This window comes from Diadema antillarum, unplaced genomic scaffold (genome assembly GCF_040938485.1).
Source record: "Diadema antillarum isolate AM-2024a unplaced genomic scaffold, OU_Dant_1.0 seq00000585_RagTag, whole genome shotgun sequence".
Classification (NCBI taxonomy): Eukaryota; Metazoa; Echinodermata; class Echinoidea; order Diadematoida; family Diadematidae; genus Diadema; species Diadema antillarum.
Window position 1 is genome coordinate 619,844 of NW_027271519.1, and position 72,089 is coordinate 691,932.

General features: G+C 38.7%; 1 protein-coding gene across 1 annotated transcript; it reads left to right on the forward strand.

The window, feature by feature from the left end:
• Nucleotides 1-15,486: 15,486 nt before the first annotated feature.
• On the forward strand, nt 15,487-49,852 carry LOC139735562 (uncharacterized). The gene is made up of 4 exons (XM_071646320.1): nt 15,487-15,568; nt 34,129-34,484; nt 45,727-45,847; nt 49,278-49,852. The coding sequence occupies exons 2-4, from the start codon at nt 34,145-34,147 to the stop codon at nt 49,492-49,494; spliced, it is 678 nt and encodes a 225-aa protein (XP_071502421.1). The 5' UTR covers nt 15,487-15,568; nt 34,129-34,144; the 3' UTR covers nt 49,495-49,852.
• Nucleotides 49,853-72,089: the final 22,237 nt, after the last annotated feature.

A 72,089-nucleotide genomic window follows, 5' to 3' on the forward strand; every position in this document is an offset into this window, starting at 1 on the left:
TGAATAATGAGAGCAAAAATCAAACACAAGTTGACACTGACTATAGAATTCGATTTTGCTTGGAGATATCAAAATATGATGTTTGATTGTACATATTGTTATATTCCTTTTTTGTTCACGGTGAGCTCCGGAGTACTTGAATTTATTTCCTTGTGGTACAGATGGAAGTAACAGTCAAGTCGGCAGCCGATATTTGAATTGACTTAAATTACACAAATGTTGAATCTTATTCTTTTGAACACGAGCTACACAATGTCCAAGAATATAGTGTATTTCAGAATTAAAAAAAAAATATGTGGATATCATAAAGTCAAGTTGAATAAAGTGCACTCTATTCTTGCTTTCTTTTTTCATGCCTTGATCAGATGTCCTCGCCATTTCTCGTAAGTTCAATAATAACTATTACCTGAGAGTGAAGTTGTATGTGATTGCTGGGTTTTGTGTTGTGTGAGTGTATGTGTGTGTGTATATGTGTGTGGCAATCATGAGGGCATATTTTTTCAGATATTTTTAAAGGAATTATTTTTATCATGTTTGTTTAGTAATACCAAAGTAAATTGATTTTTCTTTTATTATTTGATTGGAAGTGAATAAATGTTTTTTGAAAAAGTATATATATATATTTTTATACTTAGGTACAGTTGTATAATGATGACACTTGGTAAATAGCTCATGGAGTGCATGAGGCTATAAAAAAAAGGACAGGTAATGTGTAATATACGTTTCGTACAAACATTCATTGAAAGTGACTGGGTGTGAATTCCGTGTCGAAAAAAAAAGAGGGAAGGGTACCTGTGCTATTAGATGTCCTAAATTTTGGTATCGATAATCCTGAAGTGATGAATTTGGTGTTTGTAATAAGAGCAGTAAAATATACGAAAATTGGACGAATTGTCATTTTTCTCGTATTATCTCGTATCGCATTTCCAGAGCACTTAAATAGAGCTAGTAAAATTTGATGAGCGCAACAGTGAAAATTTAATCAGATCAGATTTCAAGGTTGTGAAATTGTACATTTTCGCTAACCTTCACAAAGCTCTTCTTGAACAGTCAATATGAATATGCAAGTAAGTGAGCTGATGGTATCACAACTTGCCATATTCGTGTATATTTCAAACACAGAATCTTGAAATTTTTATCTTTGTAACGCAAAAATTGATGATATTAAGCTAATCCGAAAAAGCTGATATATTTGACTTGACCGATCATTATTGTGACTTTGTTCAACCACGAATAATGTATATTGCACATGTTTGCAGCAGTTCATATTTTGGTCAGTTTTATTCTTTTTGGCACATTTAATATGATAAATGGAATATTGTGAGACGATGATATCATCAGCTCACTCATGAATATTCATTTCAAGTCTTCCAGAACTGTTTTTGCAATAACCAAAAAAAAAATCTTTATTGTATATTTTTCAAAATATCGATATTTATCTGATTTTGATAAAATTTAATTTGCGCTTGTAACATTTTACTCTTTCTTTTCAAACTTATCAATACTAATATGACCTTGCATGGCACAGCAACAGGGCAGACAAAAATACCTCTTTTTCATTATTGCTGAATGCAAACTGCCTTATAGTTATCGAAGGTCAGAGTCCAAAATTTATTTTCAGTTAGTTTTGGTTGTTAGTGGCTGAACTTTTTAATATCCTCCACTCTAGTTAGTCTTATACCTTTTTCTTTTGTCTGAAATATATTTTTATTTATAGTGGGCGTCACCATTCCTGTGGTCGTAATAACATTGATCGTCATTGCAATCATCCTGTGGAAAAACAAGTAAGTTCCAATTGACTTCTGATCTCATCTAAGTATCCTCCCTTTATAATCGGCCATGTATTTTGACTGAATTTCTTTTTCCCAAATATAATGCCCTTTTCTTGCAGACCTTTGTTGTTGTTGTTGCTGTTGTTGATTTAGTAATTTTGTGTTAGTACAATTAAGCGTCGCCAGCATTTTCCCCGTTTTTTGTTGGTAAAGTGCGATTGGCGCTGTACTGTCGAATTCATGTAATAATGGGCCACCTAAAATGTAAAATACAATGTATTCCCTCATATCACTCAACTTGAAGTCTCTTTGAACTTTATGTATGAAACCCAATGCAGTTAAAGGCCTACCGATACAAGCTCATGAAATTTCGTAGAATTCACTGAAAGTATAACGATATTTTGCACAAAAAAAGAAATGAGATGCTTTTTACATGTAACCTCGCCTTTTTAACTGTACTCATATACTTCGTATAACATGCATGTGATTTCAGTTAATGCCGTCATTCATTTATACTCTATCTCTAAGAGGGCTTTATTCATAACCGAAAATAACACTGACAGTGGGAAGAAGACGCAAATACAATTTTAACCACATTGCTTGTGAATTTCCCCCTCAGTAGTCGGTCTATACTACGAAATTGTTACCGACGGGCGTACTCGTTTCGACACACATATTCGCCGACATGTTGATGACGGGCGTTACGAATGCATCGGAATTCTTCGTCTGAAAATTTATGTGAATTAACTCCAGACACCAAACTCCTACTCCAAGACTGTGCTCATGAAATAAGATGCACAACTCTAATGGTCGAAGGACCAGTCCTCATTTTCATTTATTGGCCACACCTGCACATTAGCAGGAGAGGAGTATAGAGGCATCGTAGCAGCTCAACCCCGGCATTCGGGCAGACGAAACACTACCCAAGCTTCGGGAGCTGGTAGCAGGCGAAATAGCCCCTGTTCTCTCCTCCTTATTCCAATAAGGCCAGAACAGAAGGATGATTCACGCCTATGTCATGTTTCCAGACAACAGGCATCAAAAAACATCATTGCCATACAGTTTCCGACAGGGCCTTGGTTTTGTTTTAACTACTATCTTTGAATTGGCTGTTCATGACTGGTCTTCAGCTCTTCAACATCTTAGCAAATCTGACACTGTCTTCGTATACTTCAAGAAAGCCTTCGACAGACTTCCTTACCAATAACTTCGTGCATGTCAAGCTCCAGGACTATGGTTTTTTGGAGACACGCACAACAGGATTTCGGTATTCCTTCAAATAGAAAACAGGTAGTGGACGTCGATGGATCTGTCTACTTGAAGATGATTGTCTCGGGAGTAGTGCCGAAAGCATCTGTCGGTTCTCCAACTCTCTTCGTCGTTGATTCTTCATAAAATGACATAGAAGATAATGGTAGGCCTACACTGCAGTATGACATGGAAGATGATAGTAGGCTAACATTATAACATAAAGTGCTGGCGACTACTGGAGGATGTCATCTATATAGAGATCTTGTCAGATGGAGACCATCACAGCCTGTAGAAAGATCTCATCTTAAAGTTATCATTTGGTCATCTGTCTTATAAATCGAGCTTCAATGTAAAGAAGGAATGCGCCGTCCTCTCAGGTACTATTAAGTGTACATTGTACCCGCAAACGCGCAACTCGCATCTTCCAGTACCACTCACTTAGATGCCCCAGGACAAGAATATCCCTGAGTGATTGTGACATTTGACCTGAGATATAGTTCACGTTGCCGGAACACCGGGCATAAGCATCAGCTATTCTTGGTCTCATCCGTAAAATAAGAGTCACCTTGCTCTGTGGCGGGCAGGGTCAGAACCTACACTCCCTTAGTCCTACCGCATCTTGAATATGCCGTTTGAAATTCACACAGTAATATACTCAAAATTAAGGAAATAAAGGTACACTGTATAGTAATAATCAGCGGCTGTCTTTGTTAAAAAAAGTGACTACAGAAAACTGTATCTATCTAAGCCCCGGTCGCGGCCTCGGATGGCATTCCCTACTCTGTGTGTATAGGGAACACCTGTCGGCTCGGTCTGTTGGCTCCCTGCACAATGCTTCTTGCTCAACAAAATTCATCATAAACTCACTTGCATTCTGTTTCTACCAATTATAAGTACTGCACCAATCAGTAACATACATTGGAGGACATGACCACAGTTAAACTGTGCTGAGCCAAAGCTTAGGCTGCTATCGATGCCTTCAGTACTACCCGTTGATTTCAAGTCAAATGGGCTATCAGACAATGGATCAGATCACCGGGACCTGTTGTCAATTTCACAAAGCCAACCACATTCAGAAAGGGTGCACCGCATCATATAGATGAATTCAAGTGTATTAAGTACTGTGCAGCGTCCTTCTCGGTCCCATAATGCTGCAGGCCCTACAAAGGATCTGTATCGCAGCCCTGCATGCCATAGCTCACAGCAGGTTGATTCGACCATCCCGGTGTAGGTTTGAAAGAGATGCATTTTTGGATCATATCACACAAAAAAGCGATCGTGTTTCTATAGTTTCACCTTGTTGTTGTCAAAGTTTAATATTCAACTGTTCAACTGATGATTATCCGTGTGTTATCTACCTCATGTCCTGTCTTTAGTAATTATTTTTTGGACTCCATGAATGAACATGACTGTGTGTTCTGTTGGTAATGCTGAATATAGGCTAATCACTCGCTCCTGGATTGATGTGCATTTTTAATCTTTCGAACAGTAATAAAGATCTGATAGGTATGATAACTCTCTCTCTCACCCCCCCCCCCCCCCCTCTCTCTCTCTCTCTTTCTATCCGGACACAGGGAAGACAATTCAAGTACAGACAACATAAAAGAAGATCCACACTGTGCAGATTACGATAACGGTGTTTACAACCCTACGAGTCCCGATGACAAGGAAGATATGCTGCGACAGGAGTCGCACATATCACAAGTGCCTTTGGTAGGTCAGGACGAGACTGATTCGAAAAATGTGGCGGGTAGTAAGGGCAGGGAAGCTTGGGACCAGAAAGAACCACCGGATAAGGATTCTTCACCGGCCAAGAGTACAGAGATGCCCGGGGATAAAAATCCCAAAGTTCGTACAACTGAACTTTGAGAGGTTCCAGTGCGAAAAAAATAGTTAATCCACACATGCGAAGAAGTTACAAAATGGTCTGGATGTAAGATTTCATAAGCAAAAACAGAAACAAAAACCAACCAACCAACAACAACAATAAAACCAATGAAACAAAGGGTCTGGCAATCGACTTTACCTGTGGCTTGTGAAGGACTATGGAGAGACTGTGTTCTTCAGGTACTGATGCGATGCAGTTAACAACAACAACAAAAAAAAAAACGTTAATTAAAATATCCCTGAGTTTCACAGGAAAGAAATTTACGCATGCTGCAGATATATACATAGTGTGGAAGAATTTCGTATTTCAAACAGATGGATTCTGTGGCACTTGAATATCATCTAATTTGATAGATAAATTATGGGTTTAATACCATCTTGAAGAAACGTTAAGCTATCCAAGGTTTGTAGAAAATACATATATACTTGCGTGCTATTATCATACATATTATATATTTACAGAGTAAGCGGAATTCTCCCACTTGATAGTCTCTTTTTTTTGGTGATTTTCCTGTGGGCCTAGATGCAGTGGCGGATCCAGGGAGGACCGCAACCGGCGCACGCCTCCCCCTTTATTTTTTGTTGAAACAAAAGAAATAAAAAGAAAAATGGGGGAGGGGTGCGTACGTCCCCCCTTTAATTTTGTAAACGCGCCCCTCTTTACGCAATTCCTGGATCCGCCCCTGTAGATGCATGTTATGTAGAGCGCACTGGAATGTAGCAAGAAATCACACAACAATCTTTGTGTACAGTGTCCTGCATTTTGAAGTCAAATCATAGACTGATCAATGTATCTTTTTTTTCACCTGGTATTCCACCTTGCTATTGTTTTCGACTTTTTCATGTGCACACAATGTGTGATTATATACACAGTACAAGGTCTTTATACACTGCAGCTTCATAACATATACATTCGTTTTTGTTCGTGTTCAGTAATTACTTTACTTCTCAATAGTAGGTAATAATCATATGATTATACGAATTAAACGATATTCTTAAGGTTATTGAAAACTATGCTTTATTTAATCCACTTATGACGAACGCACTCCCACCTTTCGCGAAAGTTGTATGAAATAACACATCTATGGCATCGTCATTTCAGACACTCTGACAATGATAAAGTCAGAGAAGATATGAGTCAAGAAAAGAGGATTACTCTGGGTGAATGAAGATTATTTGACACGTACACGGCAAAGGGATTATTGATATACAAAGCAATATAGAAGAACCAAAATGATTCATTTAATGACAAAACTTTCGGCGTTTTTAAAAATATAATTGGGGTGAATAACCGGAATAAAATCTTGAAAAAAGAGTTATCAGAACTCGTTTAGTAAAATTGTAATAGTAAAAAATTGTAAATTGTAAAAACATGAATAAGAACTGTAAAATGTTGTCATTGCTTTTTGATAATAAGTTTTTTAAACTCTTAATTGCAAGTGAAAAGATACTTTGGCTAATGTTCTAAATAAAGCCTCAACGTGATTGCATTTTTGGGGGTAATACATCTATAAATGCATTTAACAATTTGCAACTATTACCATTGCCCGACTGTGAATCTAAGTTCAGTGAAATATGTTTTAAAACTACTAGGGACATTATGAATATTTATTCAAAGGGAGTGGATGTTGTTGCATAACTCCAAATTTTCTTTCACTGGCTGCGTTTATTTTGATTAACCAGTTGTATATTTATTCAACATTCCATTCTAAACATGTAGCACTTCAAGAGATCAAAAAGCACAAATTACTCAAACACAAGAGAGAATCATAATGATGTTGATGGTCTCAGACCTTGATCTGTGCTATACCTGCCTTTTCCAAGAATTTTAAAAAAGCAATTCATAATCAGTTCTATTCATTTCTTTTCAAATAAGCCGCTTTCAAATTGATTTAGATTTGGATTTAGACCATTTCACTCCACCGTTACACTTTTGTCAGAAATTACAAACTGTTATCTATTTGATAATGTAGATCACGGGCAAGTAATCGGGGGATCTTCCTTGATTTACGGCATTTGATCTTATATCGCACAATTTCAATCTTTATTAACCTGTATGATTGTATGACATTGTGCTTGAATATAATATTTGCATGAAAAGCGTATTCAACAATGAAGAAATATGAAAGAAAATGATTTTTATCTTGCCGCTATCGTATACAATTAACTCCCTGTATTATTACAATTTGTCCATTGCTTTAGAATTTGATTTGAATATTGAGCGGAAGGAAACACGCACGTTTGTGTGCACCCAATGACTGCAGATGGGTTTCTTGCCTTCTTTTTAGCTACAATATATTTTTTCTGCCTTTGTTGGGTGTACGCAGACATCTGGGTTTCTTCTTGCTTCTAAGTATATTTCATTTTCTGTCTGACTTTGTATGTGCGTGATACATGTTTAATATGATATAATTTAATTCGCTCTCCATTTGTACATACATTGTACATACATAACTTCAATTGAGTAACTCATGAAGGCCTACGCATTTTCCACGTACATTGTAGTTTCATAATGTATAAATCAATGTAAAACTGCCCGGCGCCTCCGGAGAACAATTTTGTGTAAACAAACAAACAAATAAATAGATGCAAACATGGTCTTTCGACCTACATTTTTTTTTCAAGGATATACATGTCTAATTTAGTAATTCTTTAAAGTAGTACATGTATTCTTAAATTGGATTGCGAATGTGACAGTGTATGTGACGACGGATATGATTGGGTCCGAAGGGGTAAGGAAATCGACGTTGGGATGTGTACAAACGATTTCATCACATAACTTTCGTGATCGAATGCCGAAAATCTGACAGTCTAAAACTGCAAACAAACATTTGTCAACCCAAATAGGATAAGGTCTGTCATTTGATTAGTCAATAAATAACAGGAAAAATACTTTGGGGAATGAACATAAACCAGATTAGAGTGCAATTGTTATCGTGAAATATACTCGAATAAAAAGTAAAATTCTTCAATAAAATTGTTGATAAAGGCCAATAATGTTTAGACAAGTTCATGTAAGCAGTTTTCGTATATTCTGATATTTTCATGTTTCGTGAGTGAATGGCATTACAACTCGTCAGTCTTTTTTATGAAAGATGATGCCACCTGTCTTGCAAATTTTGGTGCAGGGGCGGATCCAGGAATTCTGTAAAGGGGGGGGGGGTGGGGCGTAGCTAATATTTTTGGTGCCACTTCCGGGTTTCATTTCATTTTTTTTCTTTTTATTTCTCTTGTTTTTAACGAAAAATAAAGGGGGCGTGCGCCGGTTGCGCCCCCCTCTGGATCCGCCACTGTGGTGTTTTTTTTTTTGTGTGTGTGTACATGCGTTCAGAATGGAAAACCCTTTGGCACGCTTAGCTTTAATCAAGCAAAATCAAGGAAAAGAACAATTACGAATGTTTATCGAATCTGATATGGTACAGGGAATCTAGAAAAGTAAAATTCGGCGTTCGATCCTTCATTACCGTGAACAGACATCGCGGGACGCGACAGACACAGCTGCCAACAATACAAGCGGGCGCTATTTCGACTTACAGCGCTAGGGCATTGGTCCTGTCAGATTTGATTGGTAATACGAAAACTTGTTTCCAATACCTGTCCAATATAGATTTGCTGCTCAGTCTTACATTGTAATAACAATTTGCAGATGGCTTTGATGTTCACTCGGAGTAGGAGCTAGACAGACTACCTAAGCATCCTTATAGGATGTAGAAGTATAGACACGTTTACGAATAAGAACAAGACAAAGCATATGCTATCTAAGAGAGAGAGAGAGAGAGAGAGAGAGAGAGAGAGAGAGAGAAGCACACATATGTATTTTTAATTTACTTTCTATGAACAAGAATTAAGTAAGCTGTGCACTCCCACCCCCCCCCCCCCCATGCCTGATTTTTTTTTTTTTTTTTTTTTTTTGATTTCATGTTTCTGTGGTTAGAGCATACTGGCATGCATCCTTCACATGAAACTCGATTGAGACAAGTTGTCTAAGATGATCTCAGTTCAATCAAAATCAATGTTTAAAGGGATGGTGTAGTTTTTGTTGAGGTGGGTGGGTCCCACCTTTTATTAGGACCACTTTGTTTCTGAATACTCAGTAACTCTATTTCAAACCGGTTTTACGCATACAGTCTATAAGCTTGGTATTCCTCTTAGAACTGTACTTTTGTATATCTTGTTTATCTAGTTGATGATTATCTACTTATAAGTATCAAAAAAAAAATTCAATGACGCATATACAGTACTATCTTGAATTCATCATCTTTGACTAAGAATTAAATTTACCATAAACATGTTGCAATTTTACAGAAATGAAAGGCTTAGCAAGAATTTAACATGTACAAAGATGTGAGTTCGGAGAAAATACGATTTTCCACCAGAACAATTAACCAATGGCTTCATCTATAATTTCGATATTAACTAAAAAAAGCTTAATTCCATTTAGCTGTTATCTACAATGTATATTCCAACTAACTTTTGTGTGTTGTAGTTTCGCCGATAATGCGAGCTTTTCAGCCTATATAGCATATGTCACTGAAAATAGCTACAGACATGACAGAGAACATGCTTAGTTTATCATCTTTTCATTATCATGTTATCTATCTCCAATGATAGATTAATATTGGATGACTGAAAGATGAAAATAAGGAAAATTACCTGGAATAACATAAGACAACAGAGATCAGTCGCTCAGTGATCAGTGATGGTGGTGTCAGCGGGTGGAATGACACAGGTCGCAATTACGCCCTCTCACTGACCCTCTTCTTTCGAGATTTTCGGACTCTTCCATTCTCCAGTGGGGAGGGGTGTGTTGTTGCACCATCTTGGGGAAAATGCATAGGTTGGCCCAACTATCATAATGGCTATCTATCTATTCGCCTCTTGCATATCAGGGCAATTAACCCCCGAGGTTAATTACCCCCCTCTCTCTCCCCCCCCCCCCCCCCACCCCCGGCTAAATACTGCTTAGTGATACGGTTATAGTAAAGATTAAGGTGATGGTTATGTTTTTTTGTTTTTTGGTAAGAGTTTGGGCTAGGGTTAGGATTAGGTTCAGGATTAGGGTTATAGGGTCAGGGGAAGGGTCTGGAAGAACATTGCCCAGGGGGTAATTGCCCTAGACCAGTCTTTTGAACTATAAGTACTTAATCGATGTATGTGTATACACAAAGAATAAAGGAGAGAAAACAATAGGGGAAGGGAAGATTTCATCCTTTCGCCATTTTAGTTTGTTACTAAATCAAGAAATATCATGTTTCAAGGCACAATTCTACCGGTTACAGTCAAAATAAATCTGATACGATGAGGAATGATACTGGCTCCTCACAGTCAGTTTGAATGTGCAAAGCAAGTGAGAGATTTGTGAGATGATGTCATCATTACATCATTATGAATTACACGTGTGCTTTGACAGATGATGATGATAATGTGGTTTTATTCATTGTGATAGTATAGTCTTATTCTATAAAAGGTTAGTCTCTCCTTCGCTGCGAAAAGTGTTCATCCGAAGGGCCTTACCGATATCATCAACCCTGCAATTGCCCATTTGACACGTGGGTCGAGAGGGACATCTTGGGTATGAGAACGTCTCGACTAAATAGCTCAGTAAAGATCACCAAAGCAGCACAAAACTGGACTAATTTGATACGCCTCTTGCAATTTCCCATTTTTATTCATTCTAAATGACGAAATTTGATAAAGAATGACACTGTGTGCAAGTCAATGAGGAGTGTATACAAGTCCAGGATATTATAGTAAGTGTATTGTCTGTCGCTGAATACAATGACAAGCTGTAACAGGCGCAGGATGGCGGGAATTCATGGAAACTGCATCTTGTTATTCAATCTGCACACCGGACTTCCTGAAACCCATTGACGTCTTAACATTTGAATGCACGAACATGGGATGCAAATTAAGCGTGTTAATCATAGACTTGCAACAAAGTTATAAAAATGGACTGAAGGAGGATGTCACAAAGAATTTCTTGTGGAAAATTAGTTTTGATCAGCGATGCTTATGCATTTTGATACCGAAAATGACGTGTATGTAATATTTTGCGATATTTTTGTCGTCTTCGTCAATATTCGTCTTAGAGATACGACGTGAAACAATTATGTAAATCAACAAACGACATTTCATAGAAAATTGCCTTAATCTAGAAGATGAGTTATCACAGATTTTTCTCATAGAATCTTGTTGTTTATATATACATATATCATATATCATATATATTTTATATTATATATATATTATATATATGTATATATTATATATATATTATATATTATATATATTATATATATATACAGTATATGTATATATATATATTATATAACGTTGTGTGTTTATGCATAAATTAACTACATTATGCTCTGCTCAGGCATTTTTACCATGTTGAGAAGAAACAACGAATAGCATGCTTATCCATCGTGAAAATGTCATTCTTTTCATTTACCACTAACAAGTACATTTTTATTGCCCAGAAAACAATCAAGCATGAGAATTCTAAAATCTAGAATGACTTCCCTGATGTTGTCACTGTGAACTCTTACCTCCCCATTTCTAAAGGTATAAGATAAAATCTTGTGTTTTTATAAGGTATACGACAAGGAATCCATTTTTATCTGCTGCATGTGCATAACACCGTCTTTTCATCCTTTAGCGTTCAGGCAAATTGAGATTCAGTTTTATATGTCTATATTCTCTTTTCTCAAACCGCGAATTCAAGAGTTACTTATTAAAATTAAGTAAACGCGGTACTTTTCAACCGCATTTTATCTCTTTCTTTTTCTTTTTGGGTGTTGTTTAATGTAAGCAGAATTTGTACTTTTTTATCCTTTGGATACTTCACTTATAAAGAATTTCGTTGTGTATTCTTTAATTTAAGGACGCACTCAACTGTAGAAACGAACTAGGACAAGCATTGCTTTTGGTTGTCGTATATTGCCATGGACGTAAGCTTTGATTCCGCCATTCAAGTACATGTATAACCTTTGCATCTTCGCATCTACTTTTGTCATCAGTTTCTGCGTTTCGGTTTGTATTGTGATGAGGTTGACCCTATTTTGATATGCACATAATTCTGAAATATGAAAAATAAACTCAATTCAATATGTTCAGTTCAATTCAATACGCCTTAGGCTAAAACACAAAAGATTTGCTATTAGTGAGAAGATTTCGCAAAAAGCCCCTTTAGAAATTACGATCACCAAACAATGATAGCTTAATGACATTAATCGACGTCAACTCTGACAAAAGAAACTTAATTTTCTTGAAGAAAACCGTTTTATTTTGTTATTTTACATGTGTAGTGTGTGTCTATGTGTCTGTGTGTGTGCGTTTGTGTGTATGTGTGTGAACGATGTAGATGGTTTTCCGACAGCTCATTTGGAAAATCAATTACCTTGCTGACCGTGTTTTCTCATCGAGACTCTGTCTTTGAAATCCAATGTGTATATAGAACAAGTCCCTTTTTTCGATCGTATATTTAGATGGATCAGGTTTGGCTCAATGTCTGGAGGCTATCAGGGCTATCGATTCTGATGTTTTTATTCCATGATGTGTGTTTCAAGACGAGAAAGATGATCACTCAGCCATATCGTAACCCATCAGTGCAAACCTTTGCTCAGCAGATCACTCGTGATTATCAAAGTGGCATTCTTCATGTTGACCTATAGTTACTGACAGTGTTATACAGTATATAGCTTCAAACAAGACTTAAAAGACCCAAGATGCAATTCAAATACAGATGTTTACGTATATGTTGATTTATGACACCCTTATCATCACTTACGTCGCCGAAGGAAATATCTAATACACGCGCCATAGTTTAACAGTTTTTATAAAAGTTTTTTGTACTACTTTTTTTTTGTTCAGATTACGTGGCTCGCCCACATAAAATCTTCCAAACCAAGATTCTGTCAGTGACATCATCTGTTAATTACTGCTAAACAACCTATATGATTACCAAAAGACGTGGTTTAAGATAACATTCATATAATGATTTATGGCATATGAGGAAAGAGAAAACGGTGAGTAGCTTTGAATTTATTATTCCTCTTACTGTATACCTCTTTTGTGGATATATATATATATATATACATATATATATATATATATGTGTGTGTGTGTGTGTGTGTGTGTGTGTGTGTGTGTGTGTGTTCATGTATGGAAAAGGACAAAGTCGCATATGCATCATATGTAAAAGACAGGTATAAACACGTCACAATAAAGGCATGAAAATGAATATACCCTGATCTGCTTTTCAAATTTTGAGTGACAATCTAATCAGAGCAGATGCTACGGCGATTAAAATGAAATGAAATGAAATGAGATTTATTTATTTATTTATGAAATGAGATTTATTTATTTACCAAACAAACAAACAAGCATCGTCGACGAAGTCACAACAATGAATAGTTAAGATATAGTTTTTTTTTCATTTAGTTTATAATGCTATATAATAATAATACCAGTAAGACTATTGTTAATTCTTAGTCTAAACTTCACACCAGCGCTGCTGCGTCCTGAAGGCCTTGAATTGATGCATGAATATTATTAACAAACAGGAATCATTTTTTTTTCTTTATATGTTTTATTGATTTCAACTATTGGCATAGGCACGTAATTAACCCGGGCTCAACGATAAACGGCCAGATATTCGAATGACGAAGAAGAACTATTTGGTGCACATGCGGCATTTATGTGCCATCAACAATCGAATGCCATTAACATTGTCCAACACAACGCCGTCCAAAATCACCGCGTGCTAAAACAGTCGTGGGAAGGTTGAAGCTGTGCGGCTGCAAATCTGGGAGCATTCTCAATAGATGTTGGCAGTGATCGATAACCAAAATCGATAAAATCTGATAGAGTAGCGCAGTAGCAAGCTGCAAACCCTAGATATTATTTGACTCGGCAAGTCTCTGGAGGTCTATGGAAAACTATCGAGGATAGGCTGGTCCACGCAGCATTGACGGCAAGCATTACCCACCTGCAGTATTTTTGTTCTGTCAATGACCGTTGGTGGTGCTCTTTACCGTCATTACGGCACAAGGCAATTAGTTCTCGATTCTCGCGCCTTGATTGAAAATAATGTGCAATATGACATGAAAGAAGTGAAAAAAAGAAAAGAAAGAAAATGCAATGACCGACATGAAAAGAGCACAGACAATACCGAAACCATCTGAATATATTGAATAGATATCAACTGAAATGTTAATATCGTTTTCCTGCTTGGTTTCGCTGTCAAAACTATGCAAGTGAGAAAAATGCATTTCTGTTACTGTAAATGATGTAAGCATACACGTCATGTCATACACGTCAGAACGTGAAGGTGTGTGTATGTTTTTCCCCCTCACTCCCCTTTCTCCTTTTCTCTCTTGCAAATTCTTCTCATATACACAAGCTGTGGAGAAAAGAGAAGCTAAATTTTCTTACGGTATTATCATTATAGCCGAGTGGCCCAAAATATTCACTGTGAAGTCAATACATGATTCAGATTTTATGTGTTGTTTGAAACTTTCTTTCTCATGATTCAGATTTCAAGCCAGTGAGTATAATTGGAGACTCACCACCTTTAACCAAATTATGCTAAGGTGTAATATATATATATATATATATATATATATATATATATCATGATTACGTGTATATGATTTAAAACATACATACAAACATACATACGCACACAAAAACGACAAACACATTTTTATCATATAACACAGGTTTATCATAACTTTATCATACCTGCCAATTTTTACGCGATTACTCGTATCATGGTGTATTTTTTATTCATTTTTTCAGTCTGTTTTGTAAATGTTTTTTTTTTCAATTTTATGTATGTTTTATATACATATACATATATATATCTGATAAATATATATGGATGCATACATTATAATTATATATATATATATATATATATATATATATATATATTATACATATACATATATATTTATATATTATATACATTGCACAGTACACCTTGGCCTTCGTATACAATGGCTGACTCCACCTTTAAGGAAATCCTTTGCTGACCGTGTTTGCTTGCTTACTCATGCCTGCGGCGTGCTTCACTTACTCATCACATACATCGCACCATCGTTAGAGGAGAGAGGAAAAGCTAGATGAGAGAGAGAGGGATAGAAAGTGGCAGACGACCGAAAGCTCAACCGCGCGCGCAGAGCTCTCTATCCAGCATCCGACGATGGCGCACGCGTGGTGTGTAGACACACTAGTCAATCGCTACGGGTCGTGAAAGGAAGGATGAAAAAGAACCTGGTGTACCAGAAAAGGGGATCCCGCGCCTTGCTTCAAATGAGGCGGTCATCAATTTGGGCAAGAGATCCTCAGTGACACATACGAAGAGTGAGCGAAGGGCAAACGAGTGGAGGGTGAAGATCCATCTCGGCTTCTACTGCTGGAATTAGCCTGTCAATGGAACAACTCGTACACGGGATCATGGTCAAATTGAAAGTACAAATTTGATGAACGGTCTGCTACTGTCTACTTAGCTGTAGATTTTTGCCGTAAGCAGAAGTTTGTTTTCTTGGTGAGGCGACAGCGCGCTCTCGCTCTAGTCGATGGCAGACGATACTTCAAAGGGATGAAAAAATCTTCTTCTGGCCAACAGCTGAAGAATTTCACAAGGAGTACGTGTGAGTATTTCTTTAATTTTCTCCATCTAGGTTGACCTTCCCAAAGGAATGAAAGGAATTGGGGCGTGTAAAGCGCGCACATCTCTGTGTAGCCCCAGTATGACACTAATCGCGTATAGCCGAAGTACTGCTGGTAGACAATAATTGCTGGAGTGCTTTAGAAAGAAACCGTGGAAATAAGCCCGCAAAAATTATTTCCCTTTCTCAATCATACGCTTTTTAAGCACGAGTATATAGGTTATGATGTAACCTAACACGGATAGAGATGCATTCATACCACTCCAGTTATGCAACCTCTTCGGAAAAAGCTTGTTAGACATAATCATTTGTGTATTCACTTCACCACGCTCTACGTTATCAGACGATCTCTCAATACTCCCGTTAAAAGTGAGAAGAGGGCAATGTTGTAGGTTACACCATTACTTTTGCTATCATTATGATTGATATTGTCAGTGTTGTTATGAATGCGATATAATGGCGATGAAGGTCATGATTATCATTTATCATTAATACACTATTATCAATTCCATGATAATGAAAGAGGCGCTGTTTACAGATTTGAAAGAATATCGTATTGGAGATATCTAAGCCTATTCAGGACCACACACACACACACACACGCACACACCCGGACAAGGCTAATAAAATAATTACTCCAAGTATATATATATATATATATATATATATATATACAAGAGTAGCAAAACAACAGCGTTTGTTTGTCTTGATAAACAGTCAAATAATTTTATAAATGTTTTCCTTCTCTTCGAAATTACGCAGTTGGAAACACTACAATTCAAGTGATTATATCATCGTTAGGGTTGCTTTGAGTTACCTACGTCATTCTTCTATACGACTCTGTCGGAGTTTACAAACCAGGATTAATTGCCTGAAAGGAATATGTTGTGTGTATGTTGTATTACAATAATGTGTGCATGCACATACGTTCCTCATGATTGCATGAAAATGATTCATTTGAAATTCCATGCTGTATTTATGTGGTCTGTAGTGGTGTCTTCTGATTTGACAAAGATTCACTATTTTATCTATACACTGTACATTTTTGCGAAAATATCATATATCCTATGACGGTCGCAAGCTCTTTGGTTTGAAATTGGTATCTAGTATATTACCCGTCGAAATATTGCATAAAGATATACATGTTATCTCAAAATCCTTATGAACATGCTACAATGGTTACAATTAATCTCTAAGTGTCTCGTGTGATATGAGATGAACAAAACTAAGTGCGAATTACACGCTCTTCCTGGATAAAGTTTAAATTCGAAAAAAAAAAACGTAATGAAATGAAATTATTTTTTGGTCATATCATGTCTGAGGAAAAGGAACGTGGATCAAAAGAAAAAAGGAGTGTTATACAGAGGTTTCAGCTTAACAATGAACGTTGCTAAACCACGTTTATTCTGAGTCAGTGTGTACACGTTAACGTATAGAACGGTTCCGCCTTGTACACCACACACGTTGGAATATTTTGCTTAAACCCGTGTCACGGGCAACTAATGTCACACCACATACAAAATATGTCCGTAGATATTTTCACAAGAAACGTTTCCAATATTCGGGTGTAAGTTTATCCATGGGGATTCCAGCCTCAAAGCTCCCCTATATTATTAAAAGGTTATTGCGAGGAAGATAGCATCTCCTCTTCCGCATCATCCGATGTGTACCCTTCCTGACCCTCCCCTGCACGGCTGGGTGAGTGTATCAGAAGTGACGAGAGCATGCGTTAGTGGCGTAAACATGTTTGCCTCATTTTTGTTTTTCTCTTTCTCCTTCTTCTTCTTCTTCTTTTCTTGGTCTTCTTCTTCTTCTTTGATCTTCCGACACTTCCGTATGCCATGGTATTTTTATCTATTTATAAGAGTTGGGGCGGCCTTTTCACGTTTACTTTGACGGCCTCTTTCGAAGGCGTTTGTTGTTAATAAATTCTCAAGATTTGGGACTTGACAGGGACCTTCCAGGTTGCCGAAAATGGTCAGCATCGTTTTGTTAAGAATGAGACAGGATTTAAACCGGGAAATGAGAAACTGAGTTGTTCCTGAGAACCCTGCTGGAAAGAACACAGTGTGAACAAAGTGTGAACACAGTGTGAACGCAGTGTGAAATCTCTTCACACTGTTAAATTCGAGTGTTTTAACGTGTGATTACAATGTGATTCATCAATTCACAGTGTGAAACAAAGCTTTACTATGTGGACACACTGTAAACACATTGTGAACACACTGTGGGACAATGTGTTCCTTCTATAGGGAACTATGCACCATGTGTGTCCCAGGCTTTCCCGACGTGGCAACAGCTACTGCATGCAAACTAGTTCCATATCATTGCAATATATAGGCCTACAATATGTGCAGGCGGGTAGTGGAGATCAATGAATATGAATACCTTAGAAAACCGACCTAAAGTGATTTAATGACACCAATCATGCCATGTTGATGCTCCAGCTGCAGCTGGTTGCCTTTCTTATACAGTTATACCACACATCAAGGAAACACGAAATATTACACCGAATGTTGTGATGGTTCAATGGGTTGTCTATATTCGTCTACGATCGGTTTCGTTAGCGATTTGTGATAATAGGCCCTATAATTATATCATAATTATATCAGGAATGGGGAGTCAGTTTGTATTATCGCTATTGGAACGTTCAGTACGGTACAATTCGATTAGATCACTATGTTTGGGGTTTCTTCCTGGTCATGAGACTTGGCTAAAATTGCTTGCTTCATATTCACTCCATCATACCAAAGCAATCGCAAATATTATGTTTGTAAGTCCTCTGATTTTCTATTAACGTTTAACTCAGATTGACTTTTGTTATTATTCAAAAGCACTATCCGCAGTTTCGACAGGGGGTATGAACACAGTCCTCACAATTTGTTGTCATTTTCATTGAGAGCATTAGTTTGTTGATAATACAGGATGCAATTCATCACTTACTTAATGGCTTTAAAGCCATCGTTGCCGTGGTATTAACGTACATCTGAGAGCATTAATTGCCAAGATGAGATGTCCCTTCATTCTGCCATCAGACCATGAGCTCATATTTTCGAACCCCTTCTTTGAGAGTTTCATATACTTTAAAACTAATCCTTAACTTATTGTGTTCAGACAACGTTTTAGTCGACATTGGTATTGTGTTGACGAACGTTACAAGCCATCATTCGATGTCAAATGTAGAACACACACTTTGCACCTACTGAATGAACGTATACCTTCGGATGTGTATACGATGTCTGAAACAGAGAATATTATAAGCAAGACATTTTGCTCATCATGGATGCGTCCAGTATCGTGCTCAAACTATACTTCTCAACAACCATGTCATTAGCAGGCTTGTTTAAGGATGCATGATGTGAATGCGACTTGGCAACGTTGCAGGTATCGCCTCATTAATCAAAACGAGTGAAAGGAACAGATTTAGAAAAACAAAACAAAAACAAAAACAAACCCACCGCTCTCTCGGTATTAGGGATTTAATGAATGCATTCCAGAAATTGCACAAATCCCTTTCCTGTACCGATAGATAGTCAGTGCCTAATACCAGTGGTATAATCCCATAAGGACAGAAAAAAGGTTGAATGAATTTTCTGGATTTCCTGAAAACAAACGCAGATTTTGAGAGTGAAGTCATTCCAGTCGCCTCTCCCTGACTAGCGCATAGATCACTGTCGTCATGCTAACTTAACAGATAATTGAAGGCATTCTTGAGGAGCAGGCACGATCACCGAGGCACCTAATAACCAAGATGGCCCGCGGCTAATGAGTGACATGCGTAGATTAGATAATGCAACAAGGAACAAATCCACGAGGAAAACTGACCTCGTCACTGGTACGTAGAAGCTAAACAACGACTACTGCAACTTTTCAAAAATTCATTTTTCCCCCATAGAATTGATGACAGTAGATTAAATAATTTACATTAGTATTGCTACTTGTCATAATGGCGCAACGATGATGATATGACCGTCAGTTCTGTACAACAAAATACATATCTCACTCTAATTTGCGACACAGATGACGGTAGATAGTCCTCTTTCTCATAATTTTGCCTGTGTAGCAATTTATTGATCACCAACCCATTTTCAGCTCGCTGGCGAAAACAACAACAACAACAACAAATGTCATCCAATGCTTACCCGCTGCATCCCGATCTAGAATGACGCCTGCAATGGCGGTCGTGAGGGGAAGTCACAATGTTCAGAAAAGGGGAAAAAAAAACGTCTGTCGCTTTCCTTCTTCACTTTCGAACGGGAAAAACAGGAAACGATCAATAATTGGGCACACTTGATTCTTGACCCAATACCTGTGTTAACTGGTACAGGAAGGACGAGAGCTTTCATACAATGTGTTAAAAAACATCGCGCGCTGTCACCATTCTCCGATGCGTCCCTCCCACTCAACTTACTGTACCCACATTCGCACCAACAACCAACATCTATATCTTTTAACTTCCGTGTCTCTAGTATAGAAGTACCTTTCTCAGTTCTCAGGGTCTATGTTGAGTCTGATTGGACATAATTGTGCTGCGCACGCAAATCTCGATAAGGTACATACATTTGTACGTGTACATCCGTGGTATATCAACGTAATGACACATAAATTTCCAAAATCTCACTAATTCGGACATTCTTTCAAAGCACAAATATTGTAATCGGCAGGTTGTCTACGAATATTAACTGCTTACATTGATCGTCACTTGAAATACGAATCCACGCTTGATGCATCTAGACATATAAACAGAGGCATAACCTGAATGACTTTGTCATGCTTCTTTCTCGTTTGGCATTTATTTCCAAACTACGCATTGGCTCTTTTCCGCTCATCAATAACATGTGACGTAGTTTAACACACCCAACCCCCGCTGCCAAAGTTAATGACAGTCTGCTATATGTTCGTCGATTATGTTGATTCATTCCGTCTACATTTTTGAGAGCTACACCATACCTTTGTACTTCGTATAGGGTCGTCCTTACGGGGCAGTGACCCCCAGCGAAATTCACCCGCAGGGCATTTTACCCGCTGGGCATTTCACCAAAATGAAACGTATATATTTTGTTTTTGTTTACAAGGTCTCTACTACAGTATCTATGTCGAAGTCCGGAGGTGTATAGGCAGTTCTTCGAGCCAAATGTTTGAAAAAGTCAAACTTACACCAGACTCGTGATATCCCCCTCGTGACATTTAAGAAGGCCAAAATAAATCAACGCAATTTGTAGAAGCAGATGTAGAAGGTTGTTTTATCAGTTGCGTGTATTTCATCAGGACATAAACAGCACTTATAGAATAATAATATTATGTTAAAAATCAATTTCTCTATGCCTTATAAAAGAAAACCCATCTCTGAATAGCAAGAGCTCTTCATTTTCAGGAATGAGTTTACTGCCGCACTTTTTTGTGTGTAAAACAGGTATTGTCCATCGGAACGTTTTATGAATCGTGTAAAAGAAAATAACCAAATCATGTCTTTCGTGTTTGGTTTTCAATAGGAACAGTAAAACAAAAACGGAATAGATGCTTGTCGAGGTTTGATACAGTTTGATGCGGTTGTTGTTGTTTCATTCAGTTCTTCAGTCTATTTAGTTGCCCATAATGTCAGGTTCTCTCATTTATTAGGATACTGACAAAGGAATTTAATCTGAGACGATGATAATAAGGTGGAATGTAATGTATCGAATGGTTATAGATTGAATTTGACAGCCGGGCAGGCAAAACATGCACATGACATAAACTGCTATGACTAATTTCGTCGAATTTGTTTTGTGCACAAACTTACTCTGTTGTAATCCGTATACACTATTTCATGCAACTTTCGACGATATGGAGCTCACACACACACACACACACACACACACACACACACACACACACACACATACATACACACACACATACGCACATGCATAGATATATGTAGTATATTATATATGTAATTATAGATATATGATACAAATAATATGATTATATCATATTATATTACTATAGTATATAATTTTATGCTATAGATGTAGATATAGAATGCACAAGTATAGGGATATAATCATTATTGTATATATTTTCCTTAGTGACTGAGAGGAGAAGAGTGCTCTTCCATCCATCTTTAACTACTTCTAGGATGAAGAAATCAACCTGAAACGGGTATATACTCCATACTCTTGGTATTTTGACCTGTGAGTACTCCAAATGTACGAATTCATGCATGACAGTGTACGGTGACTTACACATTTATTTCTGTGCATGTATGTGTGCTTACGTTTTGCTCCTCGTATTATGGGCCTCAAGATGGATAGCGGAGCACATACACGCATCAGAGGCCAGGCTGCGAGACTGATAGTCCCTTTGCTATTCCGTATAGTAAGCTTTTGTCACTACACCCCAGGTTATGTGCAGTGCAATAGAACATTTTGAAGCACCATGCCAATGACTATATACTATACCACCAACCCCTCCCTACCCCTCCCTCCTGAAGAGGTATGCGCTTGGTAGCTGCCCTCGGTGCAGGGCGGCAACAACATAGTGTCACGGTCAGAGGTAACGTCAGAAGGCCTAGACACTCGGTCTTGTTTTGTCTTCATTCGTCCAGCCATTAACCGATCTCTCTATACCTATCTATCTCACTTCCACCATCTGTTTGTCGATGATGTGTCTTTCTCTCGTGTAGCTAGTTCATCATTGTCACTCCAGAGCAGATGTTTATATTTTATATCACACACACACACACACACATATACACACACACACACACACACACACACACACACACACACACACACACACACACACACACACACACAATATTGCTCCTTTCTTTCTTTATGCTATATCCACCCCGTTTATTCATTTAACTTTTCTTCTATCCATGCATCTTTCTTTCCATTTATACCTTTTTATTCTTCACCTTCCTCCCACTTTCAGATTTTTATTAGTTTATTTTTGTCTTCATACTTCTGCGAGGCTGTTGTCATCCCAGTGGCATCTCGCCAAATTCTCTTCATCCCAAAAATTCATTACGTGCGAGGAGGTTGCTATCCTGTTTATGAAAACGTAATATTATCTATGTCAAAGCTGAGATATTGCACGTTATAAAGTGGCGCGAATATCATTATGAAGCCGCGGACGACATTGTGCGAAGAAGAAGGGCATATGAGAGGAAAGCATGAGTGAGGACGTGGCCTAAAAATGGCATTTGTCCTGCTGTCTTTACGGAGCTTTGCCTTTTCGAGAGTATGTTATCTCTGGCTCAGTGCTTAGTGGAGACATGCAGGGATCCTCATTAGTGTGTCAACTGTTCATGCTCCTCCCGCCTGTTATGAGAGCGAGAAATACGGTACGCATTCTCTCACTACCTACCGCTTTCACTGCTTCGTTATTACCGTTTATCGCTGCTTGATAGTGAAATAAATTTCACCACACTTCTACTACTTCTGCTGATATTTGTACGTTACTACCAGGATTACTACTACATCCCCATATAAATTCTTCATACTTCCTACTCTCCCGCTATTACTATCTTCTAGTACTACTGATACTACTTTCTCTGATGCAACGGAATGTCATTATAAAATCGCGCTAATTGAATAAGACCAGATGATAAAAGCAATAACGGATAACAATAATAATAGCAATGATGATAATAATACAAGTATAAGTATCATCATGATTGAATGAAATAACAATCATTATTTTTTGAACGTAAATGTCGCACCACAAGTCTGCATTCCATCTTCGTATAGTCATCATCTATTTTCGTTTCAGATATCCTCGTCATTTTCCTTATTAATGCTTCTTTACTTCCTGCCAAAGTGAAAGTCTTGATTTAACCATACTGTATTTTTGTTTTCGCTTTGAATTCACTTTTTTAAAGGCTTGTTCAAGGGGATACAGTCAAGTTATTAATCAAACTGTAAATCTGTCTGTCACTCATCTTCAATCATTCTGCGATAATCTATCGTCGACTGTGAGAAGAGAAAAAGAAGTTACAGAAAAAGCAGGTTAAATTCCCTCGTGCCATGAGTGAACACATTACCACTATAATTGAATCATGGGTATCATCTGCTCAAACGTGAGCTCTGGCGTGATATCCATGATATAGTGATACCGTGGGTGCTATAAGCGGATGTATCATTACTAAGCAGAATGCCTTATGGGGTAGACGATTCGTGTAAAATTTGATCTGTGGTTAACACTTTTTAGAACTGTAGGCTACACCTTGTTCCACATTGAGAAGAGTTGTATGTCGCAGCATATAGGTAGCTAAACAAACTATGATTTTAATTTTTTTGTAGGAACGTCTGTTACTGTGAGTTAGTGTCAAGCCCAGATACCTTATAGGCCCATATTATGTTTATAGGTTGAAGGCATTGATTTGTCGGTGCCTCACAAACGAAATCAAAATCACTAGGTGTGTTGCTGGTAGCCTGACATTTCAAAAAAAAGGTAGCTTCTGTGCATTCTTGCTGTGGCGTCTGTGTTGCTCCGTAGACTGACGCCAACGAGTCTGAACTCACACTATCCGCCGGAAATCCGGCGATTGATTTGGCGGAAAGCACGCAGTTCTGTGACGATGGTGTCTTGAAGTTGCCTCGAACTCTTAGCGATTTTTCTGACATCCCATCATGACAGTCACGAAGGCTACACGCCATAAAGGTGTTCGCTTTCAAGCTGTGCGATCAATCCGCTGTGTGTGGGTACACCATCACCTGAGTCCATCTCTGCGCGTCTCATCGCGAGTTCCGACTGTCACGCTCGTGATTCGATCGTGACGCCAGCACAAGTGCCATTATACAGAAGCAGGCGTCACACAATCCCGAAATACAGGTTGAGCAAAGATGGACACATAGTGAACGAAAATGTTCAAATTCGGCTCTGGTCGTATAAATATTCGGTCATTCATATTTAAGGGCATCTTGAGCCGTCATACGATCGTCGGTTGGGTTCCACAGGCTCCAGCAGCAACTTCGTGAGCAGTGGCAAAATCTTCTGGTGTCTGTATCCTTCGGGAAAACTTCTTGATAAAGAGTCACATCTTCGTACTGTATAGCCTATGTGTGTGGTTCGGGTGAAATCGTGCAAAAAGGCCTTCTGTCCTTGGCTTCGGTTATTGAATAGCTGTTGACCATGTTTGGGACCGACTTCGCACGAAATTGAACATTTCATAATTGTATTGCCATCTCTTGACCACTTCGGGACAGTGTGACGCCACCCTGAATAAGCCTGTATACTTTATAGGACCCGTCCCATTGGGGGGTCCATCCTATACTAGAGGCATGATGGTCTCTCCACCGGGGTTTCGTCCGCGGTAGTCTAACTACAGCGCCTGCGGGACTCTGCTGCATCAAAGACCCCTAATTCCTATTGCTGTCAAGGCAACCACGTAGTGCATCCAAGGGACATCGATTGGTTGTACGATGAAAGGCTATGCAGTCTCTCATGAGATCAGCCCCATTAGATCAGTAGTTCAACACACATCTTCGCTATTCACAGATGATCTCTCACGCTTCAAGACTTTCAAATATCCCTAAAATCAGATATGCCTTGGAACTTAGAGTGATTTTCTTGACAAGTGCAATACTATCATACATTATGGTAACTTGACACTGTCAACAGTATCGGCTGAGAATTGTCTATATAGCGAAGTCGGATAGCACCATGGGCACAATCCCGTGTCCGCTCCAGGAGTCCCTCTGCCTTACAAAGCAAACGGCGTTGATGCCTCAGAAACTTTTTGTCAGCACTTGACTACACGCTTTAAATCCCACACTTAGTGTGCCGTTGGAATTTGGTCAAAGCAAGGATTTTATACTAGACACTAGTCTGATAATTCCTCGGTTAAAGCAAGACAAATTATGTCAGCCTGCCATGAACTCGAGAACAGGCATCCGAGCAATTGTGTTATCGGTGTCACACGTGCGTGTGAATTTACGTTCAGTTCAGTTCAGTTTATTTCTGCATTCCGTTTTCATTACAATGTATAACAAAATTTGACGATATTATGTCATAAACCATGAATTGTTCTGGCATAAATACAGATTATCGGTTACGATTGTATAAAGAAAACATATAAGGGAAAATACAATGTCAAATTGAATGTAAAGGAACAGTTCAAATTGGGTGTAAAGAATATATGAATATCATATGAAATTGGAAATGCAGAGCTTGACTAGACAGATGGTCCCAGAATAACTTACAACACAATAGACGAAACTATCTTGAAATACAATTCTATATCTCCATTCATGATATATGTAAAGTAATGTGCTAACTATAGGTGCAAAATAAATACAAGACCAACTCGAAGGATGCTCGCCGCAATTGCTTCTAAACCCTGAATACAATACGAAAAAAAAATGAAGCATGTTGGCATATCCAGTGAAATATATTTATGAAGCAAACTCAAAACTGTTCGAAAATACCATCAGCGTATATGAGCGAAAGAGAAATTTCGTCGGTGGCGTGAGCGCAATGTCGTGTTCATAATTACGTGTGTACGTATCCATGCATCAGTAGTACTCCAGTAATATACAGGAGAAATCTTCTCTTCAGAAGAATCTCAAGGTTAAACGGTCCCTACTTTTCAGTATAAACATGAGCAAATAGGCCATTTTAGTAACACATTCATCATTTTTTTAATGCGTTCCTTTGTGACAAAGGTTGCTTGGCAACCAGAAAAGCTTGCCCGAGACTGCCTGACATAGCAACATCTACCGGTAAAACATGTGAATAAGAGTCCATTAGTCAATGAAGTGCATTCGATTTGTACAAATGGATAGAACGGCGTTTTATGCTCAAAGTAAAAAGATCCAAAAAATTGAACATTGATAGGAAATTTGCCTATTGCTAGTCGCCATCTCCGACGTCGTAATTATTCACGATTACATTCATTGCACACGGCGCCTTGGTGGTTATTTATGAGACAAGTAAATATTTGCCAGACCAATTCTGTACTTATATGTTTTACATACAGCTATCACACAGTAGACGGGTAGCTGGAAAAAGCAGAGACGTGTTATAGAATGAACGAAGATCGATATGGGCGTAGTTCCCTCAGTTCAACAGTGAATCCTATACATGCAAACTGTGCTAAACTGTGCGATGCAAATGACCTACCATGGGGCTGTATACCAGTATCAGATGTCATGGCACTGAGGCAGATGTAATTATGCAAGACAAACTCCGCAAATTCTGCTCTCTGGGCGTCAACAACGCCTTCCCCTTCGAATACAAGCGACAGTTTACACTTGGCTTTACCAGCTAGGTTGCCATGGTAACTGAGCCGAATATTATCTACAAAATTTATTTGCGTCACAGTGCGTTGAGTCCCAGTTGGCAATAAAGGTATTGGCACTGCAAGCAGAGTCGTGTCAAATGATTTATCTCTCAGCTGTAAGAAAACAGAGCAGACACATCGTCAGCTAATTAACGCCCAAAGATCGCAGTACTAGTGATCACACATCTCATAAAAACTGATCAGTTTAGAGTGCCACTAGTTTTACTTTATTTGCCTTCATGGTTCTGTTTTTAGTAAGCACCACTCCGTCGGTATCTAAAATGAAATTAACTCATTTGATTTAAAAAAGTGTTAATTTCGCTACAAAAATACCAGAAAAGCCCTTAATACGTCTTAAACGGCTGTTTGGTTCCTAAAGTACAAAAAAGGAATATAGATTTGGTTGACACCACGGATATTATAATTAACGCATCCATTGTGCTCATCAAGTCCATAATTAAGTTATGCATAGTACCAAACAGATTCAACTTTCTTATCATTATGCCAATTTCGCTCGTATTTCCCCGATACTTTACTCTTGCTAAACTATACATTGATTTTGAAAGAGGATCCAAAGTTTTATGACAAAACATATCAAAATATTTTGTTTTGATTAATTTTGCTTGGCTTTGCTTGAATGTTCTTTGCTCTGCGTTCATTTCATTTGTTTTCCTTTTTTCGATTGTTTTATTGTTCATTTCTTTTCTTTTTTTCTTTGGGAGGGGGGGGGGGATTGTATTCCGACTAATCCGGAAAATGAATTCTTTGTGATAGTTCTACAGAAGTCCGCAGAGTTAAACTTGAATCACTTATTTGATATAAATAGGAATATCATGCTATGACCCTGTACAGGTCTTTCTTGGATGAATACATTATCTCAATTTAGAATAGTTGAAGTGCTTTGCAAAACTTGGAAATAAAACAAAAATTTGCCCACACAGTCAACCCATAAACCAGCAGTTTCTTGTCGCTCTCTGGGTCTCGTCGGTTAAAAATATGTTCATGTCTCATACAGACCCATCGACGAGTTTGCATGACCGGGTGTGTGCTAAATTGAGGTTAAGTGACTCACTGCTATGAACGCAGATGTTCTGTCTCGTGCCTGTCGTGAAACAAACATACCCTCGAACAATCACAATCATGAGTGACGTGTGTGAGGAAAAGGTGATTTGAAGACACAGCTACTTTACGTACATAAATAATGTGCGTAAAATTAATGTATGTGTATAAATACATGTGAATATATATGTATTATGTATATATTTTGTCAATGTGAAAAACCGGAAATGACATTAAAACGCTCCATCCTGCCGGGGAAGCGCATATCTTTAAGAAACAAAACAACAAATAAGGCTAGTATTCGCATTTCTGGGCCCCGTTTTATCAAAAGATCAGGATGCGAAATTGATCTTTAACTTTAAAATCCCGTTTTTTATTTGCAGACATGATACACATAGCTATGTTTGCATTATAATATATATACACACACACACACACACACGCACGCACACACATATTTAGAATGCATATTATGTAATATAAGGATTTCAATCAAATATGAAAGGAAGAGATTGTAATGTATCATTAGCGTCCAGCAACCTTCACTGATTGCACAAAATGTTCAACGCGTCACGTGTCTTCATATATATATATATATATATATATATAGATATATAGATATATAGATATGTAGGACAGAGAGACAGAGGAGAGAGAGAAAAGATATTACCAGTCCAAACAGATCGGCAACAGAAATATATGACGGGCCAATCCAGGCTAAGTGGAGAGATTAACTCCACTCTTTAGAGAGATCAGTTCCGTTCTCACGGCACTTGATGTTGACATCGCGACACCATGTGATTGTGAATCTATTTATTCAAAGATGGCTGTTTGTAAACGTTCGAGTCTTTAACCGTCTTTTCGTTCCCTTTAAAAGCATACAAAACGAATGAGAATGAGTGGCAATGAGTAAAAATAAAATCTTCGAAATAATACATTTCAATAGAACAAGTATTCTTGCCTTCGAGATCACGGTCTAACGCTATTGCTGTGCTGTATTTTAAATAATTCTATTTAATTACGGGATTGCAGATTTTCAGACTTTGCAAGATAGCAGCTCTTGCTGTAAAAGTCAGTATACAGTGTGTTCCCCCCCCAAAAAAAAAAAAATACAATCGGGTTATTGCATTGATAACTTCCAATATTCAATTTTCAATTCAATTCAATTTTATTTCCATTTCCATTGAATAAACAGAAAAAATATATACAATACATTTACAGAACAAATTTATAACAATTTCAAAGAAAACGTACAAGTGGTCACGAGTAACAACAGAATTTCGTTTCTAAGGTATATACCTAATACAAAGATTAGAATGGAAATGGAGGGTCCCACTTAAAAAGCAAAGCTTGTAGGGTATGGGACCCTCAAAAAATACGTACACAAGGTCAAAGAAATATGATCTACATGCTCAATATGATCAATATGATCTACATGCTCTACAAAAATCCTAATTTCCCTTTGACCACTGAAGCAAATCGGATACTGGTTTCTACAAGACGCGGATAATAAGTTATAGTTTCATACCTTGAAATTGTATTTGGATTGATTCACTATTTTTAAAGTTATCATTGCGGACGGATCCGTCGTAATGTTGTTGTTTGGTTTTTTTTGGGGGGGGGGAGGACATATGGTATAGTGACAGGGGCATGTCATAATTTGTAGTAAGTATACACATTAAAACAAAAACTCCACGTAGTCATAATTTCAAGTTCTCTGGCTTGGACTTATTGATTGATTACCTGCGTTTCCTCAAACCTCTAATAATTACGAAATTTGATCGGACATTCTTAATTGTTGTCCGCATCTCTATGTCTCCAGTCTCATGCATGACACAATTTCCATCACTTGCTTCGACACCTCATCTTCTCATTTCCTCCTCCATGATAAATTGTCTACATCTTATTCCCAATAAACAAATTGTTATTCTCTTCCATCAGTCTTGACATTTGTCGGGGAACGTTCCGACCAATTCAACGAAATCTCGTTTCACTATGGGGAGTCAACACGTCGTTTAATTTGAGTGGACTTATTACCCTTTCCCCCTCACATTACTTATTCATGGGAGGGACCGCCAAAATGCCATCAGCTATTTCTCCGCAATGAAAGGCCAATCTGTTTTTGCGGTGGAAACGTGTGTCATTTAGTGTATCCGGTTCGGTCTTTCCCCCCGTGCTCGATCCTGAAATGTCGCACTGTTCTTCGTTTTCGCAAATTGCTCACATTTCTTCTGACGATGATTTCGTTTGAACGTTAAAGGGTTGCCCATATACGGAGGTATTTCCATCCGATGGACATTAAAGTCAGAATCGCAACGATCAGACATGTCCTGATAAACGTCAAGCTCTGACACACGGTCTTCAAGAAAGAACATCTTTTTAGCATGGTATGGCACCATTACCATATTCGTCACTACGGCGATGTTCAAAATGTATTAGAAAAAAATATTTCGACGTACATCTAAATTATCTATCTTCTATTCATTTTCATGTTCTGACTACACTCGAAGCATGGCATTGTGTCAATGAATAGTCAAGCAATATTTTGCCTGTATTATCAGTGTAAATGTATTTATTCATAATGAGGTGGAGAGAATATACAAACTGACTTACTCATCACTACAAACGCATAAACATAATGATATGAATAAGTGTGTAAACTCTGTATGTGCACAAATGGAAATAATAAAAAATGTGTGCATATCTGTGTGCGTGTGTGTATTTGTTTGTTTGTTTGTTTATGCGCACGTATCTTTTACAGGCATTTGTATGGGCGGGGTCTTGATGCTTGTCTGCAGATCAAGTGGGTTTCGAGCAAATAATTTATGCTAATCTCGAAGGTGTTGGTAATCACATGTTCCCCGCTCAATTTCCGTTGCTATGTTGACCGCCTCATTTTTTGAGAATCAACCTTGGATCACATCTGCAAACTTGTAAAGGTCTTTTCCTTTCACGTACCGACGTGACGATAGGGAGTAAAATTTGCGAGACAAGTCTAATCGATGTGTGCCAGAAGAGTTCAGAACTCGTTAGCTGAGATAGATGGTCCGCAAATCGGAGAAGAGAGAACACCATCAAAGTCTCACTCTCCATCTCTCCATCTCTCCATCTCTCTCCCTCCTCTGATCTCTCACCCATCTAAAATATATCTTCCCCCTATCTATCTATCTATCTATCTATCTATCTATCTATCCAGCTATCTATCTATCCAGCTATCTATCTATCTATCCATCTATCTATATATCTATCTATCCAGCTATCTATCTATCCAGCCATCTATCTATCTATCCAGCTATCTATCTATCTATCTATCTATCTGTCTATCTATCTATCTATCTGTCTATCTATCTATCTATTTGTCTATCTATCTATCTATCTATCTATCTATCTATCTAATCCATCTATCCAGTCCATCTATCTATCTGTCTGTCTATCTGTCTTTTCATCTTTCTTTCTTACAAGCAAGAACATGAACCATTTATCCTGACTCTTACTCGAGAAGTAATCGAGAGAAAAACATGGATTTCTTATTATCTGATAATCACATGAGTATGAATAGGGATGATTTTTGTTGTAACGCAGTGATCCTTTTATTGCATTTCTGCTAGTATCATCTCATACCGATATGTTTCTCCCTCTCTCTCCCTCTCTCTCTCTCTCTCTCTCTCTCTCTCTCTCTCTCTTTCTCTCTGTGTGTGTTTGCTCATGTTATACCTTTCCTCTTGATAAAATTGCTCGGCAAAGGAAAATAAAAATTGAAAATAAGGAGTAGAAATATTTAATATTGCTCTAAAACAGTTAACTTACTCTATGATCCATCCATGATACCTTAGGTCTGTATAGAGCTCACTTGTATTCGCCTACTTCTATCAACTTCAATACAATTTTCTTTCATAGAGGTTTGTTTTCCCTTTTACGTTTTCACTTAGTAATGTCAAAACTCTTCGAGGGTTAAATTATGCTCATTATCTGGGCCAATTGACCTCTGCGTGGCACACGAGCTTACCAAATTGGATAACATCTTTATTTCTTGAAGTGAAAATCCATTGCATAAAAACTTGACCGGATTAACACGTATCAAAATACAGACAAACTGTTACAATAGTCCGTTTTCCTCATACGGAAGATAGGAAGGACATGGAAATTTTGCAGTTTTGATTTTATCTTACACAATTTGTACTATTCACAGTTACAAATTCAGAGTTGCAAATTAGATCAGGTGACAATGTCATGAACTCATATCTATATTCCTAGTCAATTGCATAAACACATTTTCTCTATGACACATTATCCCTGTTGACGTGAATTTATGGAGGACGAATTGTATCTTCCACATCACATTGCTCGCACATTTTGCGCAGGTGACTTCGCAACAGGAATTTCTGTATAAAACAGCAGAATTATTAAAAGAAAAAGACAATTCCATATAATATCAGCCAATTAGAGATTCGTGTGAGATGACGATATCATGGCCTCATTGCCCAAATGAATAATATCCCCTCTAGCATAATTTTGTCAGTAACAAGTCGACGGAGGATGTACTTTTAATGAAAATGGAATCTTGCGGAATTATCCTTACATTTTCTTTATATTGTTGCTCATACATGACTTCAGGAACTGCAGTAGTCTTCTTATCAAACGATGACGGCACCAAAACTTCAGTAATGCAAAAATTTTAATCGATATTGTCTGATTTTCCTGAAATTTTCTGTAATGAATTTTGTTCTACTGATATTGCTGCTTTCGCCTATCCTACATACATATTTATGTTTTAGTTTTCCTTAAAACGTTATTCCCCATTTTGCTCAATCACTGATTTATCATCATTACTATTTCAATACTGGCTGTCACTTCGTCATAAGATATTGTGATGTGTAGTTTTATGTTTTCAAGAAAGATGATATTAAATGAGTCACCTTGAATCAAGATCACAATTACAAGCATGCTGGATGGTGCTCGTCGGAGATCATATATATTCATATATATTCATATATATATTTTTTAGATAACAATAACTGATAGAAATGCATCTCTCACAAACGTTGAAGGCAGAATTTCAAGTACTTCACCATGGATGTGCATAAAATATGACATCATCGACGTCAACCACGCAGACGCTCGTACCATCAAGAAAAAGCAAGCTACAAACAAAAGATTTCTACCCAGAAATTCGATATATTCGTGCATCAAGTTCATCTTCAGATTTGCTTTTTTTTCTTCTATTTTTTGTGTGTGGTCATATGCTGATAGCCCTATTGGAATCTATGGTAATGGATATTGGCGTCTAGACGCGCTCAGCGCCTCGCAGTAACCATTCACTTGGATGAATAATTCATAAATTGGCAATTCCTCCAAGCACACGTTTAGGGGAAAAGTGACTGCTGCTCCGCTGGAAACAGTTTTCCTGAGTGCGTCGTGAAGTGGCCTGGGAGTAGAATTGTGCAACACTGAGAGATTATTGCTCTCTCAGTTATTTTGTTGTCCGACAATTTGCGATGTAGATCTCCATATTCAGCTTGACGTATGCTCACACTTAAGAAGATGATTTTAGGCGGGGATCTTTTTTCTTTCTTTCTTTCTTTCTTTTTAGCGCGGAGAGGTCATGAAATTTATGGGTTGTGAATATCAAATATTTACTTATCCCTTCTTTTCACTGCTAAACCCGTTGCCGTATATAATTGTAAGATTCGAAGAGAACCTCGAACAAACAAAACAAATTTAGATGCCAAAACGGGTACATACCACCAATGGTCAATTCGATGCTTAACCCACCCAGTCATCTACAACATCGCATCCATTACATGACTTCTCGCCTAACATTTTCTCCATCTTTGTTTATATGTTTTTGATCCAAAATGTAAAACAAATATACGCTGCCTAATTTCGAGTTTCTGGTTAAAACTATTGGTGCCTCGGTGCCTCCAAAAGTGCTATTCACTTCTGAGCTGTGCTCCCCAGTGAATAGTATTACTCTGGAGTCACCTCTGACCATAGTTTTAACCAGAAATTCTCAAGGCAAGGTATTTGTATACTATGAATTTTATGTATTTATCCTTACTATAATATGCAAGCATCGTGTGCAGCATCATCAAATCAGTCAAAAGCGTGACTATGTTTTGGCTCTTAATTGGATGTGCAATTATGTGTACGTCAATGTTCTGTTTTAGGTAAAACTGACAAGATATATCTGCAATATCTCTTTCGTTTTCTGTAGATTACATCGGCAGAAAATGGTGTTCAACACTCGGCAAAGATGTTGGCATTTTGACCGATGTGGGGTGGAATCTAACGCCCTTGTGTCTTGTGCCTGCGCAACGGAAGCACCCGACTTCGATGTCCAGCTTCCGGCGTTCATGGACTTTTCGCCAAAGACGATATCGTCGACGTCCACGACCGGTCAGCATAGCATCACTACGGAGAGTCTGTTCACCACTAGACAACATACAGAGTCCTTCAACGCCATCGACGCCGAGATCTCGAAAACGACAACGCTCGCCCCCACATCCGTAAAGTCGTCACTCAGGACGTTTACCATTTCAAATGCAGCTGAAAGCAGTTCAACAATGAAAGGTGCAACGCTCAGAGAGGGTTTTATAGATTATTCTGCTTCGGGTAGAGTAACAGATCAATTTCCGCAGACCACGAAATCGGTCGATATTTCGGGAGAGCTAGGTCCTAGCACAGGGTTTAAAGTAAGTGGAGATAGTTTTAGGACTACTAAAAAGGCCATTACCGATAGTAATCCTAGCCTCACAGCGCGGCAAATGCAAATCAACGATTATCATCAGAATGTAAGTCCCAAAGGTAGTATAAAAGGTAGTTGGTTGGGTGGTTACACGAAACATGCTGGAAGAAATCCAGCCGTCTTAATGCACACACGCACAATGCAATCACAGATCAGTGATACGACCCAGGACGCGACGTCTCAACCTCACACAAGTCTTCGCACATCTTCGACGCGGAATGGCTGGACGAACAAAGCAGTGCCTACTTCCCGGACGGCATTAACCCGTAGATCGTCAAGGACCACACCCGTCGATTCGCTGCACCAATTCAACTACCCACAATCCCCAGCTGATTTGCCTGTTCGTCGCCTGCCATCCACCGCTAGCATCACAGTGCTAACAAATGGCACAACCTCATCTCAGCCTGGCCCATCTTCAGCACTGCCTTCCAATGATGCACTGTCTGGTGGTAGATGCCTTCCCACATTGTCTTTGCACAACGCATGATGACAAAGAGGAGCAGAAAGTTCATCTTCCAAAGATGATTTCCGTACTGCATGAAGAAAGCATGCGCACACACCACAGCACTTACTCATGTCTTGTGCTAGCTTGATCTTATACGGGGATATGCGAAATGCTTAGTGGGAGGTTTGTTGCATGAATATCAATTGAATGCGTATTTTCATTTAAATCGATTGCATACACGTTTTGATAAGATATTGTGTTTCTATTAGAAAGGTTTTCCGACCGAGCATGATGGTAATGTCATGCATGCATTCTGCATTATCTTGGACAATCTTTGCAAACACACAAGCAAGACTGCAAAACAATAAACAGAAAAAAAAAGTTTTGTTCAGTTGACTGCGCGACTCATATGGGGTGCACTAAGGTCTACAACTGTACTTCCCCTTAGCATGCTAGTTGGGAAGATCAGAAATCAGGTAATATTGTTGATTCAATTTCAGTTGTCATGATAATTATGACAGTGATGACGATAGTGATGATATTATCGATCGCATACTAATACTACTTCTACTTCTACTCATGATAGTAACAATAATAACAAACCGTGAAAAAAGTTCTACTCTTCATAATGATTATTACTTGATAGTAATCCATCTTAATTGGTAATTGGTTGTAAATAATTAACCAGCAATGTTCTGTAAACATTTTACTATGAAACCACAACAGACGAAAGTTGTAACTGAAATGTATTTCGAAAGGAAGGCACTGAAAAGAGATGGAAGAAGAGGGTTTTAAGAATATAGGAGGGACATGTTTTCCCAGCTCCACAAATTGATGATGCGCAGGAAGGACCTCGACGTGTTGTGCCCATAGGGTCACAGGTGCTGTGCAAGCCGCTCATTAGGTTCTCAGCCTGCAGCAGATTAAATGTGGACTTAGAATTATACCAACTTGATATTCATCGACGCACTGCTCCTATGTGAATATTATTGCCCCAAAATGAGTGCAATCAGCCCGGGGAGTATATACGATCGTGCAGGGCAGATCAACAAGCATATCCAGTCCCACATTGCCGTTGCATTAGACACCATGAAGGATAAAATGTGACAAACGTGATATAAGGTACAATATCATGTGCATGATGGAGTCTTTGATGACAATATACGAAACGCAGCATGCTCGATAGCTATTGTTTCGAACGGGAGGTTTTCGTACAGAAAGCTGCTATTAATAGTAGTCTGCTCCCAAACATGACCCAATTTCGCAAATTTGACAAATAGCCAATCTGTGATAGACACTGTAATGTTACACATACTGACGTCAGCGATGGTAATGTTGAATATGATTATGTTTTTGTCTGATGTCAATAAAATCTTTTATAGTTCATTCTCTCCGATATTCCAGCTCCTATGCAATATCAATATCATATTGCCACTATCCTGTAAACATTGTCGGCGGTATGTAATCTGCAAATTTTGTCTCCATCTCGCACAATATTGACCGCACCTTGATACTCATTGAGTCAATTAGGCTGAGTAATAGCATTTTCTTGCCAGAGTTATCCTCACAAATAAATAGTACCCTTTGTAGCAATTGCAGAAAAATAGCTGTAGAACTTAACAGCCACGATCAAACAAACTGTATACAATGCTCAAAGGTCAGAAGGAATAACTCCAGCTGTATTAGGATTAGATATTAGGATATTAGGATTACGAGGGGATTTGACTCCTTGCGCTATGTAGGATTAGTCAAAGGGCAAGAAGTAATCCTGATTTCATGAAGATGACTGTACGTTAAAGGGATGGGATAATATTGGTTGAGGTGAGGATTCAGCTTTTAACGTTTTGCAAGATACTTAGAAACCGCTTTATGAAACGTTAAAGAGCATACATAATTCAGAGGAATTCAAAGTTTAATTGATAATGATCGGTTTTGAAACGGCTGAGATATCCAAAAACAACGTAAAACAAAGCGATTCTAATAAAAAGTTGGACCCACCTTTTATTAGGATCGCTTCGTTATGGATATCTCAGCCATTTCAAAACCAATTTTCATCAAATAAACTTTGATTTCCTCTTAGAATTATATGCTCTTTCATATTCCATAAGTGGTTTCTCATCATCTCAAAAATTTATCATCAAAAGAAGTTAGAAACCTGAAACCCCATCTCAACCGAAACTGTACCATCCCTTTAAAATTAGCATTACTCATTCATGAGGTACAGTATACTCCATGAAACCATTCTAAATCAACTTGTGAAGATTGCATTTCGTTACCGTTGAATACCTGTCACTTTTACGCAATGGAGATCATATTATATACTACCGCATTCCCTGCGGCTTGAGTGTATACGCATCAGAAGGGAAGATTTTCCCCGCTGAAAATTGTGTCTTCATTGAATTACTTTTAATAGTGAGTATGGTTTCGAAGCTTCTAGTTTATAAAGACGTTTTTTATATTAGTAATTACTGAAATTCGATTTGAATAGAAATTCCACCCACGAGAGCCAGGCGATCCCTCTCATATAGTCTTTGATTCATTTTGCTGGGGTCTCCGTTGATTATGATTGTCGTCGACTACGAGATATCTCTAGCCCTTGGCCATAGACGGAGCCAATGTTGTTCCGAATTCTGCAGTGATAGAGAATGATATATCGTGCCATGGGCAATATAGGAATTATTCATCACCCCGTTGTCGCTTCCCCCATCGCATCCGATCCAATCTTTGTCATATATTCCTGACCCCAGAGTGTGGTATATAGCCCCCCGATAGCATTGTACACATGCTGTGAGATATGAGCATATAGATAGACGCTCATCACAATTTTCAATGAAAACTCATATGGTTTAATATCTCGCAAGAGTTGAGCATGGCCTTGCTGACAAATTGAACCCTATAACATTTGAAAGTGTTGAAGCATCGTCATTAAACGACTGGAAGACACACAATGGCTATAGGGAGTCATTTACATTTTACGATATACCAGAGGATGGTGTCAACTGAATGTGTCACACCACGGAGGTTCCACCTCCCTGATCATACATCACTCTCATATCTAAATGTAAGGTCAGACTCAACCTTGAGTTTCTTTATATTTATGTGTTCATTTCATTTTTTAAGGGGGTGGAGTTGTTGCTAGCAGAAGGGTGTTGCTCTAGTTCTTCAGGCTTGCCAAGACACTCTTTACTCATACATTTGAGCATGTGAAATGTTTTTCTAGGTTTTGACATAAAGAGCGCGCTACAATATTTACGTCATTGCTGGAAGGAAGTCTCTGCTAATATGTCGTCGATTCATAATCCGCTATGAGGGAAATGACGGCAGATTTTTTACTCTTTCCTAATATACTGACGTTTCTGCTACTTATGTGACGGTGTGTGCTATGCTCATTGTTCAACCTTCACGAAACTGCACATTTTATTCCCTCGGCCTTTCGCAGAGAAGTTAAAAAGGGCCTTCAATCAAGCCTTGTCACCGGTCTTGACTTACTGAGAGAATGTTCTAAGAAGACGAACATTAAACCTTCAAAGTGCATTCGACGCCCATTGCCTTGCATTAATCTCGCTCAGACCTGATAAAGTATCCACTACCGTTATTGCTCATTCGCTGTCCATACCTTAGTCATCCGAGGCAAAAGCCGAAGTCCCTTTGCGCCGCCATATAGATCTTTGAATTCCCTTCTTATACCACCAAAGAAACATACGGGCGAGCACAGTGTTTCTCAACGGCCGTATTCTCCGTTCCGCTCAGGGGATAGTCATCAGGCAGTCCCTTGGCTCGAGAGCGCTATGAATTAGATTTACATTCGTAACTTCGTTTTCGTGCGAGAAACAATCAAGAGTGTGAGCGAAGTCAGTTAATGGGGCTGTGATTAGATTAGGACCTCTCGATGTACTCACTTCTCTAAATGATGATTCAGGACCCAGGGTCGGCAACGCTGTTTTTTTGGAGGACCTTTGCATGCATGATTATTCACTGAATACATACGGCGATGGGAAGACCGACGGACGCAATTCATTACATCGAGGTTTAATCAGAAATACGCACATGCATAAAAAGCATTGTAACAGGAACTCCGTAGGGCTGTTTTACATTTATAATGTAACATGTTTTGTAAGGTTGAAAAAAAAAATCAGTTCTGAATGTAAAACGTTTGGCTTGAGAGGCATACATGAGGCGGCATTTTGACCTTGATTTTATAGTGGACAGTCGTTTGTATACTGAGTCAACAGGCACAAGGATTTCGAACCTATACACTGTCAGTAAGATTTTTTTAAATCTAATCTAATCATTGCTTTTATTTTATTTTTGCTAGAGTGGATCAACAATGGGATGAATAAGTAGAATGCTGATTTAGAACAGTAGAGATTAGGTAGCTATTTAGGGGCCAAAACGTAGAGTTATAATGTTTCCATGCACACCCAGCAAAAAAAAAAAAAAAAAAAAGTCAACCTTGATTTAAGATCACCTTGTATACCCAAAAGTAACAGCATTGCACGTAATTTTATGGATTCTGTGATGAAAAAGATGCACTGCGCCAGAATTATTGTTCGATGGGCAAAGCGACACTCGGAATCGGAGCAGAGTCAGGAAGAATCTGGGTGAATCTGTCAGCCATACCTTATCATATACATGCAATTTACCACCACATCGGGATTGCTACTAGCTTGCACTAGCTATGCCATGGCAACCAAGCACCGTATCCGATTTCTGCTTCTTTAGAGTCAATGTCGGCTTAGTTACGGATAACAGACACCCCAGTCACTTTTATTTGCTCTTCAAACAATTCATTGGCTCTGTATCCATAAAGGGATATGGAATATAAAAGAGGCATTCTCACTTTCACCGCTCATTTGGTCTCCGTCAAATTTGACGACGTGATCTATGTTCGTATGATAATCGCAATCACGGGTCGAGATCGTGGCCTGCATGCGCACATAACAGAGCGCGCAGAAATATTGAGATGAATATAAACGAAGGTATATAATAGAAGACAACACATGGGCAATATAGAAGGCGATAAAGCAATTTCAAGAGTAGTTTTTCGTTGTTGTTTTTTTAACGCTGACCCTGCTTCGAAAGGAACCTTTCAAAGATTTATCAAGACCATTATTATCATGTCTTATAAAATGTCAAGATGCATTCGATTCAGCCATCAAACATTCATTTTGTCATCTTTTGGCATCAAGGGCATAATATGGACACTCTTTAATTCCCTGCGCTGTGTCGTGTTTCCGTATATGCGCGTATAATGGTGTCGATAGCGGGAGATACTAAATGCACCTGTCTCTCTCATCAAGGGCGACATTTATCATGAATATCATCCCTCCCCTCCCCCCTCCATTAAAAAATGAACGGAAATTGTGATGGCCTCGAAATATCCATTTGTCATAACACAGCGAGGATTGAATGAGTAAAATGAATCAACAATTAGAATATCTATTCTGGAATATCCCGTCTTCATGCTTGAGAGATCTGTTGCGAAGAGAAAAACAGGACGATAAAAGATGAATCAATCTGGTTGCCCATGGCAACATATTCATTGTATCATCTCGTGGATTTACAGTCGTGATATAAGTCTCGCAAGTGTTCTGAGTAAATAAAGCTCAAGCCACACCCAAGGACGGCCACGGGGTGAGATATTTCAAATGGAGAACAAACGCAAATTTCTAAGCCTGAAAATTTCATCTGCACGACTTCTTACTTTTTTACCTGAGTTTACGCATACACTATTTAAAGCAACGATCGAAAGTTGTTGTTTTTTTCCCTCACTGAGTGTCTTCTCCTGTTCATTATGTCATTATGGCCGATATCTCAAGTAAGGATATAAATCAGTTTCATTTCACAATGAAGACACATCAAAATAAGGAATATAATACATTCAAAATTCATCGAGCAGAAATACAAATACATTAATTTTGAGGTACTAGAGAAAACAAATAAACTATGATGGCACCTGTATATATATATATATATATATATATATATATATATATATATATATATATATACATCATAACAGGTAAATTTTCGCAATTTTGTAGCCGTATGTTTCGACATGTGTATGTGTGGATGTACGAGGTACAGATAGCATGACAAATGAACACAAACACAGAGTGAATCTTGAAAACTGTGCAAGCCCAAGCTAATTATTATTATACCAGAGAGGCTAAATATATATAAATAGTTTGTTGTATTTTAGAGAAGAGCTACGTAAACGCGCTCTGTCCTCAAAATGAACACACCCCTCGGGTGAAATTGTAAGCTGGCCGAGTGCCCGTCTATTAGACAGAGCAGGCCTGTCGAGGGGCGATGATAGCCAAATGAATGCAGGGTAATGAGTGAACATTCCTGAGCTAGCGAAGACAACAAGGGGCACTTGACTAACGCCGAATGTGCAGTATCTGGCGCACGAAAAGTCACAGGAAAAAAAAAAAAGAGTCCTGGGGGGTGTTTCATACAGCTGTTCGTAAAGTTACGAACGACTTACGAGCGACTGGTGATCAGTTCTTGTGCTGAATTATTGAAATTCTGATAAGTATAGCACATCAGAACTGATCACCAGTCGCTCACAAGTTGTTCGTAACTTTACGAACAGCTTTATGAAACAGGGCCCTGGAAAGGGTACTCTTTAGCAGTCATATTCTGTCTTTATCTATTTTACACACACACTTTCTTTTTCCGCTCCATCTTTCTTTCACATCTCCCTTTCCCCCTATACATAAATGATAAAGAGAAAGGGTGAGAGAGAGTGTGTGTGTGTGTGAGAATGGACGAAAAAAGGGCGAAGGATGAATTGGTGGCGAAGAACAGGACTTGAATTAAAGCAAATAATGATATGAGTTGGTACTACGCGTCTGTTCTTTTCTTTCATCTTAGACAGAATAAAACACTGTAGAAATGTTCACAGAGAGCATTACCTCCGATTGTGTAAGACAAAGTCATGTTCATGTCACCACTCTGTGCGTTCTTTTCTTCTTCTTTTTTTTTTTTTTTTTTTTTGTCAGAGAAGCAGGACACATTCAAATGGTATGGTTTATTGAGTGATGTTCGTTATTCTGGAGGTTTGTTATTCCGAAGATGAAATAAGATTATTTTTTCCGAAGGTTCGTTATTCCGAAACACACAAATCCCATATCCTAGTACCTATAGATGCTCGTTAATCCGAAAATGAAAAAGGGCTTGTTAATCAGTGACATTAAGTGGCGCTATTCCCAAGATTCATCATTCCGAATGTTCGTCATTCCGAAAATGAAATGGAGGTGCGTACTAACGGATTAAACCTTCGGAATTACGAACCTTATTTCATTTTCGGACTTACGAACCTTCGTAATAACGAACCTTGTTTAAAATTCGGATTAAAGAACCTTCGGAATATCAAACGAACCGTCTGAATAACGAGCTGTAACAGGTTCATCAACCCTTCGAGCTGAGGTCTCATATTGGATCTTTTCAATCTGCTGAAATACTGAACCACTAATTTACTCAATCTGAAAATTAATGTTTCGACGATATTTTGTTTATTACGTTGTTGTTGTTTTTCATTTTTCATAGTGTATTTGTTTTTTGTTTTTTCTAATCAATAGAGCGTAGACGCTTTGACAGCGATACGTGTGAGCTGTGGGATAAGGTTTGGGATACACATATAGGAAAAAGATATTGAAGTCTTGATTCCTCATTTGCATTTGCATGTTGTATGTGTGTTTGTGCTTCTTCGTGCACCGTACTCGTTTGGAGTGTTGGTTCTCCAATATGATGAAATTATCCTAGAATCGACCGCGTCACAGCCTGCTGGGAATAGTTAGGAATGCATGCTAAAGCCATCTGAAGCTGATACTCTGAGTAAATGCATGTTTACAGAGCCAAACCAAGCCAGCGAGTACTTGCTTGAGTTTGTTTGCATGTAAATGCTTTCTCCATGTCAGCCTATCCGTGTTTCATGATCGAGCTGCATGCAGTGGGGCCTCCTTGGCAGTGGAGAGCAAGCTCTTATAGGTTTCAGGATATTAGATAACGGAGTTGTTGCGATTTTCATGGCAGATTTTACACCGAACTTGACTGGGCAAGTTTTTGTAGATATTTTAGATGGCAACCGTTGCAAGTTATTCTCCAGTACTCCAACATTACGTGGTGAATCCGAAGATTATATGATATAGTCTGGTTATACTACGCCAATCTTGGTCTTAAAGGTGATAAACATAACTGACTCATATGAACACACGTTTGTTTGTTATTTACGTTTGTCGAATAATATATTACAAGAACTCAGACTCTGGCTTTGCAGTTTGAACGAAAATGAAGTACTATAGTATTTCAATGATTTAGGAATAATTTAATGTAATATTTCGTTTCTTTTCATTTTCTCACCTTGAAAGAATAACCTACTAAATAAATCAATGGGTATATGGATATGCAGACCCAGATGTCCAAATACGGGAAAAAAAGGGGGGGGGGGGAGAAAGATCAGATTTAAGAGTCACACTTCTTGTAATAACACGTTTGTTTCGACTACGGGAATTTCTGTCCGTCTGACACAAAATAGGATGGCTTGCAAACACCAGGGAACACTGATCTCTTTTAGGTTCACAGAACTCAAGTTAGGGAATTTGTCATCCAAGAAAAGGTTGATGCACGAATCGGCAGCTGATTGGAAAAATCTGGACATTTTCATGACTAAAGCTCCGATATCACAGCGGAAAATTGCACCGAATCTGATTTCCTGCCGTCACATCATCGGACTGCACCTGTTTATGCTGTTGCTGATGTCTAACCCATGGATTGACGTACCCCGCGTCCGTCTATTTCGATCACGGATTGGAGAATACCGAGCTTCGCTCAACTTCGCGGCTCGCCACTTCTTCAAACGGGTTGTTAAAGTTGCATTTAAGCACGTGTTCACATATCTACAGCGTCCGCCCTTGGAATACCTTAAATGGTGAAGGGGGTTTTACAGGTTCCTTTAAACTTGCCTGAAAGAAGGTGTATAGTGCGAGTTGATCACTCGTACAAAGACTACAAGAATAGACTGTTATGTAAGAAAATGTGCATATTGTTTCATTTGTCAGTTTGGTACGTCAAGGTATCCGCTTGAAACAATATTGATCATAAACATAACATGTCCAGCAAACAATATCTCAAACTGTTGTGAAGATTATTCGTCGATTTGCATGCAGTATGGCTGATAGACTGAAAGACAAGAGAGGTGCGTATAATCTTTCTTTAGTGCTCCTCGACCATAATACAGTGAGCCGTTCAGTGTACAACGTAGATACTCTTAGACATTAATTTTTAGCATTTACATCCCTTCGAAATTCGAACTTCCTAGAGAGGCTAAATGAAACATCCATCTTCATTGCTCTAAGTAATGAAATCGCATTGTTTCAACTAACAAATCTATAGTGGCAAAAAGCCGGGGTTGAAATCGTAAACAAAGGTTTTAGTTTACTTTAACAAAGCAGAGTTTAATAAACATTTTGATGGTGCTTTCGGGAGGACATGACGAACAGGTAAATCAATAATCGCGCCATGCTGGAAAAACTTTGGGAGTTGTTTTTCTTAGAATCCGTTGGATATTTTGGTGAAATTTCTCCATCCACGCATCGTGCCATGTTCATCTGAGCGAAGATCCGAGGGCAACATTCATTTCAAGCTTGAAAGAATGCTTGCTCCCCAAGTGTACGCATAGTCAAAAGGGAGGTTGTTTGGGCGCATCATTGGTAAGCACGAGGCGTTTACTGCAGTGCCTTGGGTTTCATACGTGTGATTAATCGCCCAGAGGCAACAGGAGGAGGAAAGCTGTAGTCTAATCCCACGAAGAATCATGTGGGATCGTGGAGAAGTAACGCCGAGATGGATAGGCAAGAGCTCTCGTTACGCCCAGTTGGCATACCACGCAGTCCATGTCATTCTATAGCAAAGGTCGGGCGATTTGCTGGTATACATCTGTTAATTTCCACAGTATATTCAGAGTTCTATTCGTGGCGATCAATGCAAAGAATTGATTAATGACACATGAAGATGCATACTGTGTGTAATCAGACACACTTGATGTGTGTTACATATAGCATGCCTATCATGGCGATTCTGGGGTTTTTTCCACGCATATAGGACGCAAATGAAATGATATACGGTAGAATGAAATACGAGGAGCTTTCTGATATCATAAGTGGATGGCACACTAAACGAATGAGTCCCTTACCCCCCATGTGTTTACACTTGACGCAGAACAATCGAATTACTGCACGCCAAGTATCGATGTGTGGGTCCCAGAGAAGTTGACGGGAAGGGGGAAATTTTACGAAAAGTGAGTCTCGTCCCTGTCATCGAATCATCCTTTCCGGAAGAGTCGGATACGTGGCTATCTCTCGGTGAACAGGCCATAGAAGAAAATGAAACAATGTGAAATGACATGCCTTGGTTCTTATATGTTAGGATAATGGAGCATAATTCTCGCATGATGTGTACTTGATGGATATGAACTGCCTCGTTTGCATCTTGTATGAAAAGATGACGTCAGATCTATATGCCTAAATTCAGTTCTCTCTTTCTCTTTCTCTTCACAACCCCACCCTACCCCACCCCCATCCCCCTCTCTTGATTATTTTCCTCTATCTCCATTGCAGCCAGCAGCCGACTCGTGCTTATAGCCACAACATCAGCTGGGGGCGCCTGCCTTCTCCTCGTATTATTCATCGTCCTCCTTTCTCTCTTTTATTTTGTACGGAAATGGAAATCTTCGAACGGGTAATGATATTTATCTTAATGTGTAATTATTTCATCTCATCTTATGTATGCATGTATTAATGTGCGTATGATTGATATATTTATTCATTCATTCTTTCCTTCAGTCATTCATTCATTGATTTAGTCATTCTTCCATTCATTTGCATTAGGCATCATGCGGTATTCACGTGCACAGCCAGAGCACACCAGAAAACTATATTTCCAGCCTTCGATATGCTTGTTTATTTCTTGTGCACACGACCGAGGTTTCATAATATTATTTCGGCCTTAAAAAAGTATAAGAGCAAAGAAACGGCGTGCGATAGCATAGACGTGTACAAGGCAAAATCTGAATACATCTTTTGTAACCTCCTTCGGTTTTCCGAGATTCTCTCGTATTTAAAGTGCCCACATCACACACAAGATACCGATGGACTCATTAAAATGGTGTTACAAATGCTATTACTATGGCGTTAGAATACTGAAGGTTCCCAGTTTCCAACAGCACTAGGTCGTATACATGCATGCACGCATAAAACATCTAATCGAAACATTGATTTGGGGTATGAGGGGGTACGGGGAAGAGGAATTGTGAGGTCTGATGGACAGTTGCTCCGTGTCACTCGCGCCTCGAATAAACTTGAACCGCAAAATCGCTCCAGGGCCATGGGCAATGAACCTGAGCTGCATACTAAATATGATTAAGCTCAGCGTCGACCCCACAAACCATCTTGGCACAGACTTTCTGGCTGGAAAGCACCCCCGATGAGGTCCTAAATTTAACACCGTGAATCACACAGTGATTAGGACTTGAACTGATGACTGATGTCAAATCTAGACTTTAAAGGGAAAGTTTACCCAAACGATGTATTGAGTGAATACAGCTATGTCAGTAGAACACATCACTAAAAGTTTGAGGAAAACTGGATAATCTGTTAAAAAGTTATGAATATTCAAAGTTTTAGTACCACTAGGCTGGATGGGAAGACTACAACAGCTTGTGACATCACACCAGAAAAACGGTATAAAGAAGATAACTATACAGAAAAATTCACAAAATCTGGGGTTTTTTTTAATGAAAAGTACACGTTTCTTTGACTTGTTGTTGACATATATTAAGGGTAATAGCATTCCCCCTGCTTGCTAAAAAGAGATAACTAAATTGTTCTTTCATTGTGGTAGAAAAATGAAATAGGGTCTATAATATTGTGAGATAATCTCTATATCTTCTTCATATCGTTTTTCTGGTGTGATGTCACAGCTGTTGTAGTCTTCTCATCCAGCCGGAGTGGCACTAAAACGTTAAAAATTCATAACTTTTGAATGCATTATCCAATTTTCCTAAAACTTTCACTGATGTGTTATACAATGTACTTATATATTGCTGCATTCACTCAATCCACATGCTTATTTGGGTAAACTTCCCCTTTAAAGAGAATGGTGCAATGATAATCTTGGAGATAGGTGTAGCTGTCCTTCATCTATACTCGTGAAGCACGAATTCACCTTGATTTTTTCAGTCTTTTTTTTATGTAAAGCTTCACAAAAGCCATGCTATCGAACAAAGCACGATTAATTAATAGCATGTACACACATCTATGTGATCGAGGCGCATGAAGCGAATGACGGGTGACCTTTGAATAAACTATTGAGCTTACTGTGGGTAACGGGTGTTATTGAATGAAAATCCTTTTTCCATTTTTTATAACTTCCACGGCTCCAAGGTTAGCATTGAAGTTTTAGAAATGACAGTGTATACACACACACACACACACACACACACACACACACACACACACACACACATATATATATATATATATATATATATATATATATATATACATGTAATATATATAAACTGAAAATTATGGAATGCCGCGCGACATTGAGCGCTACCTTGTTATATCCTAATATGAATGAATATACTCAACTGCGTTGTCGGCAAGACGCAGTGCGACACTATACAGTGTCCTTCACGTTTCCATCAACTGTAATCTGTTGATGGTATCTGGTATCAACGCTGTTCTAGGTCGTCCAACCTCTCTGCGCAGTTATAAAGGAGATACATTGACGTATGTCGAATATTTTCAACAAAAATAGCATGCACATCTATATCTAATTACTTAACAGAGAAAAAGAAGAGGACAATGATGGCTTAAAGGGCAACTTCAACCCACAATAAAGTTGACTAGAATTTTAAAGAAAGAGTAAAGTCAAACAAACACGGACGGGAGGGCTTTATGAAAATCGAAATCAAGCACATTTGTTTGTTCAATAGGTATTTTTCACAAAACTGCGGTATCGGTCACCAAAACGGAGGTAAATTCAGAAAAGCTGAGCTGTCGTCACCTTGGAATTCTCCGTTGTGTATCTATACCGAACTTCCCCCTTTAAGATTCATTATCAACTGTTGGTTATGCGGTATAATGATTATCAAACAGCTTGCTGCACAGTGTATGTTGGGCATAACGATGAGTTTTGATTCATGCTTCCCGTCAGTACTACTGGCGAAAAAATGAATTCCAAAACTCATATAGTTTTAGTGAGATTGAAAAAAAAAAAAAGTCTTTTGGTCCATTTCTTATAAACATATATGCACATAGGTAAAAATCATTTGTCAAATGATACGCTTTTACTTAAGTATTTTTCATATTGAGAACTTTACTCATATGAGATTAATGTTTATATTCATAGACTAACGATAAACTCAGTAAAGTTAGATGAATTTTGTACAAGAGCTGGTAATTGCCGTGTCAGACCTACAGCTCAGATTCATATCAAATTCTACGATTATGCTATGTACACTGATTATTTCACCTTCGAATGTGATATGGATGAGGGCAGTGGGGATTGCTAGATACGATAATGATGTGAATGTTGAATCCCAACGAAAAGATTAAAAAAAAAGATGCTCACCTAGAGATCGAAACGCATTTTCAACTTTGCGATAAGGGGAAAAAAATGATGGATAGAATGGTAATGTACACCTGTTGTCACCAACAATACCACAATGACCCCAACCATGTGCATCACTACCACCCCCACTTACTTCTCCTAGCTGTACATTTCACTTTCACTTAACATCAAGAACCACAGCAGACTCCACGCTTTCTATGCCAGTAACTAAAGGCTCGAGAATCGCTTCTTTCCCTATCCTTCTGCATAATTTGTTTTCATTTTTCGTAACCTCTATTGTGCACATCTGCCATCCACAGGCATTCCTGCCGTATCCACCTTTTCACCATGACAACCCCCATCACATTATTGTATGACTCCCTCGATTTCAATATCATCTTTTTTTTTTTTATTCAGCCGCCTTTTTCTTGCTCCCTCTCGTACACACAAAGACACACACATACATACACATACACAGAGACACACACGTTCGCGCTCACTAATTGCAATGTTAAAGGCTAAACAGTTTTTCTGTTCATTCGCCTCCCCACAGGGAACTTGACGTCATCCCCGTCGCAAATTCGGAGGCATCCATGCAGGGCGCATCGCCGGGAGAAGTGAAGAAGAGTGCCGCTGCTTCTGTAGGCAGCAACAACCCCACATTGACGGAATCTCAAGACAGAGGATTGGATAGTTCAACAAAATCGAGTACGAATGCTGCAAACATCATAACGATGAAAGGGAGCAAATTTAAGGGAGACCCTGTATGACGAAGCATGTGTGTATATATAGATAGTAATACTTGCGAAGTTCACGTCAAAGTTCGTGGATACTTGACTTGTGAAGTTGTACTGAATCAGGAATTCGTGATTATGGTTAGCAAAGTGTATGGGTCTTGGTTAAGAGAAAGTCACGGCTACTCGAGATGAAATATATTGGCAAATGGAAAAGAGGCCATAACATCGAAACGAAATGCGAAGACTGCAAAACAAAAGGCGGCTCTTGATTTAGGGAGAGGATAAAAGAGAGAGAGAGAGAGTAAGTAACGCGTTACATTGGCCAAAGAGATGCTATGGCAACCAAACTAAAGGGGAAAGGGGAGCATTGTGATTTGTACTGGAGATCAAAATGTCACGCTACAGCTACTGTCTTGTTTTTGCCACAATGTGCTTGCTTGTTTGATTGTTTTTTCGTGCAAAGGAAATCAAGATAACAAGGAAGAAATATCAGCGATAGAGCTACATACAAATGTCAAAATAAAACATAGAATGTAAGTCAATAACATTGTTACTAACTTCAATCAAGACTTAAGGGCGATGCAATGGAAATACATGTTGACTTGCGCTGATTTATAATACCACGATCATCAGTTATGCGGCAACAATGTGCATGTTTCCATACTACTAATTCAATTAATGGAAGACACTATATGCAAACGTGCAAGCTACGCTCAGTCCAGGGAGGGTGCATTCGAATTTCTTTTGTTAAATAAGCAATTTAGCAGACATGATTGTTATCGACAGAATCTTGGTTTTGGAAGTGTGTTTTTGCTTTTTGTTGTTGTGAGCGGATCTATGTAAGCTAAAGAAAATGGTAGAAAAATCATTATGAAATGTGTGGGACGCATCCATAATATTCTTTTCGCCACAACAGCGATCATCTGGGTATCATAAATCAACACAAGTCAACATGCATTCGCATTGCATAGGTCCTTTACAGGGGCGGAGCCAGGAATTCCGTAAAGAGGGGGCACCTTTACAACATTGAAGGGTGCGCACGCATCCATCCCCCCCCCCCCCCCATTTTTTCTTTTTCTTTTTGTTTTAACAAAAAATAAAGGGGGCGCGCGCCCGGTGCGCTCCCCCTGGATCCGCCACTGCTTTAACATATCCATTCCGATCCAGATAACAGTTATTTCGGAGAAATCCTCTATAATGAGAGCAAACACAGCGATGCACCATTCTACATGACTTGAATTGTTATTCTGATATTTTTACAATTGGATTTAACAAATTCTACATTCATAGGCATGTCCATTTTCCCTTTTGTAAGTTTTGCTAAGACTGACAAGAGCAATTTTAAAGCCTTTTGGCTACGATCTCTTACCTTTCAGAGGCTACAGAACGCAACTTTTTATCTGTCTATTTTTATCACTTATTTTCATTATTACCATATTTGGCAGGGGTCTTATACAATGAGAGGTATGGAAGAACAGAGCCTATTACTCACTGACAGAAAGTTTGCCACATTTTAGCAGTGCAGAACACTGATTTTCATTCCCATGATGCTTCTCTATGAAAAACTTTCATTATTTTCTAAGAGAACATTAAAAACCAAATTCCTGTTTACGAGACTATATGTGTTGTTGGAGCTGTAATGCTAAAACTACAGATGTTCTGCAAACTATGCTCTCATAGATACTAGTAGTACATTCAGCATCTAACCTTGGCTCTTGTACTATTTGCAGAAAGTGACTGCGAACTGGCTTAGCTCATGTCTCAGTGATTAAAACATTGGTATGCATGGTTTATATCAAGGAATTGTCTAGTCAAATCCAACTTACCAAAGGATGTAAATGGAATGACTTTAGAGGGTCCAAAAAAAAAAAAAATGCACTGTGTATCGGTTTCTATATGCTCTCATCTTTTAAACCTACACATGACTTAGTTTGCCCATGAGCAGCCAAGTTAATTCTACTGCAGCATGTGGTATCAAGCAGTGCCACAGAAGATGTCAATACAGTGGAACCTCATTTTAAAGAGGTCGGATATAACATAAACCCCTCTTATAACAAGGTGATTTCGCAGGCCACAACTCCTTAAATTTCTTTGTTTTTGTACCCTAAGGTAATTGTCCAGAGTTTATAAGGTCTTGATTATGATATACTTTCATCACACCCTGGTATATGGCTAGTCATTTCTTCTTTCTGTTTAGCTTTGCCTGTACGTCATTCTGTGATTTGCTGTTATTTTTTGTCAAAGATTACGTGAAAAAGGTGTTGTAAAACCAGAGAAAGAGACAAAAATAAAGATGAAGAGAAAAACAAATACGCAGACATCAAAAGCCTTCAACAACCAGTGATGGTTAGGATTTTTTTGTTCATTTTAAAAACATAGATTAATTGTTTCAAGAAACTTAGAAAAGTGATCCATGTAATATGTATACATTTCTCTGTCACTGTGATTGACTTACAAGAAATGGTGTTCTGCTACTTTCCATACACTGACAAGAAGTATACAACAGCTATAATTTGTAATTTGATGGTATGCAATGTGGTACCTTCAGCGACTTGTTCAAACGTAATGTATTGTGATGTGCAATTGTGGTTCAGATCAATATGCTTTAAAGTCGGAGTAAAAATTGTAAAGTATTATTTTTGTGAGTCAAGTAGCGGGCAGTGATTGGATAAATAGAATGCAATAGTGGATCATTTGTTATGTTGTCCATGGGTAAAGTGCTTTCATCATGGGAAAACAATTTCATGCAAACAAATGGAAACATAATGTCAAACGATACAACAGTGATATGAAAAATGCATGCAATGGAAGTTATATTTTCATAAGTTATATATGGTACGGAAAACCTGATGGCTTATATAGCTGTCGTGATTTCATTAAAGACTAATGAGACTCTAATGATCTCTTTGAACTTCTGAAGTCTGTGGAGAACATGACGAATGAGTATAAAACTTCTTACATGCCTATATTGATGTTTTCATCTTTATGATATGAAATGTCTCCCACAAGGTTTTCCCCCTTTCTTCTACAATGTATTCATTCATTTTTTACATTTCTGGTCCACATACACATGTAATCAGGATAACGATAAATGCGCATGCTGGTAAGTCATCCCTCTGAACAAGATATAACCACATTCTTGGCAATTACTTCCAGCATTCAGGATTTTTTTTTAAAGTTTTCTTTTGAATCCTGTGAGTTCTACCACAGACCATGAGAGGAAACTGCAGCATCACATCAAATTATTTCAACAATTACACTTTGATTTTTTTTTTTGCCTGAGATTTACATAAATTTCCATGTTTGTAATCCATTGGTTCTAGTGGCATGTGTGCAGCCTTCAACATACTATCCATATTTTGAAGGGAGGTGACCTGTGTGAAAGTGTCATGATGCCATCCTGCCTCATAACAACAACAAAAACATAGAGAAAACATTTAATTTTCTGTGTAAATGTCAGTGAAGAATTTGTGTGTTTGTAAAGTTATCACAGTGTGTAATGTCAGGTATGCAGAAGACTGCAAGGAAACACAGTCACAAAGGAATGCAGCAAAGAAAAGGAAAAGTGCAGTATGGAAAAAGAGTATGTACATTTATTTATAAATATTTATTTACAGAGCCAACGGTTATAATTTCCATTGCAAGGAAATAAAATTTGAATGCAACTGGAGAAAATGAATGCAGTCTTGGCTGTCTTGTTTTATGTGGAGTGAGTCATGGTATAACTATACACAACTTCATACTTTCTCCTGCGATACAATTTGTAAAACACCCATACATACCATGTTACAAGTACAGTTGTATACTGACACAAAAGTGATTCAACTACAGTCAACCTTGCCTATCAAGTTGAATCTATTTGGACTGCAGTAATAGCTTCAACATAGAGAAAATTTGACTTATGAGGGCTTAAAGGTTCCCTGAAATACAAATTCATGTTAATTGATTTATGATACTCTCAACATCACTTTTGCAGTAAAACGAATATCTAGAAACATGCCATATATTTTTAACTAATATTTCATCTATTTTTCTTCAGATCATTTGGATACGCACACAAAAATCCTTCCAAACCAATATTCCTGTTGTGACCTCATCTGTCAATCATTGCTAAAGTACTGATATGTTTAACAAAAGACATTGGAATGCACCTTACCCTCGACTCAGCATAACTTGCATGTTCCCTCAGCATAACTTGCATGTTCCCTCGCAATGTCTTTTGTTAGACCCCGTTTACAGTGCGGGGCCGGGCTCGGCCGCGGCTCGGCCGCGGCCGAGCCCGGCCTCAATTGCGCGGCCGAGCCTCGCAATTTTGTCCGTTTACACTGCTGGGCTCGGCCGCGCTTTTGATTCAAACCTTTCAATATTTTGTCGTAGTGGCGCTCTGCTTATAAACATACGCAATTTGGTATTGTCTGGTTTTCAGACCCTTTGCCCAATGAATTCCGTGGCGACGAAGTCGACGTTCGGGCAAAGGCCTTTGCCGAAGGAAAAAATCCTTTGCAGGACACAACCACCTTATACTATACTAGGTTTCCACGTTGAGGGGGTTAATATCATGAACAGCGAAATAGTACAGGCAGAGGGTTTGGTAGCCAGACTAAAATTGGCCGCGCAATTGGCCGCGCATTTGGCCCAGTTGCGTTTACACCAAGAAAAGGCCGGGCTCGGCCGCGGCTCGGCCGCGGCCGAGACCACCTCCAGAGCGAAGCCAAATGCGAGGCCAATTTTGGCCTCGCATTTGGCCTTTTGCGCGTTTACACTGAAGCAGGGCTGGGCACGGCCGCGGCCGAGCCGCGGCCGAGCCTCGCACTGTAAATGGGGTCTTAGTCACATTAATATCACATTAACATGCAAGTTATGCTGAGTCGAGGGTAAGGTGCATTCCAGTGTCTTTTGTTAAACATATCAGTACCTTAGCAATGATTGACAGATGAGGTCACAACAGGAATATTGGTTTGGAAGGATTTTTTGTTGGTGTATCCAAGTAATATGAAGAAAAATAGAAGAAAAATTAGTTAAAATATATGGAATGTTTCTAGATATTCATTTCACCGCAAAAGTGATGTTGAGGGTATCATAAATCAACACAGATCAACATGCATTTGTATTTCAGAAAAATCACACTGAAGTTGCCACGCAACAGTTGCTACAAAGGAATAACACATGTGTTTAGCAGCTGCCGCCAATGACTTTAACAAGGGAGAAAGGATACCAAGCTTGGTAATAACACAGACATATACATAGTTGTGGAAAGCTGACAAAAACATGTTCAATCTTCCTTCTTGTGTCAGATAATCAGTTGATAAAGGACACACAAATATGTAATACACACACCTTTTTTTTTTTGCTGATGATCTGATAATAATATTGAAATGGAAATAATAACAAAACAACAACAATAATGATGGTGATAATAATAATAATAATAATAATAATGATAATAATAACAAAACCAGAACATGTAAATCAATTCAAAAAAACCCAGAATGTTTCATATAATTACACACATATTTTCTGTGCTGCAAAAGCTCCTGATAAGCTTAAACAAAACTGAATGGTTAAATGAAGAGATGTGCTTTAAAGTCTTAATTTTAATGATGCTACAGTTGGGGTTTTCCTGATTTCCAAAGGGGCGTTATTCCAGAGACACAATAATGCTCGGTCTCATTATGATAAACTAGAATATGGCAGACAATGAAGGCATAGTGGCAACAAACTATCTTTTGGAGCACGTAAAGGGGAATGAAACCCAATATATTATCATGTGGATTGAGTGAATGCAGAAATATTAGTAGAACACATCAGTGAAGTTTGAGGGAAATCAGACAATCCATTCAAAAGTTACACTTTTTTACGGTTCAGTACCACAATCACTGGATAAGAAGACTACAACAATCTGTGATGTCACATCAGGACAAAATACACAAAAAATATAAAGAAAATCCCACAAAATCCATATTCTATGTGAAGTACACATCCCTTCTACTTGTTACTGACATATGTTGAGAATAGCATCATTCCCCATGCCTTCTGGAAGAGGTAAGCCAGGCGCTCTTTCATCATGGTAGAAAAATGACAAAATATTGAATTCTCTTTATATTTTCTTTATAGGCCTATCGTTTAAAGTCTATGTGTGACACCACAATTTGTTGTAGTCTTCTTATCCAGCAATGGCTATAATGAAATTGTAAAGATTCATAATGTTTGAATGAATTGTCCGATTTCCCTCAAACTTTACTTTTAAAATGTCTGCAGTCACCCAATCAACAAATTTATATATTTAAGCATCATTAAATTGACTTTATGACCCACTATATGTGTGAAAATTGTCTGTCTACCTATAGTGTACATGATGCGGAAAATTAACAAATGGCGGTTATGCTACACACACCTGGTTAAGGTTGAGACCAAAGACCAAAGTGCAATATCATACAGGTCCCAAGGGATCCAATTAGATGTGTTGTCAGGGGTGGGAATTCCAGCAGTCCCAGCAAATTTAAAGCCGAGATTATTACCTCCCGCCTCATAACACATGCTCCCTCGGCCAGAGAAATTTACAGTGAATAATGAGGGAGCTTCAGACAACAATTTGTGGGGACCTATGACATTATGAGGGGAGAGTTCATCATAATTCAAAGCTTTATGTTATCAGGTATTGCATGAGCTCATAAGCAAAATATCCCCTTGAAGTTGATGTCAAATACACCGTCTGCATATCAAACAAGGGAGAGTAGGTCATTTGAGCAACACCATCCCCCCCCCCCCCCCCCCCCCCCCCCGCAATCTGCTGAGTTCATCCCAAGTAACGAGCCACACGATAGCCACAGCGTTATGTGTGCAAATTTAAGCTCAATCCACCTGCTCATTTAGCTGTGATGGCCTGAAGAGGTTGATGAGTTTTTCTCCCCTTCTTTTGCATCATATTTTCTTGGAAAACTTCGGGTATTTGAATGACTGCTCAAGGATGAGAGAATACATTTTATTTGTGGAACTGGTTGAATTGCAACTTTTGTCAGATGAATCTAATATGGTGTTACATATAACTCAGGCCTTCATTTTCATTTAGCCCAATTCTATTCAGGGCCACTAAAACAGTTTGAAAACAATGGCTGATTTAATTACATGTACGTCTCTTCAACTGCCTCCAGTGAATCAAATGGTCAGTGGAAATGGCCTTGACAATATCTGAAAAGGAAATGCCAACCATCATGACATCTACATGCATATCAATACTGTTTCACTCCATGCTATCCTTGACCTTGTTAAAGGTGCAATATCAGACTGAGAGTTTTAACAATGCATGTCAAGTATTATTGTATAAGCCATACATTTCATCAGTATAATACATATATTCCATTAATTGGTGCCTGGAAGACAATTTTGTGAGTGGTTAGATTTGCAATTGAGAATCACAGTGACAGAATGAGAAATATTAAAGGGACTGTACAGTACTGGTTGAGGTGGGGATTCATGTTTTGAACATTCCAAGTTAGATAATGAGAAACCTCCTATGAAATATGAAAGAGCATGTAATTTTAAGAAGGATTCAACGTTTATTTGATGAAAATTGGTTTTCAAATGGCTGAGATCCAAAAAAGTGATGATAATAATAAAAGGCGACAGGCCACGCCTTTTATTAGAATCTCTTTGTTTCACCTTGTTTTTGCATATCTCAGCCATTTCCAAATCGATTTTCATCAAATAAACTTTTGATACCCCTTAGAATTGCATGCTCTTTGACATCTCATAGAGTGGTTTCTGAATATCTCGCAAAACGTTATACACTTAAAAGCTAAATCCTCACCTCAACCAGAACTGTACACACCCTTTAAGGTGGTATTCCTTTTGAAAGTTGGTAATGTCAAACCATGGAGCTAAGGTATACAGCGCATGGTGTTACAGGAGGCGATGTTTTATGTTTTTGCAAATGTTGGTCAACTCACAAAAATCAAAATTCAATCCGCAAAAATATGCAGTGTATACAGTATACCCTCGGCTGAGAACAAGAAGGGCGTTTTCACTTCTTCTTTTTTTTTATGGGGGGGGCATTGAGTTATTGGTATCACGATGTAGAGCTTGATCTCTTCTACATTGTGGTGTTGATTTTTAAGTTCTTTCCATTTTCAGTAAAACCACAAGGGCATACTTTACCTGATAATCAGAGAATGCTTATAAATCTACTCACTTTTGATTAAGTAAACTTTTTATTTCTTGAAAATTGATTGTTTTGCTTTTATTAATGCTCAAATCCTAGAATGTGATAGCACACTTTTTGTTCTCAGCTTGACGATATGATCTACATTTATGGGTTAAAAAAAACAACACACAATACAAACAATACATCCTCACATTGACAGTAGATAGTGCCTGTAATAAGTTAGTACAAGCTAACAATGAGACATCATTGCATTCAGTCGTATAATTTGTCCCTGAGACAATTTCTTTCCCACAGACAAGATTCTCTATTAAAAATGAAGATTGCTACACCTAAGTATTGTCTGCACATGCCAAATGCAATAGCTGCTCATGCTAATGATTCACCTGACAATTTCTCCAGCTCATAGTACTCCAAGCAGGCACTCGACGAAGGGAAGAACTTTGCAACCCGTTGCCATGGCGACATCAGAAACATCTGCACAAAACGATTCTGCCTGTCGAGACGAACTCTCAAGTTCCTCAGGTGTGACGCATCACGAGACGCTCGTGCTCCCCAGGCCATGCTCATGATCGCTGCTCGATTGCATACGTTGGATCGGGGGTACTCTTATTACTACATGGAGACAGCACTCCTGCGTCTGACATCTTCATCATGGAACAGGGCGGGGTGCTATGCGCTCTCTTCCGCATGGATGATATCACCTCTTCCATAGATAGGCCTGACAGCACGTCCCTCCCCTGATCTCTAAGGGTTTCCACTCTTATTCTTTTGTTGATCAGTTTTCAGTTGTCCTCTTTTTTGTGTGTGTGGGTGTGTTCTGAATTCCATCATTATTACTTTCCAGTAAACCAATTTCAATGTTTGGGACAGGGTAAATTGTTAACAACTTGCATATAATCTCAATTCTCACACTTTTCAGTCCGAATCTGAGTTATCCGTGTCTTTTTCTGGTTCGCCCCCTTCTGCATTGTTGGCAAGCGCCGCGAGTACTTCACTCTCCTCAGCACTCTGCAACCGTTCCCCTATACCAAAGAAACAAAAAGCATGGCAAAATCAGCGAGAGATTTTACAGCGAAAAGGTATCAGATGATATGATATTTTGTGAAAGTGCAGTTATTGGGTACTGTGAAGGAGACAGAGTAGAGTGTGGCCTCTAATACCTAATTCACATATTTGCCCAGGGCACCATAATATAAATTTGTCTATAATTTTCTGTCTGGTTTTTGGTGCACCATAGGCAGCTGCGGGATACGCTGTGATGTGTTCACATTGCCTATGAGCATCACGCTATTTCTTGTGTGGACCTGTAGAGGAAGGATTGCGGTTCATCCACACAAGAGGCTGCACAGAGAGGGGACTGAACTCAAGCAATCTCAGAGCAGATTAAATGCAATGGAGTCTCTGCAGCCTCCTCCACATGGAAACTGCACAAAGCCTGTGCGACTTCCATGTAGAGGCTGCACGGGTACGGTGCAGTGAGCAGCCGCTGTCGATGCACAACCAGCATGTGCCTTCGTACAGTAACCAGGTGAGAATTGTGCAAAGCCATGATAAGAGGTTACGATCTATTTTGTTTTAATACAAATTCGCATAGCCTCCTGCTTTGAAACAAAAACAGTAGAGGCTCAAGACTATGTGACTCCACACATTTTTTTAAATGTAAATCATCACCCAAAATGCTACATGTGACTAAATACAAACTTGGCCAAGACAGATTCTTTGTCATATACAGGTATGTATGAAATACCTTTCCATGTTATCTATCATTTAAGTACCTCAATGTACATAATGATCTTCTACCAGTAGGATTAAAGTGTAACAATACCCTGAAATGAAAAGTAACTTGCTAAAATGGATTCCACAAAGTATCCACTTATCCCCCATCTGGTCAACATCACATCATGCTGCAAAGAAAGAAGAGAGCCAAGGTCAACAACATTCCGCTCCCTGACCTTGGTCATGGACATCATGGGTAAAGGTGTAACTTAAGAGCAAGATTGCCTTCTCGACCAGAAGAACTCCATAACCACATCAAGAAAGACCTGAAGGATATACCATGGGAGCAGAAGGTCAGGGAGATGATCAAGATGAGTGACCAGTGGCCAGCTGATGGTGCAGTGTGCCAAAGTTTGGCAAGCTGAAGCAGACTCTCTATTGTTTTCATGTTTTCATTTTGATGCCTATGATAAAATTACAATTACTGCAATCAAAATCCTGCTTAAAGTGCAAGTATGTCGACATGATTTTGGATTGTCTTCATCTCCTCGAGATGAAGGCCAAGGTCCAAGCCAAGGCAACTCCTGGTGCAGCAGCAGTAGCTTCCCTGTCTGAGTTTGAGTCGATGTCACTGATGATCATCCTCCTGCACCCTTGGGGTCCCCAGTCCTGGACTATTAATGACGCTTAGGCTCCATGAGCAGAGCAGCATCCCTGGAATCCAAAGACACTTGCTCAATGAGCCATTCGAGGCTGGAAAGTCATCCCTGCAACACGAGAAGGACACCTTTGCTGACTTTATGCAGGTTACCTACACATATGCACCACTCCTCACACACCAATGTGGCTGAAGTTCCAGATTGGAGTCAACAGCCTGTCGCAGGAGCACCAGTTTACCTACGAGTTTCATCTCCCACTCACACTCAGCAGCAGCAGCAGCAGCAGCAGCAGGATAAGTTCCAAAAGACCCCTACCCTTCTGCACCTATCCAAGGACCCTGCATGCAGCAGCATCCTTCAGTGAACTGGCAGCCTCATCTATCACACTGGCTAGCACAGGTCCACTGACCCAATTCTGTCTGGGGCTCCCAGGAGGCCATCTGGGCGCAGCAACAGTTGCAGTAACAGCTTCCTGTCAGACCACACTTTACTCCATCCACCTACTCCCCACCCACCTACCCCACTGCCTAAGCCTTCATCAACACCCTTCCAGAGCCAGGACATAATGGGGAATTTCAGTTGCTTAGTGGCTTCAGCAGTGGTTCCTACAATTTAACAGCTTCACCAAGCTTCTCAACACCAACCATATAAGGCAGCCATTCAGGAGTGTTCTGACTGCATTCAAAGCAAATTAGCAGAGATTTTGACACATCCTACAACCTGAATTTGGGCAGTATTCAGGCTGCAGACGAAACTGCACTCATGGTCTGGAGCATTCTGGTTCGCTCTGGCAAAATGCTCTCTCTCACAGTCCATTCTGTTTGGAAAACTGAACTCAGGCTCACATTTTAAGCTACTCTGAGAGGCCCTTCACTCAAAGGTTTTTCATAAATATGTAGAACTTATCACCTCAAGTCCTAAATTTTCTTTAGCCCCCCCCCCCTTCATCTCAATTGTATTCATAGCCCTAGATATTATATTTGAAACTAGGGTTGCCGTTCTTGCTCGCTAAGTGCACCGCACAGAGTGTTTTAAATATTTATGTACCTAGCACTCTGTAGAGCAGGATATTGAAGGTAACAAGTGCTTACTCACCTGGTGGAGTGAGAGAGGAGATGAATATTCATTACGATGGCTACATCTGTCATCATTAACCACACTATTTTTAGACTTCGCACTGCTAATGAAGTGCTAATCTAATCACGTTGCTGTAATTGTTTTTGCCTGACAATCCATGCGGTTAGCCAGCCTTTTTTTCTCAAATCCAGCGACAAATTGGGCTAAATTTTCAAGCTCAGAAAAACAGGTTGGGCTGAAGGGAGTGGGGTAGGGAATGGGGCAGAAGATGAGGTGGAGGGAGAGGGTGGGTCTGGCCAAACTTTGCCGGTGAGAAAAACCCAAGAGAGAGGGAGAGAGAGGAGCATTCCTGTCTCCAACTGCCACATGAGAGGACATTTACTGGTACTTGTGCGAATTCTGATAAAGGTAGCCATGTTCAGATGGTGCAAATTATGGTGGACCCATTTTGAAGTGCTATCTTTCTTTATCAGTTTTACCCCATGAAGGTCCTGCACCCATCCGAGCAGCTCTCTTTCATCTTCCACTCACTGCCACAGATTCTGAGCAGCTTTAAGTTCTACTCATGGCAGAGTGACATGTCTTAATGATTCCATTCAGTTTTCATTCCGATCTATCTGTAAATTTGTGGAGGACGAAATTCGGCATTTCAGCGGTGTCACATCTTATTCATCACACCCTTTTCAATCTCACAAAGTGATACAAATTTTACAAAGTGCCTGAACATAAAACAAACTTGCTTTTTTTATTTCCAGCTCATCCACCAAGGTATACCATGAATTCAAAACAATCAAATCAAACATATGTGTGCACCTTTATTCTTTACAAACTTCATACTGGATAGCAGTTGTGTATCTACAGCACACAAATTTTGGCAATTACACTCTAACTGCTTTTGACATTTGGCCAAGCCCCTGGCTTTGCCTCCCAGATTCGCTCTACTCGAGAATCAGTGCGAATGAGATAGACTACCATCCTTCAATGCAGTTTCAAAGAAGATGACCTCTATGTGAAAATGTTAAGGCATGAAGCACACACACAACATTAACAGATGCTACCACACTATGATTTATAACAATCAGTTCATATGTCCCCATAGGTGCAGGGTGGGGCATTCAAATTGACCTCATTACCTTAGGGCTTGCATGATGCATGTGATACAATAGTATTCAAACAAGTCTGTGCAAGTCACTTTATACTCACATCAAAGATTACAAAACCTTGAACCACACTGTTGCTTTTAACATTCCTCTGCTGCAGTGCTCTGTTCATCGTTAAATAACAAGCACACTTATACCCTTATAGCAAAAAAAAAAAAATGTTCTTGGTACAATTTACGCGTAAATGAAAACTTACTGACAAAACAGCGATGGAAACTTTGAAATATATTTCATATATTTCTACAGATGTTTGAATATATTCTAAAGAAGCATTTAACCAGTGAATAACCAAAATATATACTACAGTGCACTCAATATCTCTGTAGTCATTCCAGAAGAATCAATCCTTCATGGAATCCTTGATTTCCAGTAGCAAGTTGACTTGATCCCACGCTAAGCATGCTGTTTCCTGTTTTGGCAGTCACACTGTTCAGCGTTGTAGCCACAACATACCTGTGCATGCTGCAGGCAATAGTGAAAGCTTGTGGTTGCCATCAACTGCTAATTGCTGAAGTTGACGAAATTCTGTTGGTACATTGCAGCAAAGTTTCAGTATTTGACTGTTATGGAATAAAGACCCAAGTTCAGTGGCTTCACTCTTCAACTCTGGTCTTTTCAACAGACTGATGAAAGTTTGAGACACCTTTTTTTAAAGAGAGAAAAAGAATGTACTTTCCAGTTTCACAGTTATCTGAAACTACATTGGGATACCCAGAAAGAATTCTATAGTTTCCAACTAGGAAATTGCTTGCAATTTATAGATTTTTTTTTTCAATGAATATAAGTCATAGCACATTTTGTCAAAAGAAATAATTTCCTCATGTCCTTAAAGGACAAGTTCACCTTTATAAACATAAGGATTGAGAGAATGTAGCAACATTAGTAGAACACATCATTGAAAGTTTGAAGAAAATCAGACAATCAGTTCAAAAGTTATGAATTTTTAAAGTTTTTGTGCAATACCCGCTGGATGAGAAGACTACTGCAGTGTATGAATAACTTAGATGTCACATGCGTACAACAATATAAGGAAAATATAAAGAGCATTTCACAAAATTCCATCTTTTGAAAAAAGTACACATTCCCTTGACTCGTTACCGACAAATGTTATGGGTAATATTATTCCCCCTGCCTTTAGAAAGAGGCAAGTCAAGTGCTCTTTTATTATGCGAAAAAAGTGAAAATATGTTGAATTTTCTTTTACATTTTCCTCATACTGTTGTACGCATAATGACTCACAAGCTGTCGTAGTCTCCTCATCCAGCGGTTCCAACACAAAAATTAAAAAAATTCATAACTATTGCATCGATTGTCCAATTTTCCTCAAACTTTCACTGATGTGTTCTACTAATATTGTTGCATTTTCTCAATCCTTATGTTTATGAAGGTGAACTTGTCCTTTAAAGTATTACATCAAGAATCATTTGTGTTTTAAATACACATATTCCCAGGTAAGAGATGCTCATTTCTTCATGCACATACATTGTAGTTGTTTTTGTTCACATGGTTAATTACCACAATTCAAAATACAGTTCTTCCCTGATTTCAATCAAATTTTTGTGCAGCTGCTGGCTGCTGCTTTGATTTCATATTTCTTCACTCAAGATGATATATGTTTTTTTTTTTTTGTTTAGATTGAGCATGTATCATGCAGCTAACAAAAGTCCTACCTTATCTGTCTAATTTCAGCCACATATAAACAATTCACACTTGACACCTGGCCAACAGTACATGTGAATTGCTAATGACAAGCGACTGACTCAGGAAGGCGCGGGTTGAGTTGATATTGCCTCACTCACATGATGCCTGAACAAGCAAGATGTGCCCATTGTCATGTCTGCACAAATTGTTCCATTGTTTCTTGACCCCTTGGGCACAGAGAGGATGGAGCCAGCCCATGAAATTTAAGGTGCAGTAAGGCAGGCAGGGGAAACACCAGAGGAAAGCATTACTACCCAACACATTTTATGACAATATTGTGTAGCTTCAATAGTTGAGCAGCACAAAGGGAAAGACTGACAGGTCTAAAAGAACAGAACTTAAACATGTATACGTATACATTATGAATGTACAGTACATAGTCATACCAAGGAGGAAAGTACCTCCTTGGTCATACTGCTTGAGTTTGGAAGCCTCGTTTACACTGCAGTCATCAGATTGAGTGATATTTTTTTTATCTAAAGAGACCCAGGTGTGGAACATGATGCAGTTTGGCACTCAATCATGACTGAGACTTTTGGTTTGTACTCTGAGACCATTTTGACACTGAGTGACAGTGGAAGGGTGTAGACTCCACATTTAACCTCTGGAGGTTCCCCCTTCTTCATGCAAAATGGTCTGTCATGATCTCCATCTTGCTTTTGACAGAAGATTGTACTTTGTGTTTTGTCTCAAGTCTATTTATACAAGAGAAGACATTCTTTTTCTTCAACACTATAAACAGCTTACTAGAGATAGACTGAGGCAGACAGAAATATAGATACATACAAACATTCACATGGCTATCATTCCAATCATATGTTTGGACGACAAGCAAAAGACGAGTAGCATTCGCCTGCTCATGGACATGGGCATATTCACACGGGGGAAAAGACTACAGATCTCGATCTCTTAGTCCTTGGTTTGAGTCTAGTGGGAGCAGAGCAGCAGAAGTGCCTGAAGGCAAGACATTTCCTCCTCACTGGCTAAACCTTTAAGAGGGGACTTTGAAGTAAAGCTGTCAATCCCGTGTCGCTCACTGCTAATCTTTTGATTGCTTTCTCTCGTTGCCATGTTCAAAGAAAAAAAAAAATCTAAGGTCAGCTCAACTTGCAACATGAACATGAAAATATGTGTGTATATTGTAAGAGTAGAGATTTTTCATGGCGTGAAAATATTCATGCATTTTGTGCAGCATGAAACCAGTGCAAAAATGAAAATAAATGTTTTGCTTGTAATATTTAATACAAACATTTCATTGTTATGATTCTGGAAGAATTAAAAACAGCTGAAATTAATTTTACTGGACTGAGCACAAAAAAAAAAAAAAATACTCAAGTGAAACTTTCAACTTTTACAGCACTACGTCAGGAAAATATTATGTTGGACCAGTTGTTCATTCTTGTGGTGATGAAATCAGACAAAGAAATCAAAAGGTAAGTGCTTTGCATACGTTGCTTTGCATGATTCATGGCTTTGCGCATTACATAGTTTTATCTGATCTGCAAAGTAACTTACTCTACTAGTGCACCACACCTAACAGGACTCCCTCTGTATCACTACTTTTGTCAAACAATGATAGCAAACATCACGAGAACTATGTAAGGGGACTAGCCTAGCAGCACATTACTCACTGCTGCCGACACTACTACAGTAGTTATTGTCAAAACCCTTGAAATCGAGTGGGGAAAAAATGTGAACTTCGCATGGCCATGAGTGAGTAACCACACAAAGTTGTACCGGTACATTTAGGGTCAAAATATGTTGGGAATGCCTCAATGCTAATGAGCTACATGTACATTCTATACGCAAGAAGGCTAAACAACATATTGTAGCTGAGCTGGGAGATTAATTTTCTTAGGGGGAGTATCACTTTTTAGGCAAACTAGCAAGACCATGAAATACCTAAATTTCTAAAATCGTTATAAGTCAAAAAATAAGTACATGAAATGCATATCTCCAGATAGCTAAGAATACTGTAAAACATGATGTATTCGCGGCATGAAATTTTCGCGAATTGGAGCCGACAGCCGTTTTCGTGACATGAAATTTTCACGAATTGCCACTGGTGTTCAATGCATGTAGTGTAGACAAAAACTTTCGCGTGCATTTTAATTTTGCGAATTTTGGCGCTCGCGAAATTCGCGAAATTAAAATGCACGCGAAAATTCCTCGTTTTACAGTACTCAACAGGTAAATGAAGCTCTTACAAAGGCTGAATGAAGCAGGGAAAAAAAATTGTAAAAGGAAGTTGAGACCCCCTTCCCCTGACCCCCAACCCTTCCTAAGGTGCAAAAGAGTTGTGAGTGACAACCCTGCAAAGATGATATCATTGTATAAACACGCAGGCCAGCTTGTGCAGTGTGATTGGTAAGTAGGCCTATGCCATGCAGTATTCCTTCATTGACATATATGTAGTGGTTTTGTATTTATTGCCACTGTGTGGTAAATTTTGCATAATTCGTTTGTGAAATATTTTTGCATAATTTGTTTGTGAAATATTGTTTGTGAAGTGGATCAAACACAAAGCCAACAGTTTTCAGTGTTATTCCTTGTGTGTTACATGTTTTCTAGACAAACGTGGCAACTCCTCCCCCCCCCCCAAAAAAAAAAAATGGAATGTGTGAACTTATTACAGGCATTATTTGCCACTTGCAATGTAACAAAAACCCAGCTTTAGTGCTTCAAAATAGTTATAAAATGTGAGTTAGGGGTATATGTACAAACAGCTAATGTAAAAAATGTCAATCAGAATAATCGATGTGAAGTATTGTTAAATATTTAAAAATAGTAATAACATTGTTTCAAGAATAAAATGCCTACAGTTATGGTTTATTGAGAAAAATAGTGATATCTCCTTTATTTTAGGCTTTATGTTGAAATTTTTGTATATAGTAGGATGTTTTGTGATACAGCTGACATACACATAAGCATCAAATGTGATAACTCGAACATTTTTTAAAATCACTTCTCCCAATCATAAACAGTACCTGTAAGTACAACTTAAGTTTCATGAGTATCAATTGTCTGCCCTTTGTATTGACTTCACGAAAGCAATAATATACAAATGATGCACAGGATAGAGTGCGTTAGTGGAGATGTAGCGCACTCGAGAGTATTTACAATTGTGAAACATGCACGAGGCGAAGTCGAGTGCATGTTGCACTACATTGTAAATACCCGAGAGTGAGCTGCATCTCCACTAACGCCACGAAATAATCCTGTGCATCATTTGTTTTATAAAATGGGTCGAAAGCTAACACTGTATCATAAACAGCATTTTTCACGTACCTTTGTGGGCCCAAACATTTACGCACGTCGCACTCGGAAATCCCGCACATATAAGTACTGTACGTATAAGAGTATACGTACACCACACATGTTATGCATGCACACAAGAAAGGCCGGCCGGCAGTCCGAACTAGAAGTTGTTTACAGGATTGCCAGCGCGTATAGTAGCGCGCGACGCACTTGTAACAACTGATTGAGTGCGCACTGCTAGTGTAAACATTGTGACGTCAGGCCGTGCATGTAACGTTAGTGAGAAATTAATACATGCACACATGACTCATTTCAGCGCTTCCAATTGGCTACATTCTTGAACCCATTTTATAATGGAACATATCTCATCACAGCAACACTTTGCCATGAGCAGAACATTGCAAATTATGTAAGAACATACAGATGTATTGTTTGCTTCTAATAAGCTGTTAAAAATTAGAGATTTGTTTTTATCTAATTTAGGACAATCTATGTACATGTATAGCAATAACTCTCTTCCTTCTATCTTCCATTAAAAAATAAAAATAAAAAAATCAGTCATTTCATGAATATCCAACTCACCATTCTAATGAGTAAAATTTACCTCTTCTTTGTATGATTTTAGCCAAGAACACATTTGCCTATACTGGCCCAAATTATTGGAATTCCTTGAATCACGATGTAAAAAATGCCCTCTCTATATACTCATTCAAAAGGAAACTGAATTTGCAATCTCATAATTCTACTGAACTGAATTAACAAGCTGTTATAACCCCTTATCTAAGAACCTGCATTATCACATATTTAATTCTACATTTATTCTAGCTCCTATCAGTATCATCAATATACTCATATACGGTTAGGATATTTCCGCGATTATATCTCTATTACCTTGTTCTTTCTCGCATCACATCTTTTATTTCGCCATACTTCTGACGAGATTGCTGTCTCTGCTGAACGTTTTTGCCTGTTCTGTTAATGTTCTCTTACTGTAATGTTAGTTTTGTCTCATTTTGTCTCGTCTCATAGTCAACTCTCAGTTGTACTATTACTCCTATTTCCGTCCAGTTTCATGTTTACTCGTGTGTATATGTGTCTGTTTTTGTTGATCTGTCTTTCTAGTGGGCTTCCAGACTTTCTCCTTGCTTTCGACTGATGTTTTTTCTTCTGAGGGGCCCACATCCTACAAGTTTTGTCTTTTTAGTGGGTCCATCCATTTTTCAAATTTTTGCGATACTTCTAATCACTTGATTTTTATGATAATGTATAATCATCATAAGGTGCGACAATCATTGTACGTTCTTTTCATCCTACATAGTTTTACACATCTTATTTTCTGTTACCAAAAAAAGAAGAAGGGATGTCTACATGTTCTTGTCAAAAAATGAAATAAAAATTGAAATTGAAATTGAAACAGTTAAGTAATGGGTGGATTATTTACATGCTCATATGTTTAGGTGGCTGTGACATTGGATGAGCAATACTGATAGAAAAAAAGGTATGTGGATGTACACACTGTTATCTAGAATGACCTTAAAATGTGATGATGCTGCGATAAAAAGGTTATCATGATAATGGAGTTCCCCCAGTACTGCCTTTGCACAACACATAACAATGCACTGGATGTACGGTACGCAAATGATGTGTGCACGAAGCTGGTTTTGTTTTGAGAATGTATCTATTATTGTATCATTACTCAGTGATTGTGCTGACATTGTCACCATGCCTGTCAGCCCCATACCACTGAAATTATCACATGTTTACACGTACATGTGACTGAATTTGTTCAGCTTTTTCCTTGTCAATGTTATGTCATTTGACAGTATGCGGATACAATGGGGATCAATGATTCATGTGGTGATTTTTGACATAATTACTACAATGGCACTCCCAAACACTCTGCGAAATCTGTAGAACTGTGTGAATTCTTCCATCCATTTATTGCAGCAATGTGGCACATAAACAAAACTGTACAATTGTAAGGTTCTGAAGGGCACCATGATTAATTTGACCAATCAGGGGGTCCTCGTCTACTTGGCAGCACACATATACACCTAAGACTTTGGCAATTTTACTCGACCTGACAGTCACTTTGATTTCACTGCCGTCATTTCACGCAGCTTCATCCTTGAGAATCACTTTCCCTTTAACCCGTTGAGGACGAGCTGATTTTGCTGTAACATACGTTTCCCATAGACACCTGCCCGAGTATGATCGGGGCTAGTCTTCAATGGGTTAACCCTTACCATGCTTTGTTTACTCATTGGCACATCTGCTGGTTAGCTTAATGATGATGACCTTCTAGGGGGACTTTGCTCAGCCTGAGTGCGTTGTCTTAACTGTCATTACAGCCAACTTTGGGGGTAATTATCTGCACGCTTAATGAAATAGCTTGGAAAATTTATAACTACTAGTGTGGGCACATTAAAGGGGGCAAACCTGTGGAGATGGGTTTGGAAAGTCACTGTCTAGTAATCTTCCTTTACAATATTGTTCCATCAACAGAGCCAAGAGAAACATCATGACATCTTGTACATGCTGGTGTGATTCCCTCATGAGGCATGCATAGGTAACAGGAGATTGAACAATATGAAGGCAATGCAAAAAGGTCTGATCTCATGTGATTCATGTCCAGTTTTCCGCTAGAGCAATTTCATCCCCCCCCCCCCCCCCCTTACACCCCACTTCAGTCCTGAAATTTAGTCAGGGTTTTCTAAATGAACTCTGAGAATTCTTAAACCAAGACTTCATCATTATCATAAAAATCTTAATATCTGACACACACACACATTATATTGCATGAATGTTTTAAAGGACAAGTTCACCTTCATATACATTTGACTTCAGAGAATGCAGTAATAGTAGTAGAACTCATCAATGAAAGTTTGAAGAAAAGCAGACAATCCGTTCAAAAGTTATGAATTTTTGAAGTTACAATGCCGCCATTGCTGGATGAGAAGACACTTCAGCATATTTTCACTTTTCTCGCATAGTAAAAGAGCACTTGACCTGCCCTTTTCAGAAGGCAGAGGGAATAATATTACCCTAAACATATGTCAGTGACAAGTCGATGGAATGCATAGTACATTTTTCCAAAAATGAAATTTTGTGAAATTCTCTTTATTTTTTTCCTTATATCGTTCTATGTATGTGACATTATATTCTGTAGTAGTCTTCTCATCCAGCAGCAGCTGCACAGAAACTTTTCTGTCCGATCATCTTCAAACTTTAGCTGGTGTTTTCTATATACACCTGCATTCGCTCAGTCCATATATAAAAGTAGACTTGTTCTTTACATTTACATCAAAGCAAAATTTGCCCCTTCTGAATCTAAGAGACAGACATCTAAAATCTGTGAAGTAGTGTACATTTGTTTCAAGATTTGAATACACTTTACAGCCAAAGCTACCAAATTATTGCCACAATGGTATTTTACTATTAGTTATGATTTTTCACCTGCTAAAGATTAATGTTTTAATCTTTAAACAGCATTACTTAATAGAGCTGGAGTTTAGAGAGGTCCATTGAATAAACAGCGCGGCAAATCCTGACACATCACTGAACTTCCTATCTCCATGCTAACACAGGTTGATGCCTTATTTGGCAGCAACCGACAGAGGGCACCAAGGGACGAGTCAATCTGCATTATGAGCAGAGATGGGCGGCAACATACACAAGACTGCTGGAGCAAATATCACCTGCCTCTGACTTCAAGCAAGGTTACTGCGGTTACACCACTTCATCGTCCCCCATCCTCCCCCCCCCCCCCCTTACTGAGGGTACTTCCTCTATATGCGGCATGCAATAAGTCATTCTCTGATGTTTCTGGAGCAGCTAACTTTGTCGATTTTGTCGTTGTCGCTGTCATCATTTCTTTCATTTCACATATTCTTGGCAAGGCACATTCCCATTCACCGACATGAGTTTGAAAAACAAAAACCAAAAACAAAAGCTCAACAGCAGGAACTGCAATATATTGGCTGACTCTCCTCCGCTGGATTTCAGCCCAAGTACGGTACTCTATGGTGCGTATCAAACTTGCTCTTCAATCTGAAGTGCCCACAAACAGTCTCACCCCCTCCAAAACATGTTACCTCTTCCTTAGGGGCAAGTCCGCCCACAGCAGTCACCACCATGATCAAATTACCGTCTTTAAGACCTCTTAAAAGTATGCATGCAAATAAAATGTGACTTGGCTGCACCTCTTTTAAGGATGTGAACAAGATGGTTCAAATATGCCCTTCTTAACTACTGGAGGCTCTACCCTTAGGCCCCAATGGAGCCACCAGTAACCTAGGCCAGGAACAACTTTAAATCCTCTATTCTCATGAAATCTGACCGTGTGTTTAAAAAAGGCAGATGACATTGACAACGGCTATCACAATGGTTTGCTCTGACCTTTGGCTCGGGTAAACTAAAAATTGTTAGAATCCACTGACGCATATTGATCGCCTTTCAGAGAAACTTGAGTGACGTATCCCCGGTTTGTCATTCAATGCGGTAATGCAGTGAAGGTTTTACATCTGCTGTTTGCGGTAAACTCAAAGACAGGAAAATGAATGTCAGTGAAAAAGGGAATCACAGTAATCCTCATGAATCATCATAGCACCATCTTTAAGGACTTGTAACTGATACTCAAATCACGCTTCCTTTTTTTTTTTCTTTCTCCCTCTCGTTCTCTCTCTTTTTCTCTCCCTCTCTTGACAACAAATGTCTGGCAAACACTATGATGCCTACCTGAACCCCTGAGCATCTTCTACAGTAGTTTAAAAGACTTTCAGAGTATGGATCTCTAGCATATCAAGTACAGGATCTATTCCAGCAACATTCACAGGTAGTATTACAGCATTACCAGAAACTTCTGCATTCGGACATTTTTCCTCTAAAGGTATGGAC

Coding starts and splice junctions, on each gene's coding strand:
- LOC139735562 (XM_071646320.1), top strand. CDS start 34,145: ATGGTGTTCAACACTCGGCAAAGATGTTGGCATTTTGACCGATGTGGG. Junction 34,485..45,726: donor AAGCAGTTCAACAATGAAAG/GTGCAACGCTCA, acceptor TCTCCATTGCAG/CCAGCAGCCGACTCGTGCTT. Junction 45,848..49,277: donor AAATGGAAATCTTCGAACGG/GTAATGATATTT, acceptor GCCTCCCCACAG/GGAACTTGACGTCATCCCCG.